Genomic DNA, 64,253 nt, shown 5'->3' with positions numbered 1-64,253 from the left:
TCAGGGGTGTTGCCCGCACCCCTGAGGAAGATGCCGACAGGCAACAGAACGCGTGGGTTCCAGGGGGGCACCTGCGAGGTTATCATTCATTTGTTGTCCATTGCCCCGCTTTCCCAGTAATATACTTACTTGGCTGCATACAGTTTGTATTTTACTGAGCTGTTATTTACAGATTGATTACTGTTTTATAGCCTTATCTTTAAAACTGAGGAAAGCTTTCATATGTGACTTGTGGTGTCATTCATTTTGTGGTTGGATGCATTTTGGGTTATTAGGACCATTTAATATATATGTTTTGTTCAAGCAGGTGCCCTGGGTGGTCTCTGCCTTTCTAGGGGGGTCCCTCCTGTTGTGTAGTGGCCTTTGGGCCTCTTTTAGATGTTTTTTTAAGTGTTTTTGTCTGCTGTAATATTTATGTGGAAATTGTAATAAAGTATATTTCTAAATATATTTGATTAATGGGTGTGCGCCTTATGGTGTATCAACTTTTCTTGTGATGTAATGTCAGTTTCCTGATATCCACAGTAGCATCCCAAGTATGATTATTGTTGCTGAGCCCGCTTGACTTTGTATATGGCATAGTTTTGTAGCCTAGTCGTGACCAGCCGGTCTTCTCATAAAATTTTCCATTGTGGCCTCCTCAGGCTATGCAGGTGTGTGATGTAGGGGACAATTCGAACACTTGCCCAGACAACATAATATATATATATACAAGAACCAGATACAGGCGCAGCACTCCAACAAAAAAGTGATTTAATGTCTCATGTCAGCATTACATAATGCTGACATGAGACATTAAGGGTGCGTTCCCACAGTGCGTATACGCAGCGTATTTGACGTTGCGCAAAATGTATGGCAGCAGCGGGAAATACGCTGCGTATCCCTTGCTCACTATACACACAGGGCTTTCCGGCGGCAGCCCTATGTGTGTAGTGAGTTTTGGAGGCGCAGCCGCGCGTCACAGACACGCCGGCATATGGCTCCGCCTCCAAAACTCACTACACACATAGGGCTGCCGCCGGAAAGCCCTGTGTGTATAGTGAGCAAGGGATACGCAGCGTATTTCCCGCTGCTGCCATAAATTTTGCGCAGCGTCAAATACGCTGCGTATACGCCCTGTGGGAATGCACCCTAAATCACTTTTTGTTGGAGTGCTGCGCCTGTATCTGGTTCTTATCTTCGATGGACTCTGATCAAGTCCTTTGGGACGCTGGCACCATTTCTCTGGTTGGACTGGATAAGTAGTGCTGCTTTATTTTGGGATTATATATATATATATATATATATATATATATATATATATATATATATATATTTATGTCCAGAGGCATAGTTATTAGAAAAAGGAATCACTGTATGTTTTTCATTTTAGTATTTAAAACATGAATGTCATGTCTGTTATACATGTCGTGTCTGTTATACATCTGAGTATATTAACTAAACTAGTATGAACATTTTACAACTAATTTATCTTTTTATGTTAAACTAATTGAGAATACATTAATTCTTTTGGACTCTACTGCTGTTACTATAGTGTGAGCTGTAGGCTAGCCACACCGTTTATATAAGCTATGTTCTTAAAATGACAACTTCCATTTCTGCTGCAGCCCATTGATTGAGTAGCACCTTGTGAAATTACTTCAGTTAAAGTTAGATTATGTCCACAAGTAAATAGATAGCACTCACCACTCTTGTAGATAAAACTTCATCATTTATTTAGTCCATTAAATTGTGTCGCCTGAACGGTCTCCTCTTCAGTTTTGCCCTACCTGTTATGTTTTTAAAAGGATTAAACAAAGGATGATGTTTTATTCACAAGCAGAGTGGTGAGTGCCATTCATTTTCTTCTGTTTTCCTGGACATTTATGCATTTGTAACTTGTTTTTTTGGATTGAGCACCACAGTTTGGATTATCTGTAGTGACAACACTGCGTTGCTTTCTTTTTTTTTACAATTTGGTTAGATTATTTTTGCCTATACTTGTAACTTGGATAACAATCAGACCACATTTTATTAGTAAACAATGCAGAAATGCAATCAATTCCAAAAGGCAGATCAATTCCAATTGGAGGCAGAAGCATACATATTGTTTATGTATGTGTGTGTTGTGGTGTATATGAGTGTGTATATATTTTTTATTGTATTTTTTTTTTCCAAAATTTTTTTATTTTTTATTTTATGAAATAAGAATACATCATTACATGACACAACTAAATATACAAATAATCCTAAAAAATCTCTCCCCTTACCCTCCTACCCCTCCCTTCCCCCACCCACTACCAGCTAAGCTACCTCCTCCCATTTCTTCCATTCCTTTTCTATTTTTGGGCCCAGCTTTCTCCCTCTATAATAGATATCCTCAAATCTTCTCATTTGTTCTACTTCTCTCTGCCATTCAGCACAGTTTGGACCCTCGGATGCAAACCATCTCCTAAGAATAAATATTCTGGCTAAACCAAAGACTTTAATAATAACAATATTCTTCTCCTGCTCCCTTAGTCCCATCCCTAAAACCACAGTTTTAATATCAAATGTTATTTTTACTCTCAATTTTGTCTCTACTGTTTTATAAACTTCTTTCCAAAAAGAATGTAATTTTGGGCATGTCCACACCATTTGGACCAACTCTGCTTCTTCCGTATTGCATTTTGGACATTTTGAGTCCACTCTTTTTCCTATTCTGTGCAGGAACCCAGGTGTATATGGTATTCTATGTATCAATTTTATCATTGAGATTTCATGATTCATATTTAGGGACGAATGTACTATATTAGGGAACACCTCTCCCCATTCTCCTCCCTCTATCTGACCTACATCTTGCATCCATTTGACCCTGCTTTTTAAGGGGTTCCTTTCCAAAGAAGATCTAACCAGGCCCTTGTATACTGTACCCAGTACTTTTGTAGAAACAGATCGTAACCCAAATATGTAATCCATTAGTTCGTGTCTATTTATTGTCCATCTGGCGTTATTCTTCTCCTTCTCAAATGCGCTTTTAAGTTGTACATATGAGAAATATTTATTCTGTTCTATGTTAAATTCCCTCTTAATTGTTCTCCACTCTTTCAGTGTATTTTTTTTCACAGTCATTAACTCTAACTACCCCATTTTTTCCCAGTCTACAAATTCTTTCAATTTCAACATTTCTGGGAAATACCCATTACCCCACAGTAGTGTATAGTTCATACTCCCCTTAATCCCTAATAACCGTCTTGTAAATCTCCAAACCTTGTTAAGCATATTACAAATGGGAATTTTCCCCATTTCAGTGCGCATACATCTACGCCTTCAATTAATTCTAGTGTACTACCTCCCCTACTACCTAATTTAGAAAAAAAACTTTTTAACATATCATCTTCCTTAATCATATATTCAATTTGTGCAGCTACATAATACAATTGCAGGTTTGGTAAACCAAAACCTCCACTATTCAAAGGGGAGCTCAAAAAAGTGTGTTTCATATGTGTCTGTTTTCCCATCCCATAAAAACCCATTAATTTCACTCTGTATTCTATTAAAGTGGTGTTCACTTAACCAAATAGGTGCTGCTCTTATCACATGCAAAACCATAGGAAAAATAATAGTTTTTATTAGGAAAATTCTCTCGGCCATATTTAAGCGCAATTTTTTCCATATTTGGATTTTGTTTCTTACTTTCTGTCTCAATGGTACAAGGTTTAACTGAACAAAATCCTCAAAATTTAAATTTAAAAAGTATTCCAGGGCCTCATTGTCCCGCAGAACATGTATCTCTTCCTGGAAATCATGATTCTCATCTGATAGTAATAATAACCCCGATTTCCTACAGTTAATCCGGAAGCCGGAGTAACTACCAAAATCACTAATCAACTTAATAATCCTTGATAAGTTTCTTTTAGGATCTATTACAAACAATACCACGTCGTCCGCATATAACAATATTTTCTCTTCCTCTCCCTCAACACCGAACCCCCCGAACAGCCCGGAGCCCCTAATCAACTGTGCCAGTGGCTCAATGAAGAGGGAGAAGAGGAACGGCGACAGGGGGCAGCCCTGCCTTGTTCCTCTTTGCAACCAGACTACCTCTGGGGACACTATGTTATTTATATTAATCCTTGCACTGGGGGCCTTATATAGGGCCTTCAGCCCTTGCAGAAAATATTCTCCCAGGTTCATATGTTCTACTATCTTGAAGAGGAAGCCCCACTCCACCCTGTCAAATGCTTTTTGGGCATCAAGAGACAGGATGGAGCGGGGACCCCCTCATCCTGTACCTGCATATTTAGAAAAGCTCTTCTAATGTGGTTATAGATGTTTCTTCCTTTCATACATTTTTGATCTGTATTTAGGAGCGAAATTGGTCGAAAATCATTCATATCACCACTCTCTCTACCTTTCTTGGGAATTAGGACTATAATGGCTTCGGCCATAGTTGGGGATAACTCCCCTTTACTCAAGGATTCATTATATACCTCTAAGAGGCATGACATTAATGGATCGCCAAAGCATTTATAGATTTCAAAGACCAGGCCATCCGACCCCGGGGCTGAGTTCTGTGAGAAAGATTTCAGGGCATTTTCTATTTCCATTACACTAATTCCTTCCCCTACCTAATTATTTTCATCCTCATTAATACTAGGGAGCTTAATTCCCTCCAGGAATGTATCAATTTCCCGAGTATAAGTCCTGAAAAAATTGGACTGCCACCTTTGTTATTTCTTCCTGTTTCGTACATTCCCTTCCTTCTTTGTCTTTTATCCCAACTATCGTTTTGTTCTTTTTCTGATTAATAATTCCCATGAGAGTCTTATTCGGTTTGCCTGTTTCAACATAGTGTCTTTGCTTCCTAAAGAAGATAGCATGTTGGGCCTTCTCTAGTAGTGTTGAGCGGCATAGGCCATATTCGAATTCACGATATTTCACAAATATATGAACGAATATTCGTCATATCTTCGCTAAATTCGCATATTCGCATGATATTTTCGCATACGCAAAAATTTGCGTATGCGAAAATTAGCATAAACCATAATTAGCATAAGCGAAAATTCGTAAATGTGACAATTAGCATATGCGAAAATTAGCATATGCACATTTTCGCATATGCGAAAAAAATTCGCGCGCCAGTCTCACACAGTAGTATTAGAGCCTTCTTTACACCACACAAGCTGGAAGCAGAGAGGGATGATCACTGTGATGTGTACTGTAAAAAAACAAAAAAACAAACAAACAAAAAAAACCGAATATTCGTAATTACGAATATATAGTGCTATATTCGCGAATATTCGCAAATTCGCGAATATGCGATATTCGCGAATAAAATTCGCATTGTGAATATTCGCGAGCAACACTATTCTCTAGCAAAATTTTTGATACATATCTTGTGTCTGTTTAACTTGAAGCCAGTTCTCTTCATTAGGGTTATTCTCATACTCTCTTTCGGCTACTGCTACCTTTTCCAATACAACCTTCTCCCTTTCCCTACATTTCTTTTTGAACCTGGCAATATTTCTAATAAGTAACCCCCTCAGAAAAGCTTTTAGTGTGTCCCATACTACTAGGATGTCTGCCATCCCTTTATTTATATCCCAGAATTCTCTAATCTCTGTAGTAACTCCCTTTGTTACTTCCTGGATTTTTAACCAATGGGGGTTTATATACATGCTCCTTACTGTTTCTTGTTTCTTCTCCTCTTTTTTGATATAACATACTAACATTGCATGATTGGATATACACCCAGGTTCATACACAATTTTTTGCGAAAAACTCCTTCCTGCACTATTGACCAAAACATGGTCAATTCTGGATGCAGTTTTGTGAGTAGTTTTGTAACATGAAAATGTCTTTTTATATGGATATAGACTTCGCCATGCGTCCTCCCACCCCACCTTTTGGCACCAATTATAAAGGAGAGTATTGTTACTACCCAGCTTTCTACCCTGCCAGTCCATCTCCTTGTTCATAACACAATTTAAATCCCCATTACCCATAAGTCAATAAACTCCTTCTCTCTTTGAAAAATCCATTAGTATTTGCAACACTTCTGTAAAGAACGGGGGAGGGATATACGTAAATGCCAGGATAGTTAACCTACCCTCCCATTTAACATAAAGAAACACGAACCTACCTCTCCAATCAATTTGAGAGCTTAACACTTGAATATTTAGTGCTCTATGGATTAGGACTGACACCCCCGATGAGTACTCTGAGAAAGTGGAGTGAAAGGCTTCTCTTGCCCACCCCTTACTCAGAATAGTCACCGAGTCCTTGGTCAGGTGCGACTCCAAAAGACATACAATTGCGGGAAGGTGTCTATTTATTCTATCAAATATTGCTACCCGTTTACTCCTATCTTTTAGACCTCTGACATTCCATATGATAATTTTATTATTATCCTCCATTACTATGAGAACTTCTCCTCTCTCCCCTCCATAACTGATGGCCTTCTCGCCTACACCCAGCTGGTGGCTTCCCTACCCTTTCAGTGTGTATATATATATATAAATATATATATATATATATATATATATATATATATATATATATATATATATATAGTATTTCTGTGATGTTTACGTTTTAAGTGTGTGTTATCTTGGTATGTGTTTAGCTTATATAGAGAGGGTCCAAACCTAAAATTGCCACAATGTCGCCACATTGTATGTATTTACACATACGATGCGCTTAGTTGCAAAATAACACAATGTATTATACATAATTATAAATTTCAGATTTTGCACTCTTTAGGATAAAACATGAGGATCATAAGAATGCTTTTCATTTCTGTTTTTGTTTTGATCACCAGATGTTCAGACTTTATGCAAAGCTTTCTAAAAGACTTATCTGTGTCCTTCAAATTCCAGAATCTCCTAGCAGTCAATGTTAATTAGCGCTATCAAAGTTTTGACATTGAGTTTCATTCGAGGGCTTTTGTTGATGCACATCCTAGTGCTTTGACCTCCATATTGATCTGGATGATTTGTAGCTTAATCTTGTTTCTGCCGCAAGTTTACCCGGGTAGCTAATCTTCCCCGCATCCTGCTATGGCATCATTCATTTCTACTTTCTAAAAAGCTTTAGCTACACAGTCTTTAAACTGAAGTCTAAAGAATCCATGAAACATTTTGGAATATCTGTAGATTTTTTTAAACACAGCTTATGTTTTAGATCCTTTTAGTCATTCAGATAGAATTTAGCTTGTATTCTGGTGCCTTGAACAAACGGTTCTGTCTGAAATATCCCGTGGCTAAGAAGTGATGTTCTTGAGCTTTGTTTGCTCGTGCATTCCCTGTTTGATAATGAGGAAAACAACTTTATCTTTTTACCATTAACATGTATAAGGAAAGTGAGAATTATATTGGGTAAGGGGTGGTTGTAGATTACAGAGGAAAGGAAATCAAAGACATAGGTTCATCATGAAAGCCAAATTGTTGGATTATTATTTGAAAACTACTGTATATTTTGTTATATTAAAGTGTACCTGTCTATAACAAAAACTTTCTATTTAATGTAGATAATAACATTATATGTATATTTGTAATTTACATTGGTTAAACATTTTTATATTTTTGTCTCTGCAGCTATTGCCTGTGTGTCTCTATGAGGAGTCCAAATACAGGAAGTGAGGGTGGACAAGCAGGGCTCTGTGCAGTGAGGACAAGCAAGGCTCTGTGCAGTGAGGACATGCAGGGCTCTGTGCAGTGAGGACAAGCAAGGCTCTGTGCAGTGAGGACAAGCAGGGCTCTGTACACTGAGGACAAGCAGGGTTCTGTGCAGTAAGGACAAGCAGGGCTCTGTACACTGAGGACAAGCAGGGTTCTGTGCACTAAGGACAAGCAGGGCTCTGTACACTTAGGACAAGCAGGGCTCTGTGCACTGAGGACAAGCAGGGCTCTGTGCACTGAGGACAAGCAGGGCTCTGTGCACTGAGGACAAGCGGGGCTCTGTGCACTGAGGATAAGCATGGCTCTGTGGCTTGCTACAGGCTCACACATGAGGATGATTGACAAGCCAGAAGTCTGTACAGAGCCCCGCTTGTCCTACCCTCATTTACTGTATTTGAACTCCTCATAGAAACACACAGGCAATAGCTGCAGGGATAGCATTTTTTTACCCAAAAATATACACATTTTTAACCAATGTATATTGCAAATATTCATATAATGGTATTATCTACATTATATAAAAAGTTTTTGTTGACGACAGGTACACTTTAATAACCATGTTTTCAAAATTTTACACTCATGTACTTTCCTGTTTGTGAATTATGCCTAGCCTATCAGTTTTCTGTTTAGTACTTGCAGAGATAGAGCATACTAAACTACTAGAAGATTTACTGTTACTCTTCAACAGGGACTTTTTCATTTTGTTTTTTTCTGGACTACTTGACTGCAAACAATGGACATACTAGAATGCTACTTCACATGTGAAATGCATACATTTTAGCATTTTACCATTTTATGTAAAGTAATGCTTTTATTTACTTACCATTGTAGTATTTCAGTTTTCCAGTATCATTGTCATCTCTCACACAAAAGTGAAAGCTCTGTCAATTTGCAGAAGTGTACTGGGGTTGGTTGGGGTTTCAGGATACAAACCTGCTTTGTTGCAGACAATTGGCCACTTGAGGCCTTTATTCCAGAAACAAAGATGTAAGCTTCCTAACTATAAAAAATAAGTCAGTGAATGCATCTCTCCACAGTCTGCTGTCATTACAAAATTATAACAACTCCAGTAAAATGAAGTATGAGGTGTTGGTCATTTTTAGAGTATAGCAACTGCTGCAGCTTATGCTGGAGGGGGCAATTATTAAAGTGTACCTGTCATTAACAAAAACTTTTTATATAATGTAGTTACTAACATTATACAGTATGCATATTTGTAAGGGTGCATGCACACCACGCTTTTGCAATACAGTTCCCGTATCAGGTTTTTGATGAAAAACGGATTTCACAAATCCTGACTAAATTGTATCAAAACGTGTGTACACATTTTAACCCATATACGATTGAAAACCATATACTGTTTGAAAAATGGTGTACGGTTGCATCCATTTTTTTAAGAAAAAACATATACGTTTTTTTACTATTCACTTCATTTTGAATAAAGTTTCACTTGTTTGATTGAAATTCCAAGAAAAAAAACTGTGTAAAGTCAAAAACCATATGGTGAAAACCGGATGGAACCGTACGCACATACAGTTCTGTACGTTTCCCATTGACTCCCATGTAAAAAAAAAAAAAAACGTATACGGTTTAATACAGTTTTTCAACTGGATTAAAAACGTGGTGGACTGCGGTTTTGGGTACGGGAAAAAAACAGACAAAACCGTATATGATGCAAAACGGCCTAAACCTGATGATGCGTTTGACATACGGTTTACAATGTTAAGTCAATGCATACAGTTTTCTATACAGTTTCATACAGTTTTTAACTTGAAGCCGTATACAGGAACTGTATAGCAAAAACGTGGTGTGCATGCACCCTAAGATGCATTTGTTAAAAAATTTGTATATTTTTGTCCCTACAGCTATTGTCTGTGTGTCTCTGTGATGAGAACAAATACAGGAAGTGTGAATAGACATGCAGGGCTCTGTACAGTGAGGACAAGCAGGGCTCTGTACACTAAGGACAAGCAGGGCTCTGTACAATGAGGACAAGCAGGGCTCTGTACACTAAGGATAAGCAGGGCTCTGTACACTGAGGACAAGCAGGGCTCTGTAGACTGAGAACAAGCAGGGCTCTGTACACTGAGGACAAGCAGGGCTCTGTAGACTGAGGACAAGCAGGGCTCTGTGCACTGAGGGCAAGCAGGGCTCTGTACATTGAGGACAAGCAGGGCTCTATACACTGAGGGAAAGCATGGCTCTGTACACTGAGGACAAGTATGGCTCTGTACACTGAGGACAAGCAGGGCTCTGTGCACTGAGGACAAACAGGGCTCTGTGCACTGAGGACAAGCAGGGCTCTGTGCACTGAGAACAAGCAGGGCTCTGTACACTAAGGACAAGCAGGCTCTGTACACTAAGGACAATCAGGGCTCTGTGCAGTGAGGCTCTGGGACAATCTCCTGGCTCACACAGCAGACTGATTGACAAATTGGGAGCCTGCACAGAGTCCTGCTTGTCATGCCCTCACTTCCTGTCTTTGGTCTCCTCACTGAAACACACATGCAATAGCTGAAGGAACAGCATTTTTTCACACAAAAATGTAGACAATTTATAATTATTGTATACAACAAATATACATATAATAGTATTATCTACGTTATCTCAAAAGTTTTTGATAACGACAGGTACACTTTAAAGGAGAGAAGATAGTACTGTGTTGACTATAATACTTATTATATATAATTATAATATACAGTCATGGCCGTAAATGTTGGCAGATCTGAAATAAAGAAAAGGATTGCAGTAACACATATTTTGCTATACACATGTTTATTCCCTTTGTGTGTATTGGAACTAAACCAAAAAAGGGAGGAAAAAAAAAGCAAATTGGACATAATGTCACACCAAACTCCAAAAATGGGCTGGACAAAATTATTGGCACCCTATCAAAAGTGTGGAGAAATAAGATTGTATCAAGCATGTGATGGAACCTGGGGCAAGTAACAGATGTGGGCAATATAAAAATCACACCTGAAAGCAGATAAAAAGGAGAAAATGTCACTTAGTCTTTGCATTGTTTGTCTGCGTGTGCCACACTAAGCATGGACAACAGAAAGAGGAGAAGAGACCTGTCTGAGGAATTTTGAACCAAAATTGTGGAAAAATCTCAATGTCACAAGTCTATCTCCAGATATCTAGATTTGTCTTTGTCCACAGTGCGCAACATTATCAAGAAGATTGCAACCCGTGGAACTGTTGCTAATCTCTCTGGGCATGGACGGAAGAGAAAAATTGATGAAAGGTGTCAACGCAGGATAGTCCTTATGGTGGATAAGCAGCCCCAACCAAGTTCCAAAGATATTCAAGCTGTCCTGCAGGCTTAGGGGGCATCAGTGCCAGCGTGAACTATCCATCGACATTTAAATGAAATGAAGCGCTAAGACAGGAGACCCAGGAGGACCCCACTGCTGACACAGAGACATAAAAAAGCAAGACTACAATTTGCCAAAATGAACTTGAGTAAGCCAAAATCCTTCTGGGAAAACGCCTTGTGGACAGATGAGACAAAGATAGAGCTTTTTGGTAAAGCATATCATTCTACTGTTTACCGAAAATAAAATGAGGCCTACAAAGAAAAGAACACAGTACCTACAGTGAAATATGGTGGAGGTTCAATTATGTTTTGGGGTTGTTTTGCTGCATCTGGCACTGGGTGCCTTGAATGTGTGCAAGGCATCATGAAATCTGAGGATTACCAATGGTTTTTGGGTAGCACTGTACAGCCCAGTGTCAAAAAGCTGGGTTTGCGTCGGAAATCTTGGGTCTTCTAACAGGACAATGACCCCAAACATACGTCAAAAGCACCCAGAAATGGATGGCAGCAAAGCGGGGGAGAGTTCTGAAGTGTCCAGCAATGAGTCCAGATCTAAATCCCATTGAACATCTGTGGAGAAATCCTAAAATTGCTGTTGGGAAAAGGCGCTCTTCCAATAAGAGAGCCCTGGAGCAGTTTGCAATGGACGAGTGGTCCAACATTCTGGCTGAGAGGTGTATGAAGCTTATTGATGGTTATAGGAAGCGACTGATTTCAGTTATTTTTTCCAAAGGGTGTACAACCAAATATTAAGTTAAGGGTGCCTATAATTTTGTCCAGACCATTTTTGCAGTTTGGCATGACATTATGTCCAATTTGCTTTTTTTCCTCCCTTTTTTGGTTTAGTTCCAATACATGCAAAGGGAATAAATATGTGTATAGCAAAACATGTGTTCCTGCAATCCTTTTCTGTGAGAAATACTTCATATTCTAGAAAAACTTCAGGGGCGCCAACATTTACGGCCATGACTGTATGTGTTAAAGTGATCCTGATCACAAGACAATGAAGAGTATCTTGCCCCTTAGTCTAAGAAAGGGAAATCCAACCTCTGATGTAATTTATGGCTTTAGCTGGCTACATATTTTATAGTCCGGATATATAACTATGGTTAAGCACCTGAAAGAAAAATCTGGATGTGATGTACGGCTTTAGTTAGCGCATTGTACTTTTTCAGCCTGGCTGCACAATTATGATTAAGCACCTGTTTGAGGAAACAGGAAAGAAGGAAGAAATAGGGAAAGGAAAAGAGAGAAAAAGTTTAATGTAATTTAATTTTTTTTAATATAGCTGCCGTAAAAGGGAAAATAAATAAAAACTGCTTTTAATAGTGTTCATATTTTTTTTTTCTAATTTCCCTTTTTCAAGGATAAATTTGATTTTGGTTACTGAGAGAACATTGGGTTCAATAAAAAAAAAAAAATGTGTTATGAACCTAGAACAGCCTCAGACTTTAAAGAAGTTTAAATGCTGAACCTAGAAATTGGTGCATAAATCCACACTTGTTAAAAGGGTACTCCAGTGAAAAACAAATTCAACTGGTGTCAGAAAGTAATACAGATTTAAAAATCTTAATCCTTCCAGTACTTATCAGCTGCTGTATGCTCCAGAGGAAGTTACCGTATTTATCGGGGTTTAACACGCACCCTCATTTTTCCAAGGAAATTTGGGTAAAAAAGTTTTTTTACTAAAATATCCTTGGAAAAATGAGGGTGCGTGTGTGTCCAGGTGTACTTCGATAAACTGTTTCTGGCAGCTTCTGCAAGCGCTTTAAATCATTGACGTGCTGGGGCTTCTGTGGGGCCAGAGTGCCGCTGCTGTATTCCCTCCCCATCACCCGGTTTTATAGTTAAATATCCCGCCGCCGCCACGGCATAATTCCCTCCCCGTCCCCGTTTTTAAAGTCAAATATCCCGCCACCGCCACGGCACAATTCCCTCCCCGTCCCTGGTTTTAAAGTTAAGTATCCTGCCGCTGCCACTGCCCAATTCCCTCCCCGTACCCGGTTTTATAGTTACATGTGCCCTGGGGACCTTCATGCTCCAGCGGTCTCCTGATCTGTCACTGTGCGCCGCGCACTGACTGACGAGGGATGTTGTGTTGAGGATGTCACTCGTCATTACGCAGCGCACAGTGACAGATCAGGAGACCGCCGGAGCATGAAGGACCGCAGTCCCCAGGGCACATGTAACTATAAAACCGGGGACGGGGAGGGAATTGGGCAGTGGCGGCGGTGGGATATTTAACTATAAAACTGGGGACGGGGAGGGAATTGGGCAATGGCTGCGGTGGGACATATAACTATAAAACCGGGGACGGGGAGGGAATCGGGCAGTGGTGGCGGCGGGACATATAACTATAAAACCGGGGACGGGGAGAGAATCGGGCAGTGGCAGTGGGACTCTGGCCAGGCAGAAGCTGCTGCAGTTCAATGATTTAAAGCGCCCGCTTTAAATCATTGAACTGCAGCGGCTTTTGCGTGGTCACAAACAGTCTATCGGCGTATAACTCGCAGATAGACTTTAGGCTAAAAATGTTAGCATAAAAATTATGGTATATAGTTATTTTCTGTCTGACCATAGTGCTCTCTGATGAAACCTCTGTCCAAATCAGGAACTGTCCAGAGTGGAAGCAAATCCCCATAGAAAACCGCTCTTGCTCCGGAAAGGTCCTCTAGGACATAGGAAATTATTTTTTGTCCACAAAAATAGAAATATTTTGGAAATGAGCTTAAAGCCTTTTTAAGGGGAATTCTAGAAATTAAAAATTGCGGGCTTTAGAAGGGGCTTGATTGAAGAAAAGAAGATAAATCTATTCACAAGGATTAAAGAAAATATATATTTTTAAATAATTTAAATATCCTGCAAATTTGACAAAAGAAAAGCCCAGGCACAATATAAACACATTTATATGAAGAATGGTGAAAATGAATACATTTTTCAGAGAAGTTAAGCAATTCTTGTAAGGGGGTAAACCCAGTAAACTGTTAGCTGGTACAATAAATGCTCAATAGGAAAAAGGTAAGACTGTGGCAATAAGGGATAAAGAGGGCAAGATTGTACATGATCAGAAGGGGATTTAATTACAATTTGTTCATTATTTTCAGAAGTTCTATGGTAATGAGGTAAAGAAGAGTGCTGGGGAGATTGTCATTTCTGAGCAGTATAGCATTGTCAAAATTTCCAACTTATAAACAATATGAGGCCAATTGTGGTGCCCTCTATGTCCTCTTTTGTTTCACTTGAACCATTGGTTCATTATCCTAAAAAAGTCTACACAAAAAAAGCTTGGGGGGTGGGGTGGTGGAAGTGGGGGTGTGGGTTGGGGTAATGCAGAATAAGAAAATTTTAATGTTTTCTGTGTTAAAGGAAAACTCCGGGATGTTCAAATTATCCCCTTTCCTAGGGTTCGGGGATAAGTGTGAGATTGCTGGGGGTCCAACTGCTGGGGCACCCCGCAATGTCCCGGAAGGAGATAATTTGTACATCCCAGAGGTATTCTTTAATCCCGTATGGGTACGCCCCTTGCTCCCTGGTAGTTAAGGACCCAGGGCATACTTGTATGCCCGTGGGAATTTCGGCCCCCGCCGTGTGGTGGGCGGGGACCAGACCGGGATGACTGCTGATATCTATCAGCAGACATCCCGTGCAAATACCCAGGATAGTTCTGAGACCCCCCCCATATGTCGGCGATTGCTGCAAATCGCCGTTGAATTCAGACCGGCGATTTCCTGCGGTTCCGGGTCATTCGGGTCTCTGGTGACCCGGTGATTCGGAAAAAAAGGGTGAATGGGGCTGACCCTTACCCAGCAGGAGTGAGGTGGCGCAGGTGCCACCTCATGATCATGTGATTGATTGGTCGGAACGACCAATGAATTACTGTCCTGCTTGGCGGCGATCGGGCCGGAGATCGGGGCCACCGATGGTCTCCTACCTTTCCCTGGTCCGGCTGGGGTTCCCTCAGGAGCGGTCCAGGTGGCAGGAGCGGCGATGGTCCCAGCGGTGCAGGCAGCAGGTTACAGCAAGAGGTGAGGCCTGTTCACCTCCTGCTGTTGCTTAGTAACAACTGTTAGCATGCATAGCCAAAGGGCATGCTGGAAGTTTTAGTTTTGGAACAGCAGGAGTTCCAACTACAACTCCCAGCATGTCCTTTGGTAGTCTGTGCATGCTGGGGGTTGTAGTTATGCAACAGCTGGAGGCAAATTTTTTCTATGAAAAAGTGTGCATCCAGTTGTTGCATAACTACAACTCCCAGCATGCACAGACTACCAAAGGGCATGCTGGGAGTAGTAGCAGTGTGCCTCCAGCTGTTGCAAAACTACAACTCTCAGCATGCCCTTCAACTGTCAATGCTTGCTGAGTGTTGCAGTTTTGCAACAGCTGGAGACACGTTGGTTGTGAAACAGAGTTTGTGCCCTAACTCAGTGTTTCACAACCAGTGTGCCTCCAGCTGTGTCAAATATACAACTCCCAGCATGCAGCGAGAGACTGTACATGCTGTGAGTTCTAGTTTTGCAACAGCTGGAGGCACACTGGTTGCAAAACACCAAGTTAAGTAACAAACTCTGTGTTGCGCAACCAATGTGCCTCCAGCTGTTGCATAACTACAACTCCCAGCATGTGTGGTCTGTCAGTGCAGGGTACATTCACACGGGCGGGGGTTTACAGCGAGTTTTCTGCTGCAAGTTTGAGATGCTGCAAACTTTCTGCCACAGCTCAAACTCCCAGCGAGAAACTCACTGTAAACCCGCCCGTGTGAATGTACCCTAAAAACACTACACTACACAAAATAAAAAGTAAAACACTACATATATCCCTACACAGTCCCCTCCCCGCCCTAATAAAAAAAAAAAACTAAACGTCTTGTATGCCACTGTTTCCAAAATGGAGCCCCGAGCTGTTGAAAAACAACAATTCCCAGTATTTCCGGACAGCCATTGACTGTCAAGACATGCTGGGAGTTTTGCAACAGCTGGAGAAACCCTGTTGGGGAAATGCTGCCATAGGGTATTTTGGTGGCGGATGCAAATCCCCAAAATAGGCCTCAAATGCACATGGCGCTCTCTCGCTTTGGAGCCCTGTCATATTTCAAGGAATTAGTTTAGGGCCACATATGGGGTATTTCCATACTCAGGAGAAATTGCGTTACAAATTTTGGGGGGCTTTTTCTCCTTTTACCCCTCATGAAAAGGTAAAGTGGGGTCTACAACAGCATGTTAGTGTAAAAAAATTTACATTTTTTACACTAACATGCTTGTTGCCCCATACTTTTATTTTTCACAAGCGGTAAAAGGAAAAATAGACCGGAAGTGTACGGAAATACCCCATATGTGGGTGTAAAGTGATCTTCGGTCGCAAAAGGAGTGAGAGCGCACTATGTAAATTTGAGGCCTAAATTGGTGATTTGCACAGGGGTGGCTGATTTTACAGTGGTTCTGACATAAACGCAAAACAATAAATACCCACAAGGGGTATAGTGAGCCTTAACACCCCACAGGTGTTTGTTGAATTTTCGTTAAATTTGGATGTGAAAATGAAAAAAAAAATTTTTCACTAAAATGCGGGTGTTACCCTACATTTTTCATTTTCACAAGAGAGAATAGGAAAAAAGCCCCAAAAATTTGTAACCCCATTTCTTCAGAGTAAGAACATACCCCATATGTGGATGTAAAGTGCTCTGCGGGCGCACTACAATGCTCAGAAGAGAAGGCGCGCCATTGGGATTTTGGAGAGAGAATGTGTCCGAAATTGAAGGCCATGTGTGTGTACAAAGCTCACATAGTGCCAGTGCCAGTGTCCCCGCCACATGTGACCACATTTACGAAACTACACCCCTCACAGAATTTAATAGGGGGTACAGTGAACCTTTACACCCCAGGTGTCTGACAGATTTTTGGAACAGTGGTCCGTGAAAATGGAAAATTTTATTTTTCATTTGCACAGCCCACTGTTCCAAAGATCTGTCAAACACCAGTGGGTGTAAATGCTCACTGCACCACTTTTTAAATTCTGTGAGGGGTATAGTTTCAAAAATGGGGTCACATGAGGGGGGTCCACTGTTCTGGCACCCGGGGGGCTTTGCAAACGCACATGGCCCCCGACTTATATTCCAATCAAACTCTGTCTCCAAAAGTTCAATGGCACACCTTCTCTTCTGAGCATTGAAGTTCGCCCGCAGAGCACTTTACATCCACATATGGGGTATTTCCATACTCCGAAGAAATGGGGTAAGAAATTTTGGGAGGATTTTTCTCCTATTACCCCTTGTGAAAATGAAAAATTTGGGGTAACACCAGCATTTTAATGAAAAAAATAAAAAATTTCAATTTTCAGGTCCAAATTTTGCGAAGATTTGTCAAACACCTGTGGGGTGTTAAGGCTCACTATACCCCTTATTATGTTCCTTGAGAGGTGCAGTTTTCAAAATAGTATGCCATGTGTTTTTTTGCTGTTCTGGCACCATAGGGGCTTCCTAAATGCGACATGCCCCCAAAAACCATTTCAGCAAAATTTGCTTTCCAAAAGCCAAATGTGACTCCTTCTTTTCTGAGCATTGTAGGGCGCCAGCAGAGCACTTGATGTCCACACATGGGGTATTTCCATACTCAGAAGAGATGGGGTTACAAATTTTGGGGGGCATTTTCTCCTATTACATTTTGTAAAATTATAAATTGGGGAGAAACTAGCATTTTAGTGAAAAAAATAATAATTTATACATCCAACTTTAATGAAAAATCTTCAAACACCTGTGGGGTGTTAAGGCTCACTATACCCCTTGCTACGTTCCTTGAGGAGTGTACTTTCCAAAATAGTATGCCATGTGTTTTGTTTTTTTTTGCTGTTCAGGCACCATAGGGGCTTCTTAAATGTGACATGCCTTCAAAAGCCATTTTAGAAAAACTCACTCTCCAAAATCCCACTGTCGCTCCTTCCCTTCTGAGCCCTCTAGTGCACCCACAGAGCACTTGACATACACATGAGGTATTTCCTGACTTGTGAGAAATTGGATTACACATTTTAGGCAGATTTCTCTCCTTTTACCCCTTGTAAAAATTCTAAAACTGGGTCTACAAGAACATGCCAGTGTAAAAAATGAAGATTTTGAATTTTCTCCTTCACTTTGCTGCTATTCCTGTGAAACACCTAAAGGGTTAACAAACTTTTTGAATGTCATTTTGAATACTTTGAGGGGTACAGTTTTTATAATGGGGTATTTCTAATAAGAAGGCCCTTCAAATCCACTTCAAAACTGAACTGGTCCTTGAAAATTTTGTGAAAAATTGGAAAATTGCTGCTATACTTTGAAGCCCTCTGATGTTTTTCAAAAGTAAAAACATGTCAACTTTATGATGCAAACATAAAGTAGACATATTTTCTATGTGAATCTATATATAATTTATTTGGAATATCCATTTCCTTATAAGCAGAGAGCTTCAAAGTTAAAAAAATGTAAAATTTTTAATTATTTCATCAAATTTTTATAATTTTTCACCAAGTAATGATGCAAGTATCGATGAAATTTCACCACTAATTTAAAGTAGAATATGTCACGAAAAATTCTTAGGAAAACCCGGGCGATTTCAAGGTATCTTCCAGGTGGTTTCACCAGTGGCGGATATGGTCTGATGAACTACGGATGTATGACACAGCAGTGACCTCATTGGGGGATCCAGCGCTCCTGTTTTCCTAATTTTATCTTAGACACTGCAATATTTTTCATACAATAAAGAAGAGATTGAGCAACATACCTGTTACGCCGAGCGCTCCGGGTCCCCGCTCCTCCACGGAGCGCTCGCAGCGTCCTCTCATTCGCAGCGCCCCGGTCAGACCTGCTGACCGGGCACGCTGCGATACTACTCCCAGCGCCTCGGTCAGACCTGCTGACCGGGCGTGCTGCGATACTACTCCCAGCCGGGATGTGCTTCGCAACGCGGGACGCGCCCGCTCGCGATGCGCATCCCGGCTCCCGTACCTGACCCGTTCCCCGTCTGTGTTGTCCCGGCGCGCGCGCGCCCTAAGGAGCGGGGCCGCGTCTCTGCGATTTAAAGGACCACTGCGCCACTGATTGGCGCAGCAGGCCTAATCAGTATCCTCACCTGTGCACTCCCTACTTATACCTCACTTCCCCTGCACTCCCTCGCCGGATCTTGTTGCCATTGTGCCAGTGAAAGCGTTTCCTTGTGTGTTCCTAGCCTGTGTTCCAGACCTCCTGCCGTTGCCCCTGACTACGATCCTTGCTGCCTGCCCTGACCTTCTGCTACGTCCGACCTTGCTCTTGTCTACTCCCTTGTACCGCGCTTATCCAGCAGTCAGAGAGGTTGAGCCATTGCCGGTGGATACGACCTGGTTGCTACCGCCGCTGCAAGACCATCCCGCTTTGCGGCGGGCTCTGGTGAATACCAGTACACAACTTAAAACCGGTCATCCGACACGGTCCACGCCAATCCCTCTCTGGCACAGAGGATCCACCTCCTGACAGCCGAATCGTGACAGTAGATCCGGCCATGGATCCCGCTGAGGTCCCGCTGCCAGTTGTCGCCGACCTCACCACGGTGGTCGCCCAGCAGTCACAACAGATAGCGCAACAAGGCCACCAGCTGTCTCAACTGACCGTGATGCTACAGCAGCTACTACCACAGCTTCAGCAATCATCTCCTCCGCCAGCTCCTACACCTCCTCCGCAGCGAGTGGCCGCTTCCAGCCTCCGATTATCCTTGCCGGATAAATTTGATGGGGACTCTAAGTTTTGCCGTGGTTTTCTTTCACAATGTTCCCTGCTTTTGGAGATGATGTCGGACCAGTTTCCAACTGAAAGGTCTAAGGTGGCTTTCGTAGTCAGCCTTCTTTCTGGGAAAGCCCTGTCATGGGCCACACCGCTCTGGGACCGCAATGATCCTGTCACTGCCTCTGTACACTCCTTCTTCACGGAGATTCGAAGTGTCTTTGAGGAACCTGCCCGAGCCTCTTCTGCCGAGACCTCCCTGCTGAACCTGGTGCAGGGTAATTCTTCTGTTGGCGAGTACGCCATCCAATTCCGTACTCTTGCCTCCGAATTATCCTGAAATAACGAGGCCCTCTGCGCGACCTTTAAAAAAGGCCTATGCAGTAACATTAAAGATGTGCTGGCCGCACGAGAAATTCCTGCTAACCTGCATGAACTTATTCATCTTGCCACCCGCATTGACATGCGTTTTTCCGAAAGGCGTCAGGAGCTCCGCCAGGATATGGACTTTGTTCGCACGAGGTGGTTTCTCTCCCCGGCTCCTCTCTCCTCTGGTCCTCTGCAATCCGTTCCTGTGCCTTCCGCCGTGGAGGTTATGCAAGTTGACCGGTCTCGCTTGACACCTCAAGAGAGGACACGACGCCGCATGGAGAACCTTTGCCTGTACTGTGCCGGTACCGAACATTTCTTGAAGGATTGTCCTATCCGTCCTCCTCGCCAGGAAAGACGCACGCTAACTCAGCACAAAGGTGAGACAGCTCTTGATGTGAGCTCTGCTTCTCCACGTCTTACTGTGCCTGTGCGGATGTCTTCTTCTACCTTCTCCTTCTCTGCTATGGCCTTCTTAGATTCCGGATCTGCAGGAAATTTTATTTTGGCCTCTCTCATCAACAGGTTCAACATCCCGGTGACCAGTCTCGCCAGACCCCTCTACATCAACTCTGTTAATAATGAAAAATTGGACTGTACCGTGCGTTACCGCACGGAACCTCTCTTAATGTGCATCGGACCCCATCACGAAAAAATTTAATTTTTGGTCCTCTCTAACTGCACTTCAGAGATTCTTCTTGGATTATCGTGGCTTCAATGCCATTCCCCAACCCTTGATTGGACCACAGGGGAAATCAGGAACTGGGTACTTCTTGCCACAAGGACTGTCTTAAACCGGCTCCCAGTACTCACAGTCGAGACCCTGTTGTTCCCCCGGTATCTGGTCTTCCTAAGGCCTATCTGGACTATGCTGATGTTTTTTGCAAGAAACAAGCAGAGACTTTGCCTCCTCACAGGCCTTATGACTGTCCTATTGACCTCCTCCCAGGTACTACTCCACCCCGGGGCAGAATCTATCCTCTGTCTGCTCCAGAAACCCAAGCCATGTCGGAATACATCCAGGAGAACTTAAAAAAGGGGTTTATCCGCAAGTCCTCCTCTCCTGCCGGAGCTGGATTTTTTTTTGTCTCCAAAAAAGATGGCTCCCTACGCCCTTGCATTGATTACCACGGACTTAATAAAATCACGGTAAAAAACCGCTACCCCCTACCTCTTATCTCGGAACTCTTTGACCGCCTACAAGGCGCCCACATCTTTACCAAGCTAGACTTAAGAGGTGCTTATAATCTCATCCGCATCAGGGAGGGGGACGAATGGAAGACTGCATTTAACACCAGAGATGGACACTTTGAGTATCTGGTCATGCCCTTTGGCCTTTGCAACGCCCCTGCCATCTTCCAAGACTTTGTAAATGAAATTTTTTGTGATCTTCTATATACCTGTGTTGTGGTTTACCTAGACGATATTCTGATTTTTTCTGCCAACTTGGAAGAACACCGCCAACATGTCCGCATGGTTCTTCAGAGACTTCGGGACAATCAACTTTATGCCAAAATGGAAAAATGTCTCTTTGAATGTCAGTCTCTTCCTTTCCTAGGATACTTAGTCTCTGGCCAGGGACTACAAATGGACCCAGATAAACTATCTGCCGTATTAGATTGGCCACGCCCCTCCGGACTCCGTGCTATCCAACGTTTTTTGGGGTTCGCCAATTATTACAGACAATTTATTCCACACTTTTCCACTATTGTGGCTCCTATCGTGGCTCTAACCAAGAAAAATGCCAATCCTAAGTCCTGGTCTCCTCAAGCGGAAGACGCATTTAAACATCTCAAGTCTGCCTTTTCTTCTGCTCCCATACTCTCCAGACCTGACCCATCTAAACCCTTCTTATTGGAGGTAGACGCCTCCTCAGTGGGAGCTGGAGCAGTTCTTCTACAAAGAAATTCTTCCGGGCATGCTGTTACTTGTGGGTTTTTTTCTAGGACATTCTCTCCGGCGGAGAAAAACTACTCCATTGGTGATCGAGAAATTACTGGCCATAAAATTGGCGCTTGAGGAATGGAGGCACCTGCTGGAGGGATCCAAATATCCAGTTATTATATACACTGATCACAAGAATCTCTCTTATCTCCAGTCTGCCCAACGACTGAACCCTCGCCGGGCTAGGTGGTCGTTGTTCTTTGCCCGTTTTAACTTTGAAATCCATTTTCGCCCTGCTGACAAGAACATTAGGGCTGACGCCCTCTCTCGTTCATCGGATGCCTCTGAAGTGGAAGCCTCTCCGCAACACATCATTCCTCCGGACTGTCTGATCTCCACTTCTCCAGCTTCCATCAGACAAACTCCTCCAGGGAAGACCTTCGTTTCTCCACGCCAGCGCCTCGGGATTCTCAAGTGGGGACACTCCTCCCACCTCGCAGGCCATGCGGGCATCAAAAAATCCTTTCAACTCATCTCTCGATTTTATTGGTGGCCTACTCTGGAGACTGATGTTGTTGATTTCGTGCGGGCCTGTACTGTCTGTTCCCGGGATAAGACTCCTCGGCAGAAGCCTGCTGGTCTCCTTCATCCTCTGCCTGTTCCTGAACAACCTTGGTCACAGATTGGTATGGACTTTATTACTGACTTGCCCTTATCCCGTGGCAACACAGTTGTTTGGGTGGTCGTTGATCGATTTTCCAAGGTGGCACATTTTATCCCTCTTCCAGGCCTTCCTTCAGCGCCTCAGTTGGCAAAGCAGTTTTTTACACACATTTTTCACCTTCACGGGTTGCCCACGCATATCGTCTCGGATAGAGGCGTTCAATTTGTGTCTAAATTCTGGAGGGCCCTCTGTAAGCAGCTCAAGATCAAATTAAACTTCTCTTCTTCTTATCATCCCCAATCCAAGGTGCAAGTAGAAAGAATTAATCAGGTCCTGGGTGACTATTTACAACATTTTGTTTCCTCCCGCCAGGATGACTGGGCAGATCTTCTACCATGGGCCGAATTCTCATACAACTTCAGAGTCTTCCTCCCCTCCCCACTCCCATGCCCTCTGGTTTGCCCGCTGTTGATGAAGTGACTCGAGATCTTTCCACCATATGGAAAGAAACCCAAAATTCTCTTTTACAGGCTTCATCCCGGATGAAAAAATTTGCTGATAAAAAAAGAAGAACTCCCCCCATTTTTGCTCCCGGAGACAAGGTATGGCTCTCCGCTAAGTATGTCCGCTTTCGTGTCCCCAGTTATAAACTGGGACCACGCTATCTTGGTCCTTTCAAAATCTTGTGCCAGATCAACCCTGTCTCTTACAAACTCCTTCTTCCTCCTTCTCTCCGTATTCACAATGCCTTCCATGTCTCTCTCCTTAAACCACTCATCCTTAACCGCTTCTCTCCCAATGTTGTTTCTCCCACTCCTGTTTCCGGTTCGTCTGACGTCTTCTCGGTGAAGGAGATTCTAGCGTCCAAAACAGTCAGAGGTAAAAAATTCTTCTTGGTTGATTGGGAGAATTGTGGCCCAGAGGAGAGATCTTGGGAACCTGAGGACAACATCCTAGACAAAAGTCTTATCCTCAGGTTCTCAGGCTCCAAGAAGAGGGGGAGACCCAAGGGGGGGTACTGTTACGCCGAGCGCTCCGGGTCCCCGCTCCTCCCCGGAGCGCTCGCAGCATCCTCTCATTCGCAGCGCCCCTTTCAGACCTGCTGACCGGGCGTGCTGCGATACTACTCCCAGCCGGGATGCGATTCGCGACGCGGGACGCGCCCGCTCGCGATGCGCATCCCGGCTCCCGTACCTGACCCATTCCCCGTCTGTGTTGTCCCGGCGCGCGCGGCCCCGCTCCTTAGGGCGCACGCGCGCCGGGTCTCTGCGATTTAAAGGACCACTGCGCCACTGATTGGCGCAGCAGGCCTAATCAGTATCCTCACCTGTGCACTCCCTACTTATACCTCACTTCCCCTGCACTCCCTCGCCGGATCTTGTTGCCATTGTGCCAGTGAAAGTGTTTCCTTGTGTGTTCCTAGCCTGTGTTCCAGACCTCCTGCCGTTGCCCCTGACTACGATCCTTGCTGCCTGCCCTGACCTTCTGCTACGTCCGACCTTGCTCTTGTCTACTCCCTTGTACCGCGCTTATCTCAGCAGTCAGAGAGGTTGAGCCATTGCCGGTGGATACGACCTGGTTGCTACCGCCGCTGCAAGACCATCCCGCTTTGCGGCGGGCTCTGGTGAATACCAGTAGCAACTTAGAACCGGTCCACCGACACGGTCCACGCCAATCCCTCTCTGGCACAGAGGATGCACCTCCTGCCAGCCGAATCGTGACAATACCTGTTGACTGCGGCCTTCTATTTTTCTATATCTTCTACTGTTTTTATTATCCAAGAAGTACAAAGGTGAAAGGGGAGCAAGTGGGAACACAAAGGACTATTATAACTCTGTTGGAGAAAGAAAGGGGCATTATTTTTGTCAAAGCCTCATTATTACTGTCAAGAGGACACAAAGGGGGCATAATGACATTATTTCTTTGTAGGTGGCATAATGTATCATTATTATAAGAGTTATGACTTGGCATTGAGAGAAACATAATACAGTGTGGAACATGAAAGTAGGTTTTGGGGCACTAAGAAGATCACTATTAGTGTGAGTGGGCACTAAAAGCGGGCCAAAAAGCGTAACTATTTCTTTGGGGGACACTTTTATTGCATGGGGTACTGTTTACATCAAGGACACAATTAGTATAATTTAGGGGTATTATTTACATATCTGGCAAGATTGTTTTCCCGGGTATTGTCTGTGTGGCACTTTTTAGGGGAATAACTCATGTAAATTTCTAAAGTACAGCATTTGCAGGTACTATGTAACAATAATAGCGGCAGGTGGTGGTGGCAACAGGCCCAGGCATTATGGGCCAAATGGAAAAGATGGCAATAGGGAAAATCTGCAATTTGAGAAGATGTCACCTGTGAGTCATTGGATTATACTGATGAACTGAGGAGCACTTATACATGCTGGTATCTACCACTAAATTTACATTCTTTTATTACTAATAGTGGTCTTTGGGTAGTGACTGTGACTATGCTTTGAAAATAATGTTGGGACGATATTTCTGAACTTTTTTTTTTTTACTAAACCATCCCTGATCTCTCCAATAGCCTCCCTGCTGGTATGATACATGTAAACATATTCAAAAGGCATATATGACTTTATAGTAAAGAATAAAATCCTCTCCCTTTCCACTGAATAATGCCCTTCAAAAACACATGGTAACCAGAAATATAATTATTGTAATTTATTTCACATGACTGCTGGTTGTGTTAGACCTCCTCTCAGCAGCATTCCTATCATTCCTCTTTCTGCAGTTGTTCAATATACATTGATTCCCTTTGCAGTACTAAACTGGTTTTAATTGATTTTATTTTTTTTAAATAAAACCTCCATGTGACCTCATTTAATGGACACATCATCACCAAGGCAAAGCTACTAAAAGCTATCTCTGATATAAATGAGGGATATCAACTTTTTCACCCAGGTAAGCAAAAACCACACAATTAACTAACACAAATCAATAAGGATTCCATTTACTCTTGATAATGAAAGTAGGACACACAATAGGATAATGGAATGAAAGATTTTCCCATGTCTAGTTATAGGACTTAGTAATATACAGTATTAATCCTCCTGCTTAGAAACCTACTTCTTAAGATTACTAAATTGTACAACTAAACAGACAATGTAGAAAATTATGTTACAAACCATAAGTGCTGACCCATTGTTTTGCCTATGTGGGTGTTAACAATATCCTGGCACACTTTACATTTTGTGGCTGGATGAGTGAATGTTGCGCTGCATTACACTGTTAGTTTATGGGATTATCCAACGAATGGAATAAGAAAAAAGAATAGAACATTAAAGGGGTATCCAAAGGGTATGGAATAAGATGTCTGATCGCGGGGGTCCCTTGTTCCCTTCCACACAAGTTGTTTTCAAACCACAGGTCCCAGCATTCTTTGCTGCTGCTCTGTGCTCGCTTCCTCCTAACTGTGGTTATCTGACCCTGTCCCTTGGTCATCCCCAACGCTTGGAATGTTTCTCAGCAACCATTCCCATCCTGCTTTCACCTGCAAGAAACTTTGAACTTGTTATTAGTATAAAAGACACCTGTCCACAACTTCAAAAAGTAACACTTTAAACTCCACTATGGCCAAGACCAAAGAGCTGTCAAAGGACACCAGAAACAAAATTGCACCAGGCTGGGGGAGCAAGTATTAGAAAATGGAAGACATACAAGACCACTGATAATCTCCCTTGATGTGGGGCTTCACGTAAGATCTCATCCTGCGGTGTTAAAATGATCACAAGAGCGGTGAGCAAAAATCCCAGAACCACACGGGGGAATCTAGTGATTGACCTGCAACTCATGAGCAAAGTAACAAAGACTTCCATTAGTAACATACTATGCCGCCAGGGACTTAAATCATGCAGTGCCAGATGTGTCCCCCTGCTTAAGCCAGTACATGTCCAATCCCATCTGAAGTTTGCTAGAGAGCATTTGGATGATCCAGAAGAATATTGGGAGAATATCATATGGTCAGATGAAACCAAAGTAGAATTTTTGGGTAAAAACTCAACTTGTGTTGGAAGGAGAAATAATGTTGAGTTGCATCCAAAGAACACCATATCTACTGTGAAGCATGGGGGTGGAAAAGTCATGCTTTGGGGCCATTTTTCTGCTAAGGGACCAGGATGACTGATCCGTGTAAAGGAAAGAATGAATAGGGCCATGTATCGTGGGATTTTGAGTGAAAACCTCCTTCCATCAGCAATGGCATTAAAGATGAAACGTGGCTTGGTCTTTCAGAATGACAATGATCCCAAACACACTGCCCGAGCAACGAAGTAATGGCTTTGTAAGAAGCATTTCAAGGTCCTGGAGTGGCCTAGCCAGTCTCCAGATCTTAACCCAATAAAAAACCTTTGGAGGGAGTTGAAAATTCGTGTTGCCCAGTGACAGCCCCAAAACATCACTGCTCTAGAGGAGATCTGCATGGAGGAATGGGCCAAAATACCAGCAACAGTGTGTGAAAACCTTGTGAAGACTCACAGAAAATGTTTGACCTCTGTCATTGCCAACAAAGGCAGTATATGTTTAATTAACAATACCTGGGAGTTGTGCGAAGTCTTTGTAAATTCACCTGGCCTGAGAAAGCCATAATAACCCATGTACATCGCTGCTTTAATCACAACAGTGGCGGATAAAAAAAGGGCTTATGGTCTAGAGGTTGACTAAATTGCTGGAAGTTAGCTGCGGACACTGGAACTCTCATGGGGGGCCTAGGTTTTTCCCTTTTTGGATCTCCCTAAAGGCAGCTTTCACCAGGTGAGACCTAAAAATGGAAGGGAGACAAGGGTGACTAAGGGAACGGTAGTGTTGTATGCCTGCTGAATACAAATGGATAGTACTGTGGGAACTTGAGAAAAGCGTTCCATGTTAATTTGTATGATCTGGCGGTGTTGTTTGCTAGCGAGTGATTTATTATAGCTAGGGCTCCTGAAAAATGGCCACTTAATCCACCATCAGAGAGTTGAAAAGAGGTACAGCCTGTCTGTCTCCGGCATTACTTGGAGGAAAACCTGGAAATTCAAACAAGAGAGTGCGTTAGCAGCAACATTATTTTTCCCTTCAATATGTACACACTGCGCGCTATTAACCCTTTAGACGCAGCGTTCAAAGTTGAACGCCGCATCTAAAGGGAAAGTAAACCATTGGCAGTTAGCTCAGGGGGCTGTTCGGGATCGCCGCAATGAAATTGCAGCATCCCGAACAGCTTGCAGGACAGCAGGAGGGTCCCTACCTGCCTCCTCACTGTCCCATTGCCGAATGACTGATCAGTGCCTGAGATCCAGGCATGAACAGTCAAGCGGCAGAATCATTGATCAATGGTTTCTTATGAGAAACCATTGATCAATGTAAAAGATCAGTGTGTGCAGTGTTATAGCCACCTATGGGAGCTATAACATTGCAAAAAATAAAGTGAAAAAATCATTTAACCCCTTCCCTAATAAAAGTTTGAATCACCCCCCTTTTCCCATTTAAAAATAAAAACAAACTAAATAAAAATAAACATATGTGGTATCGCCGTGAGTGGAAATGTCAGAATTAGAAAAATAAATCGTTAATTAAACCGCACGGTCAATGGTGTACGCGCAAAAAAAATCCAAAGTCCAAAATAGCATATTTTTGCTAACTTTTTAAATCATGAAAAAATGAATAAAATGTGATCAAAAAGTCAGATCAAGACATAAATGATACTGCTAAAAACTTCAGATCACGGCACAAAAAATGAGCCCTCATACCGCCCCATACGCAGAAAAATAAAAACGTCATAGGGGTCAGAAGATGACAATTCTAAACGTATAAATTTTCCTGCATGTAGTTATGATTTTTTCCAGAAGTATGACAAAATCAAAACTATATAAATAGGATGCCATTTTAATTGTATGGACCGACAGAATAAAGATAAGGTGTCATTTTTACCGAAAAATGTACTGCGTAGAAACGGAAGCCCCCAATAGTTTCAAAATGGCATTTATTCTTCAATTTTGTTGCACAATGATTTGTTTTTCCATTTCGCCATAGATTTTTGGGTAAAATTACTGATGTCATTACAACGTAAAATTGGTGGCACAAAAAATAAGCCATCATATGGATTTTTAGGTGCAAAATTTAAAGGGTTATGATTTTTAAAAGTAAGGAGGAAAAAACAAAAGGGCAAAAACGGAAAAACCCTCCGTCCCCAAGGGGTCAAGATGAGGATCCCCAGCCTTCAGTATGACTGACGTTTTTCCGCATGTGAAGGTCTTGTTATCAAGAACATCCTGTGAGGCCACCAGGAGGGATGCTAAATTAAGATCCTTCCCATCGAGGATATCTTTCCTGATGGCCTTAGGGATGAAATGAGCGGGAATAAGGCTTACAGTGGGAGAGGATGTACCTGGAGAGGATAACCCAGGTGAGGATGTGACAACTGTTACCGCAGCAAGAACTGGCCCGGAGGAAACAACAGGCCCAGAGGAGACAACAGGCCCTGGGGTAGCAACAGGCTCAGGGGTGGTGACAGACCCTGAAGAGACAACAGCCTCAGAGGAGTCACCTGGCACAGGAGGAACAACAGACTCAGGGGAGACTACTGGGACAGCAGGACTAGCATGAGACTCTAGAGCAACTAGCCTATCTTGCATATCCTGCATAGACGTTGACAACTAATTCAGAATAGTGGGAATCTGAATGAGCGAGACAGATTCTCGATCTGGCTGGTCTTGAGCACAGCACCCGGAGTCCCATGGGAACATAGAATCCTGAACAGTTCTGCTTTCCTGGCCATGGCAGGGAAAGGGATGCCCCGATGACGCAGTTGAGCTGTAATTTTTGGAATGGTCCATGACCTAAGTGACTGGACACTCCCCTGAGAAGATGATCTGGCAGGCGAGGGGGGACCACTGCCCCTTCTACACTTTCAGAAATGAGAGACATCACCCTAGAACAACAATGAAATGCCATCAGAAAAGAGAAAACACAGCCGACCCCCTCCCCCACTTTTTTTTTTACACAAAGGAAGACAACATGAGGCACATGGACTGACAAGCAATCTGCCCCTAGAGGTGCGTGTAGACAAGACAGGTGTAAACTAAATAAGCCAGAATACGAGGCACGAGGACTGACGAAGGCAATCAACCTCTAATGGCATTCCCCTTTTGTTTTTTTCTTTTTATCCACAACCCATGATAATTCTACACATGAGGCCTTGAGGACTGACATGGCAAGAAACAAACAGCGCAGCTAGCAACACAAGAAAAGGAACTTAGCAAGAGCCCCCCCCCCCCCCCCAACAATCCGGGAAGAGAAGGAACAAGAAAATAGATGACTGAGCCTATGAACGAAACAACGATACTTACGAACGGTGTGTGACCGACCAATCAACCACATATGAAGAAATGAGAAAACTAAATACACGAGACCTGACAACCAAAGTCAGGGCCAATTGCAAGTGACATACACATGACGTAATTGTGATAAAACAGGAGTGAACAAAGAGAGCTACAGTACTTTGAGCACGGAGAATGCTGATAAATCGAATTCAAGAGCTTGACAACAAATGGATGGGAAGAACTGCTCTATAATATGAAACAAAGCATGGAATAGCGAAAAACCACCACGACCACTCCATGCAAGACATAACCTTAAGGTAGCTAAAACACAACCCAGGGTCAACAAAATAAAAGCCCTAATATCATATAAGACTAACTCCCCCCTTTTCCTTAGCTCTAGCAGAATGGTGCGAAAAGCTCAGGTAGTGTATGATACCGAATAGAATAAGTGAGTAATGTAAATACAAAAGTGATCTTACCAGCAGAATAGTGATTACAGCTCTGGAGCACAAAACAGAATATGACTCAGGATCATTATAGCATAAGTAAAGTAATGTATGTACACAGTGACCCCACCAGCAGGAAAGTGAGTACAGTTCTGGCGTATAATACAGGATATAACTCAGGATCAGTACAGGATAGGTATTATAATGTATGTACAGAGTGACCTCACCAGCAGAATAGTGAGTAAACCCCCCGGACGTAATACAAGAACCACAGGATCAGTGCAGGACAATAATGTAATAACACAGTGACCTTACCAGTAATCAGTGAGCACAGTTCAGGAGTAAAATACATAACAACAGTGCAGGATAAAAATGCAACGTATATCACAGTGACCCCACCAGAATAATATGTATATGTAGTAAAACTAAGGAATAATACAGGACATACAGCAGCTCTGGACCAGTGTGGAATAAACTAATGAAATGCATAATATAATGACATAGAGTTGCCCCACTGTTGCGAGCACTGCGATACTCTGGTGCTGGAGCGTAGCAGCGGCGGAAGAACAGAAATTGAAAATACTAGCGCAGGCAGACTGCGCTCTTACCTATACCATGGGGCCACAAGGAGAAGGTTCCAGACACGAGTGCCGATGCTGACCCGGAGGTGATGAATGAAAACCGACGGCAGTAACCTATCCACCCCTGGGTCACTGCTGTTATAGCGCCCAGACTCCTCCCACAAATAACTTCACTTATATACCAATTTATATGCCATATAAAAATATACCATATTTTTAGTATTAGAGTGTATTTACATATATACACAAACATTTATATAACACATATATATATATATATATATATATATATATATATATATATATATATATAAAGCGTAAGTATGTGCTGTGCATATATAGATAGATAGATACAGTCATGGCCGTAAATGTTGGCACCCCTGACATTTTTTGAGAAAATGAAGTATTTCTCACAGAAAAGGATTGCAGTAACGCATGTTTATTCCCTTTGTGTGTATTGGAACTAAACCAAAAAAGGGAGGAAAAAAAGAAAATTGGACATAATGTCACACCAAACTCCAAAAATGGTCTGGACAAAATTCTTGGCACCCTTAACTTAATATTTGGCTTCCCACCCTTTGGAAAAAATAACTGAAATCAGTCGCTTCCCATGACCATCAATAAGCTTCTTATACCTCTCAGCCGGAATGTTGGACCACTCTTTCTTTGCAAACTGCTCCAGGTCTCTCTTATTGGAAGGGCGCCTTTTCCCAACAGCAATTTTAAGATCTCTCCACAGGTGTTCAATGGGATGTAGATCTGGACTCATTGCTGGCCACTTCAGAACTCTCTAGCGCTTTGTTGCCATCCATTTCTGGGTGCTTTATGACGTATTGTCCTGCTGGAAAACCCAAGATCTGGGTCACAAACCCAGCTTTCTGACACTGGGCTGTACAGTGCGACCCAAAATCCGTTGGTAATCCTCAGATTTCATGATGCCTTGCACACATTCAAGGTACCCAGTGCCATAGGCAGCAACAAAAAAAAAAAACAGAACATCATTGAACCTCCACCATATTTCACTGTAGGTACTGTGTTCTTTTCTTTGTAGGCCTCATTCCATTTTTGGTAAACAGTTGAATGATGTGCTTTACCAAAAAGGTCTCTCTTGGTCTCATCTGTCCACAAGACGTTTTCCCAGAAGGATTTTGGCTTACTCAAGTTCATTTTGGCAATATGTAGTCTTGCTTTTTATGTCTCCGTGTCAGCAGTGGGGTCCACCTGGGTCTCCTGCCATAGTGTTTAATTTCATTTAAATGTTGATGGATAGTTTGCGCTGACACTGATGCCACCTGAGCCTGCAGGACAGCTTGAATATCTTTGGAACTTGTTTGGGGCTGCTTGTCCACCATCCGGACTATCCTGCGTTGACACCTTTCATAAATGTTTCTCTTCTGTCCACACCCAGGGAGATTAGCTACAGTGCCATGGGTTGCAAATTTCTTGATAATGTTGTGCAATGTGGACAAAGAGAAATCTAGATCTCTGGAGATGAACTTGTAACCTTGAGATTGTTGATATTTTTCCACAATTTTGGTTCTCAAGTCCTCAGACAGTTCTCTTCTCCTCTTTCTGTTTTCCATGCTTAGTGTGGCACACACAGACACACAATGCAAAGACTAAGTGAACTTCTCTCCTTTTTATCTGCTTTCAGGTGCGATTTTTATGTTGCCCACACATGTTACTTGCCCCAGGTGAGTTTAAAGGAGCATCACATGCTTGAAACAATCTTATTTTTCCACAATTTTGAAAAGGTGCCAATAATTATGTCCAGCCCACTTTTTTAGTTTGGTGTGGCATTATGTCCAATTAGCTTTTTTTCCTCCTTTTTTGGGTTAGTTACAATACACACAAAGGGGATAAACATGTGTATAGCAAAACATGTGTTACTGCAATCCTTTTCTATGAGAAATACTTGATTTTTCTTGAAAAATGTCAGGGTGTCAACATTTACGGCCATGACTGTATATATCCCCAACAAAACTCTTTTTCAATTTCCTTTCTGCCTGACCACAGTGCTCTGCTGACACCACTGTCCATTTTAGGAACTGTACAGAGTAGGAGCAAATCCCCATAGAAATCCTATTCTGCTCTGGACAGTTCCTAAAATGGACAGAGGTTCAACAGAGAGCACTGTGGTCAGGCAGAAAGGAAATTCAAAAAGACGATAACTTCCTGTGGATCATAACAGCAGCTGATAAGTACTGGAAGGATTAAGATTTTTTTTTATAAAAGTGATTAACAAATATGTTTAACTTTCTGGCACCAGCTGATTAAAAAAAAAATGCTTTCCAGTGGAGTACCCCTCTAAACAACACAATGTAACTCCAAGTCAATCACACTTCTGTGAAATCACACTGTCCACTCAGGAAGCAACACTGATTGAAAATCAATTTCACATGCTGTTGAGCAAATGGAACAGACAACAGGTAGAAATTATAGTCAATTAGCAAGAAACCACCAATAAAGAAGTGGTTCTGCAGGTGGGGACCACAGCCCACTTTTCAGTTCCTATGCTTCCTGGCTGATGTTTTGGTCACTTTTGAATGCTGTCGGTACTTTCACTCTAGTGGTAGCATGAGACGGAGTCTACAACCTACACAAGTGGCTCAGGTAGTGCAGCTCATCCAGGATGGCACATCAATGCGAGCTGTGGCAAGAAGGTTTGCTGTGTCTGTCAGCATAGTGTCCAGAGCATGGAGGCGCTACCAGGAGACAGGCTAGTACATCAGGAGGCATAGCAGGAGGTCAATAGGCAGGAGGCAGAGGAGCAAGGTCAAGTCACAGAGCAAAGGATCAGATACACGGCAAGGCAACTCTCAGGAATGCTTTCTCTCAGGCACAAGGCAACAAAGATCCGGCATGGAAGTGAGGAGGGTGAAGGAATTTATCAATGAGCCACAGGGGAATTACACTAATGAGCGCACTGGCCCTTTAAATCTTAACCTCTTCAGGACGCCGGGCGTATGCATACGCCCTGCATCCCGAGTCCTTAAGGACGTGGGGCATATGCATACGCCCGTGGGAATTCTGGTCCCCGCCGCTAGCCGGTTGGGTACCGGACCGGGATGCCTGCTGAAATCATTCAGCAGGCATCCCGGCACATCGCCGAGGGGGGTCCTGAGACCCCCCATGTCGGCGATCGCAGAAAATCTTATGTCAATTCATACATGCGATTTTCTGCTATTCCAGGCTGATCGGGTCTCTGGTGACTTGATCACCCGGAAAATAGGGATGATCGGAGCTGTCAGTGACAGCCCCGATCATCCTGAGGCTTAGGAGCGAGGTCGCAGTGCTGCAATCTCCTACTATCCCCTGCCATTTGTCAGAACTGATTCTGACCAATGGCAGCGCAGGACAGTGGGTTGCCATGGCAACCCCACATTCTGCCCACCCCTGGATGTTGGGCAGAACGGGGGGAGAAGATGGAGGCCGGTACCTGCAAAGACGATGCGTGGGGACCGCCGATCGTCGCTGGAGACAGGCGCAGGTAGGGAAACGATGGTGGGAGGGGGGGGGGGGGGGTTGACCACTTTTTTTGTCTCCGGTTTATAAGCCGTACTGCAACTGCATGCATTTTTTTTAAACATGGACATCAATAGGAAACGCACATGTATACTGTACCATACGGGAAACCGTATACGGTTTTTACTTTGTACATGCGCATTTGCATCCTAAAGTCCCCACCCAACACCCCTCCCATTAAAAATGGAAAAAAATCATCAAAAACGTGTTTTTTTTTTAAATAAAAACGGACGGAACTGTATGCACTTTTAAAAACAGTATACAGTTCAAAAACGCATACGGTTTACTTTTTCTCATACTGTTCCATCCGTTTTTTTGCCATACGGTTTTCTTTAGAAAAACGGATTGAAAACAGTATGGCAAAAACGTGATGTGATCCCAGCCTTACTGCTACAGCAGCCATACAGGTCTATTCACATCACAAGCATTTATTGAGTTTGATACCTCTTCTACTTTAAAATATATTTTTTATTAAATGACAATTAAAAATTCATATATTCTTATAGTCCAAAAAGCTGGAGTGTCAAAAGGAAAGTGCTAACAAAATGCAGGTTTGAGGCAACAGTATTCAGAAATCATATTTATGGACATTTATCAACGGGTTTAGTCAGGTTTTCTTTACTATAATTGTCGCAAAATTGTCGCAACTGCGACTACGCGATTTTTTGTGCGACATTTTGACTGGAAAGCGAGAAAAGCAGGTTTTCCAAAAATTAACTACATAATAATAATTATTAAATGGACTACGGGTAGTCAGGTATTTATTAACTGCGACAGTCGCAACTGCGCAAAAAAAGTCGCAACAGGGTTAAAAATTTACTAAATTTACTCCAGCTCAAACATGGAGCAGAAAAAGCTACTACCAAAGTAAAAAAGGAAAAATTGTTTACGTGAAAGAAAATTATCAACAGGCTGAAAGCAGTTGATAAATAAGTCACACATAAGAAAAAAAAAAGTAAGGAAAAAATTACTAAAAAAAAGAATACATAAGCAAACATTGATAAATGTCCCTCATTGAGGCCAGCAAACATAAAACATGAAGCTACCCAATCAGTCTACCTCAAAAGTACATAATCTGTATGGCATACTTATCCACAGTGGATATGGTAAACTCCTAATAGACTCCAATGGGAAAGTATGATGTCTCCTGCCTACTGCCATGTCCAACTACCGCTCACATTGGGGGAGATTTATCAAAACCTGTGCAAAGGAAAATTTACTAAGTTGCCCATAGCAACCCATCAGATTGCTTCTTTCATTTTGCAGAGGCCTTGTTAAAAATGAAAGAAGTGAGTGGATTGGTTGCTATGGGCAACTGGGCAACTTTTCTTCTGGACAGGTTTTGATAAATCTCTTCCCTTAAGAGTATCTTACTTAAAAAGATTTAACTCTGCCTGCTCCCCTGTGCACGTTTTGGATCGTAGTCCTTTTTCATGGGGTCTAATTTATAGGATGAAACAGTGTGAAGACTTATACAGACCCTTTCTTAGAGAATAAAGGTGGACTTTATATCGTTTGGGGGCACAAAGTGGTTTGTACATAATGTTTGATGCAGAAAAGAAGTATTGTTAAAACCCACGTTGTGCCAACCCACAAAATGCCAACCCTTGTGCTTCCAATAGGAAAATAGTGCCCTCTCATTGGAAAATAATTGACAATTTTATACATGGGGAAATGTATCATTCCCTGCACTGACTCAGAGCGGAAGAATTGCATAAACAATTGCACCAGCCCTGTCTTTGTGGAAAAAATGTTGTGTAAACTCCCAATTTGTGCAAAAAATTTTATGCAAAACCGAGCTTGCTCAAAAATAGGTCACAGTTTTGCCATTATATATTACCCCCAAAATGTTTTGGCAGGCATTGCTAGCAGTTAATAATTTCCAGACCAAACAAAGCAATAGATACATAACAGACACACCAATAGAGCAAAGTTACAACACAAAATTACAATTACAATAAAGCACTTATCAAATCCGGTTTGTGTACAGAATATTAATAGTTTTATTAAAGATACCCCCTGCACTACCCACAGCTCAGAGAGAGCAATAGTGCAGCACTGTATATGGTGCAAGGATTATTCACTGAACCTGTGGCCTAAAGAATGACAGGAAGTAAACTCCCTGTTGTGTCATAGATTTCAGCTGCATTTACAGCACATTCGGGAAGCTTTCAGACCCTTTCACATTTTCTTATGCTGCAGCCAAAATAAAAAAAATTGAGTTTTCATTCTTCGCTCAATACCTAATGATAAAATGAAATCTAAAATATTGCATTGATGTGAGTATTCAGACCCATTACTCAGTACTGAAGCATCTATTGCAGTGATCACATCCTCCAGTCTTCTTGGGGATGAGGCCACAAGGTTTGCACACCAGAATTTGGGGATTTCTGCCATTCTTCTCTGCAGATCCTCTTCAGCTCTGTCAGTTGGGGCGGGGCCATAGGTGGAAGCCATTTTCAGGTCTCTGTAGAGATTTTTAATTGGGTCCAAATCTCAGGCCAAAAAAGATGTTAAATTACATTGCATAAGCTACCAAACATTATATTACACTGCTCAAAAAAATAAAGGGAACACTTAAACAACACAGTGTAACTCCAAGTCAATCTGTGAAATAACCAATAGACACATTTTGGAGGGTCAATCCTCCTTCCTCAGGAGGAATGACCCTCTGAAACGTGTCTATTGGTTATTTAATAAACATAGTGCTTACTAGCACTTTAACCCTATCTTGGCTTCCATCTTGATGCTTCTGGAGTTCTGAGCATCGCCCGCTGATGCAAGTCTGCATGTTTCCTATGGGAGGAGTCCCCATTCGTTCCTTGGGCCCAGCAGTTCCAACCCAGAAAATTTCTTCATACCCCCTAGGGGAGACATGCACATTTTCTCCGCAGCCAGGTGAGTGGCCATCTTATAGAGCCCTATTTGTTCTGTCCTCTACAGGGACTACGGTACCTTAGGTAATACATGAGGCGCTGCCCTCCTTGTTTTTTCTTTTTTCCTCAATAGGTCACAAATGTGCATGTGGCCACTCAAACGGTAAGAAACAGACTCCATGAGGGCTCGACGTCCACAGGTGGGGGTTGTGCTTACAGTCCAACACCGTGCAGGACGTTGGGAAATTGCCAGAGAACAACATGATTGGCAAATTCGCCACTGGTGCCCTGTACTCTTCACAGATGAAAACAGGTTCACACTGAGCACATGTGACAGACATGACAGAGTCTGGAGACGCCATGGAGAACATTCTGCTGCCTGCAACATCCTCAAGCATGACCAGTTTGGCGGTGGGTCAGTAATGGTGTGGGGTGACATTTCTTTTGGGGGCCACACAGCCCTCCATGTGCTTGCCAGAGGTAGCTTAACTGCCATTAGATACTGAAATGAGATCCCCAGACCCCTTGTGAGACCGTATGCTGGTGCGGTTGGACCTGGGTTCCTCTTAATGCAAGACAATGCTTGACTTCATGTGGCTAAAGTGTGTCAGCAGTTCCTGCAAGAGGAAGGCATTGATGCTATGGACTGGCCCGCCCGCTCCCCAGACCGGAATCCGTTCGAGCACATCTGGGACATCATGTCTCTCTCCATCCACCAATGCCAAGTTGCCCCACAGACTGTCCAAGAGTTGGCAGATGTCACCTCATCAGGAGCATTTCCAGACATTGTAGAGAGGTCATACGGGCACATGGAGGCCACACACACTACTGAGCCTCATTTTGACTTGTTTTAAGGAATGTGGTTACAAATTTTGGGTGGCATTTTCTCCTATTACCCCTTGTAAAAAATGTAAAATTTGGAGAAAAAAACAGCTTTTTAGTGAAAAAGAAAAAAATTTCCATCTACACATCTGACGTTAACGAATAGTCGTCAAACACCTGTGGGGTGTTAAGACTCACTGTACCGCTTGTTACGTTCCTTGAGGTTTGTAGTTTCCAAAATAGTATGCCATGTGTTTTTTTTTTTTTGCTGTTCTGGCACCATAGGGGCTAAATGTGACATTTCAGCAAAATTTGCTTTTCTAAAAGCCAAATGTGACTCCTTCCCTTCTGAGCATTGTAGTGCACCAGAGTGCACATGGGATATTTCCTTACTCAGAAGAAATAGGGTTACAAATTTGGGGGGGGGGGGCATTTTCTCCTATTACCGCTAAAATGTTACATTTTGGGGGGAAAAACTTCATTTTAGTGAAAAAAAATATTTCATTTACACATGCGACTTTTATGAAAAGTCATCAAACACCTGTGAAATGTTAAGGCTCACTGTACCCCTTGTTAGGATCCTTGAGGGGTGTACTTTACAAAATAGCATGCCATGTGTTTTTTTTTTGTGTTTTTTTTGCTGTTCTGGCATCATAGGGGCTTCCTAAATGTGACATGCCCCCAAAAACCATTTTAGCAAAATTCATTCTCCAAAATCCCATTGTTGCTGCTTCCCTTCTGAGTCCTCTAGTGCACCCACATATGGTGTATTTCTTTACTTGAGAGAAATTGGGTTACACATTTTGGTGGGATTTTTCTCGTTTTACCCCTTGTAAAAATAAAAAATAAATGGCTATACAAGAACAATTAAGATTTTGAATTCTCTCCTTCACATTCCTGCTATTCCTATGAAACACCTAAAGGGTTAACAAACTTTCTGAATGTCATTTTGAATACTTTGAGTGGTACGGTTTCTATAATGGGGTCATTTATGGGGTATTTCTCACAGAAAAGCCCCTCAAATTCTCTTTAAACTTAACTAGTCCCTGAAAAATTCAGATTTTGAATTTATCGTGAAAATTCTTTAAATTGCTGTTATACTTAAAGCCCTCTAATATCTTCAAAAAGTAAAAACATGTCATAGTAACATACTTCATAAGGTTGAAAAAAGACCAGAGTCCATCAAGTTCAACCTATAACCCTAATGAGTCTCTAATGAGTTGATCCAGGGGTAGGCATAAAACCCTCATACTAGAGGTAAAAACTCCTTCCCGACTCCAAATATGGCAGTCAGAATGAATACCTGAATCAACGTTCTGTCCCTATAAATCTAATATACATAACCAGAAATGTTCTTACTCTCCAAAAATGCATCCAGACCCCTTTTAAATTCTTTTACAGAGTTCACCATGACCACCTCCTCCGGGAGAGAATTCCACAGTCTCTCTGCTCTTACAGTAAAGAACCCCCATCTGTGCTGGTGTAGAAACCTTCTTTCCTCTAGACGTAGAGGATGCCTCCTTGTTATAGATACAGTCCTGGGTATAAATACATCATGGGAGAGTTCTCTGTACGGTCCCCTGATATATTTATACATAGTTCTTAGGTCTCCCCTAAGCCTTCTTTTTTCTAAACTAAATAACCCTAATTCTGATAATCTTTCTGGGTACTGTAGTCCTCCCATTCCCCATATTACCCTGGTTGCCCATCTTTGAACCCTTTCCAGCTCCACTATATCTTTCTTGTACACTGGGGCCCAGTACTGTACACAGTATTCTATGTGTGGTCTGATTAGTGATTTGTATAGTGGTAGAATTATTTCCTTGTTGTGTGCATCTATGCCCCTATTGATGCACCCCATGATTTTATTTGCCTTGGCAGCAGCTGCCCGACACTGGTCACTACAGCTAAATTTACTGTCAACTAAAACTCCCAAGTCCTTTTCCACATCAGTCATCCAGAGTGTGCTCCCATTAAATACATAATCCCAGGCCGGATTTTTCCTCCCTATGTGCATTACCTTACATTTATCAGTGTTGAACCTCATCTGCCACTTCCCATCCCAAGCCTCCAACCTATCCAGATCCATTTGTAACAGTGCCCTGTCCTCTATTGTGTTTAGCGCTTTACAGAGTTTAGTATCATCTGCAAAGATTGCTACTTTACTATTCAATCCCTCTACAAGGTCATTAGTGAATATATTAAATAGGACAGGACTCAAGATTGACCCCTGTGGTACCCGACTAGTAACAGTCACCCAATCAGAATAAGTACCATTAATAACCATCCTCTGTTTCCTATCACTGAGCCAGTTACTTACCCACTTACACACTTCTCCCCCAGCCCCATCCTTCTCATTTTATGCACCAACCTTTTATGTGGCACCTTATCAAATGCTTTGGAAAAATCCAGATATACAACATCCAGCGATTGCCACTGGTCCAGTCTGGAGCTCAACTCCTCATAAAAGCTGATCAGGTTAGTTTGGCAGGACCGATCCCTCATAAAGCCATGTTGATATGGAGTCACACATTAATTTTTATCAAGATATTCCAAAATAGCATCTATTAGAAAACCCTCAAACAATTTACATACAACAGAGGTTAAACTAACAGGCCTATAATTCCGGGGGTCACTTTTTGTCCCCTTTTTAAATATTGGCACCACATTTGCCATGCACCAGTCCTGTGGAACAGTCCCTGTTACTATAGAGTCCATGAAAAAAAATAGGGGTCTGTCTATTACATTACTTAATTTCTTTAGAACAAGGGGTGAATGCCATCTGGACCTGGCGATGTCTATTTTTATTTTTTGTAGGCGGCACTGTACTTCTTCCTGGGTTAGACAGGTGACATGTACTGGGGAGTTTACCTTATCTCGCTGTATTTCACCTGGCATTTCAGTTTCTTCGGTGAACACAGTGGAGAAGAATTTGTTTAATATATTTGCTTGTTCCTGATCCCTGCTACACTTTCATCTTTGACCTTTTTGTTATTTATATAGTTAAAGAACATTTTGGGGTTAGTTTTACTCTCTTTGGCAATGAGTCTTTCTGTCTCTATTTTTGTGGCTTTTATCTGTTTTTTTTTTTTTACATATTTTACATTTTTCTCTATAGCTTTTTAATGCTTCTTCACTGCCGTCCTCTTTTAGTAGTTTAAATGCTTTACTTTTGTCATTTACTGCCCCCTTAATGTTTTTATTTATCCATATTGGTTTTCTTTTATTTCTGACCCTTTTATTCCCATAAGGTATATACATCTTACAGTGAGAGTTTAAGATATTTTTAAGTGTCCCATTTAGTGTCAGTATTCTTGTTATTGAGGACATTATCACATTTTATATTGTTAAGGGCTTCTCTGAGTTGGTCAAACTTTGCCTTGCTAAAGTTCATTGTTTTTGTGGCCCCTCGAGAGATTCCCTTATTGAAGAACAAGTTATAATGTATTAAACAGGGTGGGCCATTTATATGGATACACCTTAATAAAATGGGAATGGTTGGTGATATTAACTTCCTGTTTGTGGCACATTAGTATATGTGAGGGGGGAAACTTTTCAAGATGGGTGGTAACCATGGTGGCCATTTTGAAGTTGGCCATTTTGAATCACACTTTAGTTTTTTTGTCCTTCTAACTGTCAACTTAATGAGGCCAACATAAAGTAGACATATTGTATCTGTGAATCAATATATTATTTATTTGGAATGTCCATTTTCCTTACAAGGAGAAAGTTTCAAAGTAAGAAAAAATGCAAAATGTTCAACATTTTCAGGAAATTTGGGGATTTTTCATCAAGAAAGGATGCAAGTAACAACGAAAATTTACCAGTATGTTAAAGTAGAATATGTCACGAAAATTTTTTCTAGAAATCTGAAAAAAAGGTAAAAGCATCCCAGAGTTATGAATGAAGGTGAAGGTTAAGGTGAAAATAGAGTCCCTAAGGGGTTATATATGAATCCTACAGACCCACACAACCAGATGAGACTACTGGGCCCATTCATATGGAGAAAGATTCATCATTTCAAAACACAATAAGTGGGAAATTTAATTAAATGTTCAATTAGAGTTTATATGAATTTATACATAATGGGAAAGATTCATGAAAACCTGTCCAGAGGAAAAGTTGCTGAGTTGCCCATAGCAACCAATAAAATTGCTATGGGCAACTCAGCAACTTTTTCTCTAGACAGTTTTTGATAAATCTCCTCCAATGTGACTGGGGCTTGCAAATTTGTCTGCCTTCTATAAAACAGACGAGCTACATACTGTATTTCATTCAATACTCTACATGTGTTTTCTCTCTTGCAGAGTATTCATGAATGGTTAGAAATTGTGAAGAAAGATTATAAAATTTATGGAAAGTGAGTCAAGCATGGGATAAACCACGATAGCGGGAATGTTTTTAATGATCTATGTATGTGTAAAATTTTGGACTTGACAGAGCAGCCCCATGTACAATTCTAGACTTGATAGAGCTGTTTATGAGGGAGGGAAAACATTGTATATTATTAAAAAAAATTTTTGGGGGGGGATGAGATGGTGATTGCTATGGTTTCTTTTGTAAAATTTGTAATTGCATGAATAAAGATTTATAAAAAAAAAGAAAAAAAAAGAGAGAGGAGACGGTGGGGAGAAACCATGTTCAGATGAGCCATTCTACCCATTTGTTTTAGTGATCAAAACTTTTGATGAGTCTCTATGATGTGTTAAAAGTTCTTTTATATGACAAAAACACTTCATACTCTCCTGTGTGTATATATATATATATATATATATGTATATATATATATCCAGATAGCAAGGAGGAGCAGCACACCAGGGATGCAAAGGTGTAGCGGGTGCAAGCGGGCCCAATCGCAGCCCCGGTCACTGGCAGCAGCAGTGATGTATAGTAGAATAAAGTGTCCCACAGCACTCCAGTAGTGATCAAAATAGGTTTATTAGCTCAAGGTAAGATACAACGTTTCGACCGTCACCACGGTCTTTTTCAAGCATAAGCAAGTGACACACTCCTCCCATATTTATATGGGGTACAATATCAAAAGGTGATTGTGCTCAATAAAGAAAAAACATTCAATACAATGGATGCTGTGACAATTGCGTGAAAAAAGAACATAATGATACATAGAAAAAATGCATATTTTTAACAAGGCAGTGTAATCAGTGCTGTACAGTATATACAATCTGACATATATCGCATCATGTGTAAGTGACAATTAGTGTACAGGTGTGTGGACATTAAAAGTAATCAGGGGAACATGCCACGAGGTCAAACACTCACCCATCTGTGGTAATGGCGGCCATTCCCTGACGCCGTGTGTGCACACGGCTCTAGGGAATTCCGCAGGCCAGCCGGAGTACAGCCAATCACAAGGGGGCGTCGCGCGTTGCTAGGCAACGACTGTAGCTCGCGGTCCGCGCACACTCACTGTGCTTCCGGATGCCGCCAGCGCCATGACACTTCAGGGAAAGTGGTGTCCTGTTTGGCGCATGCGTATAGATGTGTACTGTTGTCAATGAAACCATGTGTAGTGCGGGCAAAGCTCCCGTACTAAGTCTGTCAATTCAGATGTAATGTGATAGTGTGGATCAATGTACATAAGTAACTACGGAAGATGAGAAGTGTGTGTGAAAGCAGGAGTGTATGTAGAGAATGATAGGTGTGTAAGTGAATAACGGGAGATAGATGTGCATGAGTGGATGAATCCTTAGTATATAAGGATGTTGGAAATGGAGAATTAAGTGTTGAGGGAAAAATTATAAATAAAATTAAATAAGATTAAAAATTGTAAGGAGTGTGATAAGGGGAACTACGGGTATACATGTATAAGTGTGAGGATGGTGACAGGGTGTGACTATGAAGGCAAGCAGTGTGAAGCACCTGCACAGTGTATACATAGGCACATTATTATGTACATGCACATGTGTATACACATGCATCAGTGTATAGCTGTGTTTATGTAGACTTGTCAGTTAATCTGGCTCACATAGAGATGTATACAGAGGAGTAAAAAAACGTAGATGAGAGCGATTTCAGTCTTGGTTGGCTGCACTCGGGTGGTGAGGGTTTAGAACTGGTAGAGTGGTCAGATAGGTGATGGTCAGTGGTGTTTGATCGACGTGTCCCCTGATCATCTGCATAAAAACAAAACAAGAATAATTAGCATGTTGAAAGAAGAACACGGTATAGAATTGATCATAAGATTCATATACAGTGAATGATAGATGAGTTAGTACAATGCTCAGTATGTGTGTCACAATTTATATATACATTCAAGTTCAACTGGCAGGTCAAATCATCGGGATAATTTGTAGATACCTGTGGTTACAGTGAAATCTACGTTAAGTCCATGGGGGCGTAATGTGTCCAACTCATGGATCCAACGTAATTCGCGCCTTTTGAGTATGCTAACTCGGTCGCCGCCTTTCTTTGATATGGGAACATGATCTAGCAAAGTGAATCTGAGGTCATTTTCATGATGTCCAGATTCCGTAAAATGTTTAGCTACGGGTAAGTCCAGACGCTTCTTACGAATTGAGTACCTATGTTGGTTGAACCTCGTTCGGAACTCCAATGTAGTTTCGCCTACACATAGTTTTGCCTTCCTTCTTGGCAAAACTTAAAACAGAACAAGAAAACATCAAACGTCACAAGTGGTACCGTGATGTGCAAGACTACCAAAATGGCCGCATATACAATTGGGGTGATTTGTCCACCAACACCAGGAGGACAAGACGTTTGAAGGACCAACCGGGGACCTCACGCCAGAACGCTCGTCCTACTGAACCAGCATCCAGTTCACCTGCTGCCCCCCAGGATTTTTTAGGGGCACGCCAGACTCACAACAGCGACCCACCAGAAGGGGAGGTCGCAAATGGAAACGATCCCTCAAGAACCAGAAGTCGGGGCGTGAGGACGACACAGTTGAAGACCAAACCACCAAAAAAATAGTGGTAAATATATCTTCTACCCCTTTATCTGATTCACAATGTCTATTGCTTGCTAGGGGCTTGAACTTTTGTCCGATTAACCATACTAACTGGTTCCAGCTTGAATTGGACTTTATTCAGTTCTTTAGAAAATTGAAACTTAAAATGTGGTTTATGAACAATTCTAGTGCTTCTAATGTTGACACTAATGTTAATAATGTACAATTTCGTGCCTGTAACTATGACATTAGTGTACACAGCAATTTTTCTCCACAGGTACACGTACCTGCCATTGATACATTCTGTACTCTTGTTAAAAATGAGACTGACAAGCTGCTCACCTCTGGAAACATTAGTGCAGCTCACAATATTTCACAGAAACAATTGAGAGCGATCAATGATCTGGTCCATGATCACAGCCTGATCATAAAACCCGCTGACAAAGGGGGATCGGTTGTGATCATGGACCGCTCAAAATACATTGCTGAGGCAATGAGACAATTGGGGGATGCCTCTACATATACACTACTGAACAAAGACCCTAAATTTGACATACAAAGAAAGATCAATATAGTCTTGGTAGATGCCCTGACTATGGAGACCATTGACCGCCCTCTCTTTAATTTTTTGACTGTCCTGTGTCCTTCAACACCTATGATATATTTCCTTCCCAAGGTACATAAAGATTTGGTGAACCCTCCCGGGAGGCCAATTGTCTCCGGGAGGGATTCACTCACTAGCCATATATCCATATTTCTGGACCAAATACTACGTCCTTATGTACACAGGGCCAAATCCTACATCCAGGAAACCTCGGATTTCCTCAAAAAAATCGAACAAGTCACACTTCCAAAAAACAGTATATTGGTATCCCTAGATGTCACCAGTCTCTACACCTCAATTCCACACGAGCTAGGCATCCAGACCATTCGCAGAACGATCTCTACAGATTTTTCTCCCGTGCAAACTTCATTCATTATCCAACTTCTTGAATTAGTCTTACAATGTAACTACTTTTTATTCAATGACAAATTCTACCTACAAACAGCTGGGACCGCTATGGGGACCTACGTGGCGCCCAGCTACGCCAATTTGGTCATGGCAGAGATTGAGGAAGGGTCTGTCTATGTATCCCACCATGCCAGTCATGTACTGGCATGGTGGCGATACATAGATGATATCTTCCTCGCCTGGACAGGCACGGTCATCCAACTACACGAATTTCTGACATTCCTCAACAACATTAATGATCATATAAAATTCACTCTCACTCACTCTACAGAAGCAGTCCAGTTCTTAGATACATTGGTCATCTCACAAGATGGTAAACTACATACAGACCTCTATACCAAGCCCACTGACAGCAACTCCATGTTACGCTACAACAGTCACCATCCTCGCCCCATGGTTAGATCCCTACCCAAAAGCCAGATGCTCAGAGCACGACTGATAGTTAGCCTTGATGAAAGGGTAGAACCTGCACTCGACAAAATGGCCAAGAATTTCATACAGAGGGGATACCCCAAATCATTGGTTGAGAAAAGCAAACAGGAGACACTTACTCTCAGACGACAGTCACTATTGCACCAGACAAAAGTAGCTCAATCCAACAAATGCATTAGTTTTGTGTCAACATACTGTGACAGATCCACAACAATTGCCAGAATTATTAAACGACACTGGCATATTCTCCGAGACAGTTTTCCACAAGTGGAGGAATTCCAAAACAACCCCATTATGGCTTACCGGCGCCCCCCGAACTTGAGAGACAAACTTGTGAAAACAGATGTCTCTACAAGTTTAGTGGGCCAACAAAGATACCTCACTGTTCAAAATAAAGGCAGCTACCCATGTCGGAACTGCATTAACTGCACCCGCATGGACAAGGGCCCACACTTTAAACACCAAACCACGAACAGACAGTACAGGATAAGATGGTACCTGACCTGTACATCTGAATTTGTGGTGTATGTTCTTACATGCCCTTGCCAGCTGCTATATGTAGGCGAAACTACATTGGAGTTCCGAACGAGGTTCAACCAACATAGGTACTCAATTCGTAAGAAGCGTCTGGACTTACCCGTAGCTAAACATTTTACGGAATCTGGACATCATGAAAATGACCTCAGATTCACTTTGCTAGATCATGTTCCCATATCAAAGAAAGGCGGCGACCGAGTTAGCATACTCAAAAGGCGCGAATTACGTTGGATCCATGAGTTGGGCACATTACGCCCCCATGGACTTAACGTAGATTTCACTGTAACCACAGGTATCTACAAATTATCCCGATGATTTGACCTGCCAGTTGAACTTGAATGTATATATAAATTGTGACACACATACTGAGCATTGTACTAACTCATCTATCATTCACTGTATATGAATCTTATGATCAATTCTATACCATGTTCTTCTTTCAACATGCTAATTATTCTTGTTTTGTTTTTATGCAGATGATCAGGGGACACGTCGATCAAACACCACTGACCATCACCTATCTGACCACTCTACCAGTTCTAAACCCTCACCACCCGAGTGCAGCCAACCAAGACTGAAATCGCTCTCATCTACGTTTTTTTACTCCTCTGTATACATCTCTATGTGAGCCAGATTAACTGACAAGTCTACATAAACACAGCTATACACTGATGCATGTGTATACACATGTGCATGTACATAATAATGTGCCTAAGTATACACTGTGCAGGTGCTTCACACTGCTTGCCTTCATAGTCACACCCTGTCACCATCTTCACACTTATACATGTATACCCGTAGTTCCCCTTATCACACTCCTTACAATTTTTAATCTTATTTAATTTTATTTATAATTTTTCCCTTAACACTTAATTCTCCATTTCCAACATCCTTATATACTAAGGATTCATCCACTCATGCACATCTATCTCCCGTTATTCACTTACACACCTATCATTCTCTACATACACTCCTGCTTTCACCACACTAACACACACTTCTCATCTTCCGTAGTTACTTATGTACATTGATCCACACTATCACATTACATCTGAATTGAGAGACTTAGTACGGGAGCTTTGCCCGCACTACACATGGTTTCATTGACAACAGTACACATCTATACGCATGCGCCAAACAGGACACCACTTTCCCTGAAGTGTCATGGCGCTGGCGGCATCCGGAAGCACAGTGAGTGTGCGCGGACCGCGAGCTACAGTAGTTGCCTAGCAAAGCGCGACGCCCCCTTGTGATTGGCTGTACTCCGGCTGGCCTGCGGAATTCCCTAGAGCCGCGTGCACACACGGCGTCAGGGAATGGCCGCCATTACCACAGATGGGTGAGTGTTTGACCTCGTGGCATGTTCCCCTGATTACTTTTAATGTCCACACACCTGTACACTAATTGTCACTTACACATGATGCAATATATGTCAGATTGTATATACTCTACAGCACTGATTACACTGCCTTGTTAAAAATATGCATTTTTTCTATGTATCATTATGTTCTTTTTTCACGCAATTGTCACAGCATCCATTGCATTGCATGTTTTTTCTTTATTGAGCACAATCACCTTTTGATATTGTACCCCATATAAATATGGGAGGAGTGTATCACTTGCTTATGCTTGAAAAAGACCGTGGTGACGGTCGAAACGTTGTATCTTACCTTGAGGTAATAAACCTATTTTGATCACTACTGGAGTGCTGCGGGACGCTTTATTCTACTATATATATATATATATTTATATATATATATATATATATATATATATATGAATATATATATATATATATATATATATATATATATATAAATATATATCCCATGTCAATTAGTTTTATCTTTATCAGGCTTTTCCCTTTTTATTATTCAGAGTGGTTCAACAGCACCCGTCATCTAAATGCTGCTTTCGACCTACTGTAGTTGGTGATTTCTGCTGTAAAGCAATCTAAAGATACCTATGACGGTACTCCTGGCCCAAAACACTACATGCAATGTTTATGCATGCATGCTGGAGGCAGAGGTGTAACTTGGGCCCCATATGCCAATTAAAATACTGGTTTCTTATGGGGCAGATGTGCTTTGGGATTCCCTTAGGCATCAGAGCCCCTATAGCTGCACCCCCTTTAGCTGCGCCCCTTGCTGGAAGGCAACTAAGTTGGATCACATGACATACATAAACGTAAACCAAAGCTATATTAGTATTACAGATAGATAACAATCTAACTTTGAGCACTGAACCTTTATAAGCTAGTAACAAAGAGAGTTCTAAATCTGCTCATAGACTTTTATACTCTAAATCTATAATAGTCCCCCTGTGTTGCATACGGGATATCATTAAAGTAACATTATGTAATAATTGGAGGTTTCCTTCAGAAATTACATCAGTAATATTCTCCTTATTTATTTGACCTTTTCACTGCTGGAACATCTACAATCCCCCTGCCATCCTCTATTCAATCCCTGTTTTAATCATTTAATTGTGCTCCTTCATTTTCCAGCATGAACATAATTTTATGAAGATGTTCAAAAGGATTATGTATCGGTATTTACGGACTGAAGCAGCTTTCTGCGTGGAATGAGTGACAGGTCGGTGGGTGTTGTCAGCGTCTGTTCTGATCTGTACCTGTCTGTGGATAAATCGGAGTTTTCTGTTCTCAGTGCTATTCACTTGCTGCCTACATTGAATAATGTCTCAAGGGAAAAAACATATCAGCATGAGTGTGATTGATGTTCCTCCAACTCATGTTCATGTCAAAGTTTCCCACACACCACTGAGATATGTGCTGCTTTTTCACAATGTGAGAGTTCTAAAACTGTGAAAGAAATTGTAATGACAAACTCATAAATAATATCCTCTGTATGTGGGCAGCTCAGCAGACCTGCCTTGCCAGTTGTTTCACATCTCCGAAATTATAGATAAAGGAATAAATTACTTTTTCTAAATTATTCATTGAATTCAGCATGGGGAAATGTGCCCTTTTCTGCTTCTTTTCTTGGAAAAGATTATGTCTAAGAGTGTTGCTAGGATCTGAAGGGACCAAGGGCTCAAGCCCCAAGCCATGTATCATTTGCCTCTCTACTGCCTAAGAAAATATTAAAGTCAGTTTAGTTATAAGGCAACTTTTGAAACTTTTGTCAATTGTTCCTGACAATTGCTTTATAACAAAAATCAGCAGTGTGGGCCTGGAACCTGTACCTATATATCAACCCTGTCACTAAGGTTTTTGTCCTTTTATAAGCACTAAGGTGTAACATATAGCATATCTCTGATAATCCAGGCATGTACTTACCAAGTAATATCACTGTAAAGGGACAAATAATATCTCCATACCATGCCCATAAAATATCTACCACAAATAATAAAATAATAACATGCCAACAGAGGTGTTCCTAGTGCCCACTGCATGGTGCTGTATCAGCACTATCGCCCACCCAGCGCAGCAATGCCCTACTCACAGGGGATGTATACTCTGAAGCAGTTGTTCTATTTCTTCTCCATCAGGCTCAGAGCCCCAGGATGACTTCTTCCAGCCAAAACTCATCTCCATTTATCTCCCCGTATCATGGCCATGAATTGTCTTTGTGGTGTTTGCTGGCCCTGTTAGTGCACCACATGATAATATTGCCCCCCCCCCCCCCCCTTTGTGCCCTAAATGAGTGTTGGAGCCACTACACAGTACACACTGGTTCCTTAATACCTCCTGCCAATAAAAGTAGTTTCCCCAGTGTTTGCCACACAGCAACAGTGCTCTGTACAGTAACAGAGCCCCATACACAGTTACATTGCCTCCAGTGACCCTCCACAGTAATTGTGTTCCTTAGTGTCACCCACAGTAATGGTGCCCAAAATACAATATGGTATGACACAATATTCTTGCCAAATTAGTGCTTTCCACATAGTAATTGTGCCCCTTATTCAGTAGTAATGCCCTGTTAGCATGGCCTTATAAATAACTTTGTATGTTTGCTGCCATCTACATTTCCTGGCTTCTGCTCTACTCTATTTTTATAAAATGGAATTAGCTTAGTTTGATAACTTCTGTCCATAGTAAAACCATGGTGTCTATCCCTTAATATTACCCCCTATACAGGGTGTGCCATTTATATGGATACACCTTAATAAAATGGGAATGGTTGGTAATATTAACTTCCTGTTTGTGGCACATTAGTATATGTGAGGGGGGAAACTTTTCAAGGTGGGTGGTGACCATGGCGGCCATTTTGAAGTTGGCCATTTTGAATCCAACTTTTGTTTTTTCAATTGGAAGAGGGTCATGTGACACATCAAACTTATTGGGAATTTCAGAAGAAAAACAATGATGTTACATAGTTACATAGTTAGTACGGTCGAAAAAAGACATATGTCCATCAAGTTCAACCAGGGAATTAAGGGGTAGGGGTGTGGCGCGATATTGGGGAAGGGATGAGATTTTATATTTCTTCATAAGCATTAATGTTATTTTGTTCCAGGAATGTATCTAATCCTGTTTTAAAGCTGTTAATTGTTCCTGCTGTGACCAGTTCCTGAGGTAGACCGTTCCATAAATTCACTGTCCTCACGGTAAAGAAGGCGTGTCGCCCCTTGAGACTAAACTTTTTCTTCTCCAGACGGAGGGAGTGCCCCATCGTCCTTTGGGGGGGTTTAACCTGGAACAGTTTTTCTCCATATTTTTTGTATGGGCCATTAATATACTTATATACGTTTATCATATCCCCCCTTAAACGTCTCTTCTCAAGACTAAACAATTGTAACTCCTTTAATCGCTCCTCATAGCTAAGATGTTCCATACCCCATATTAGTTTAGTCGCGCGTCTCTGCACCCTTTCCAACTCCGCAGTGTCCCTTTTATGGACAGGTGCCCAAAACTGAACAGCATATTCCAGGTAAGGCCGTACCAATGATTTATAAAGGGGGAGTATTATGTCCCTGTCCCTTGAGTCCATGCCTCTTTTGATACATGACAATATCCTGCCGGCTTTGGAAGCAGCAGCCTGACATTGCATGCTATTCTGTAGTCTGTGATCTACAAGTACACCCAGATCCTTCTCTACCAGTGACTCTGCCAGTTTAATCCCCCCTAAGACATTCGACGCATGCAGGTTATTAGTACACAGATGCATAACTTTACATTTATCCACATTGAACCTCATTTGCCAAGTGGATGCCCAGACACTTAGTCTATCCAAGTCATCCTGTAACTTATGCACATCCTCTATAGACTGTACCGTGCTACAAAGCTTGGTGTCATCTGCAAAGATAGAAACAGAGCTGTTAATACCATCCTCTATATCATTGATAAATAAATTAAACAACAGCGGTCCCAGTACTGAACCTTGGGGTACACCACTAATAACCGGGGACCTATCAGAGTACGAATCATTGACCACCACTCTCTGGGTACGATCCATGAGCCAGTGTTCAATCCAGTTACAAACTAAAATTTCCAAACCCAAAGACCTTAACTTACCTGTCAGACGTCTATGAGGGACAGTATCAAACGCTTTAGCAAAATCCAGAAACACTATATCCACAGCCATTCCTCTGTCAAGGCTTCTACTCACATCTTCATAAAAGCAAATTAGATTGGTTTGACAACTTCTATCCTTAGTAAACCCATGCTGGCTATCACTTATAATACAATTATCCCCTACGTATTCCTGTATGTAATCCCTTATAAGTCCTTCAAACAATTTACCCACAATGCACGTTAAACTTACCGGTCTATAGTTTCCTGGGGAAGACCTAGAGCCCTTTTTGAAGATTGGCACCACATTCGCCTTGCGCCAGTCCCTTGGCACAATACCAGACAACAGAGAATCTCTAAATATCATGAACAGGGGTACAGATATTACTGAACTTACCTCTCTAAGAACTCTTGGGTGTAGTCCATCCGGTCCTGGGGATTTGCTTACATTTATATCACTTAACTTACCTTGTACCATCTCTACATTAAGCCAGTTCAGTACATTACATGATGTGTTACCAGCACTGACCTGGCCAATGTCAGCTCCTTCTTCCATAGTGTATACAGAACTAAAGAACCCATTCAGTAGCTCCTTTAACGTAACTTTATTCTTTCATGAGTTGTTTACAAGTTTCTGACCACTTATAAAATGTATATAATGTGGTGGTGCACCATCTTGATGGAAAAACTCAGGGAACGTGCCAGCTTCAGTGCATAAAGAGAGAAACACATAATCATGTAGCAATTTCGCATATCCAGTGGCCTTGAGGTTTCCATTGATGAAGAATGGTCCCACTATCTTTGTACCCCATATACCATACCATACCATGAATTTTTGTGTTCCAACAGTCTTGGAGGGATCTATCCAATGTGGGTTAGTGTCAGACCAATAGTGTTGGTTTTGTTTGTTAACTTCACCATTCACATAAAAGTTTGCCTCATCACTGAACAAAATCTTCTGCATAAACTGAGGGTCCTGTTCCAAGTTTTGTTTTGCCCATTCTGCAGCACCTGAATCTATGGATACTGGAAGCCTGTGCTAGCATTTTTCCTGCGGTGTTGCTATCAGTGTGTGAAGAGTGGGAGAAGAGGGTTGCATTGACAATCCAACACAATGGACAGCACATTGAACACAATTTATAAGTGGCCAGAAACTTGTAAATAACTCATGAGAGTATAAAGTTACGTTAAAATCAAGCACATCATTGTTTTTCTTGTGAAATTTCCAATAAGTTTGATGTGTCACAGGACCCTCTTCCAATTGAAAAAACAAAAGTTGGATTCAAAATGGGCGACTTAAAAATGGCTGCCATGGTCACCATTCATCTTGAAAAATGTGCCACAAACAGGAAGTTAATATCACCAACCATTCACATTTTATTAAGGTGTATCCATATAAATGGCTTACCGTGTATATTCCTGTATGTAGTCCCTTTTTGAACCACTCAAATAGTTTTTTCACAATAGATGTTAAAGAGCCACTTTCATTTGTACCAACTTGCACCAATCACTAGTTACAGCTGGTTAAAGCATACAACTCATTGCTGACTGTCATTCAAACCCAAATCATTCCCTGTAGACTATATTGGAGTAGACGAGCCACATTTGGTGGCCAACAAGGCAGTGGAGCGCACTTTCATGCTCTCTACCAACCTATAACTAGCAATTGCAGAGGGTCTCAGGACTGAAACCAGGTGCTATCTAAACTTTTTACATGTTTGGGCAACATGTAAAAAATTGCTTTTAAATGACAGTGCCACTGTAGCAATCTGCAGAACCTCTGGGACCCCACATGATCTCCTCTTTGCCTGAATGGAGTGTGTCGACCACGGCATGTAGCGGCGGCCGACAAGCCACCTCCATGCATCTCTATGGGGGAGTCGAAGATACAGCATTCATGTATCTCTGGCTCTCCCATAGAGATGCATGGAGGGAGCGTGTCAGCCCCCCACTTCGTGCTGTGGTCAACACAATTCTGTCAGGTGGGGTATCGGGCAGGAGATTGTGGGGGGTCCTAGCAGTCCTGCTGATAGGATATACTTTTTTTAAGGTTGGACTACTCCTTTAAGTTAACCAGTCTATAATTACCTGGGAAAGACCTAGAGCTCTTTATGAAGGTCAGCCAGTCACAAAGCACAATCCAAGAGAAACAGGAAAATATCTGCATTTTATGAACAAGGGTGAAGAAATGACAGACGCTTTAAGATACTTGGGTAGCTGAGGGCTGCCATTAATAGCCAACATGCGGCAATTGCCACGGCCGGCTATTAAACCTTTAGATCGCTGCTGTCAAAGCTGAAAGCGGCGTCTAAAGGGACCTTTACACAGTCCCTGTTGGTCCAGTGGGGTGGATCACCCCACTGGCAGTGAGATCACCGGGGAGTGATCCACTTCTGATTTAGCCAGAGGGCTTACCTCTGCTTCCGTGGCTGCTGCGGCTCTATTATTGATAAAGCCTGGGTGGACCAGGCTTTATCAATAGTGCACAGAGCACACAGATCAGTTCTATTGAACTAAATTGATCTGTATAAGGAATCTGATGATTTCTCCTAAAACTCCTCCTAAGGGGACTAATAAAGTGTAAAAAAAAGTTGTATAAAAGTTTAAAAACACCCATTAACCATTTCCATTTTAAAAGTTTTTCCCAAATTCTATATAAAAAATATGTAAACATAATAAAAATAAACATATATTGTATCGCCAGGGCCAGACTGGCCTACTGAGATACCGGGAAAATCCAGGCCCCGACTGGCAATCACTGGGCCACCAGTCCTAACTGTATTATAACATAGATATAGTGCTTAACAGCAAAGAGGCGCCGCTGGTACTGATTTGTCTTTCTGACACTGTCAAATAAGTACAGGCATCTGTCGCAGGGCCGCACACAAAGCTTCTTCCGCTCACACCGTAATACTGTAGTAATAACCTGTGTGGGCTGCAGAAGGACTAGCACTTGCTGGGGCAGTTGCAGCATGGCACAGCGAATGTGGACTATGGAGTGTGAGTCAGCACATTGCACCCAGTAACACACATGAAGATAATCAACTTATGATGCTTTCGGGCATAGGCAAAGTCGCATGGCGTATACATAGAGCAAAATTGCATATTTTTTTATCACTTTGTATACTCTAAAATTGTATAAAAAGCAGATCACAAAACAGATCACGGCACAAAAAATAAACCATCACACATGCGGAAAAATAAAAAAGTTATAGGGGTCAGAAGAGGACATTTTTAAACACACACATTTTTTAACAGAAGTAAAACAAAATCAAACCTATATAAGTTGGGTATCATTTTAATTGTATGGACCTACAGAATAAAGATAAGGTATAATGTTTACCGAAATGCTCTGCATAGAACCGGAAGTCCCCAAAAGTTATAAAATTGCATTTTTTTCCCAATATTGCCCCACAAATATTTTTTTTTCCTAATTTTGTTGTAGATTTTGTTGTGAAATGATTGATCTCATTACAAATTAAAATTGATTGATCCAAAGGATAGGGGATAAGATGTCTGATCGAGGGGGTCCCGCTACTGGGGACCCCTGCTATCTTGGCTGCGGCACCCAGACATCCGGTGCACGGATCGAACTTCGCTCCTTGTCAGATGACTGACGATGAGGGGTGGAGGCTCGTGACGCCACAGCCAGGCCCCCTCAATGCAAGTCTATGGGAGAGGCTATTCTGCCCCTCCAATAGACTTGCATTGAGGGGGCATGGCCATGACGTTATAATTGGGGCGTGGCTGTGACATCACGAGCCTCGGGTGCTGCACCCGATGCTTTCAACGAATGCCTTGTGCAGCAGGGAGATCGTGGGAGTCCCCAGCGGCGGATAGGAGATAAGATGTCTAGGGGCGGAGTACCCCTTTAAGGGGTTAATTTATCTTGTCCTGGACCATATGTACAATCAGACAATTTAATACATTACCAGCACTAATGCCACCTACATCAGCTCCTTCTTCTTCTTTTGTATATGTAAATATATTGAATCCATTCAGTAGCTCTGCCTTCTGTTGATCTTCAGTGATCAACTCCTTATTTTTGGGGGCCTACATTCTCTGACCTTGTCAGAAACATGCTGTGGAGTTGTGGTTTTTATTACAGGACTTTTTATTCACAATGCCACACAAAGGGTAATGTTGGCATTATTGGCATTGGTACCCGTTTGATTTGGTGACTGCTTATTTATAGCAAAAGTGATATTCTTATTCATTGATATTTACCTTGATTTTGAGGACCCTTTTGGAAAAAATAAGCCATTTTCAAAATGTAAATAGATTTTTTTAGGGACCAGTTCAAATAAAAAAGCACCAAACTAATTTTGCGGCCTTCTTATTATTAGGTTGTTTAGATGAGTTACCAGAACAAAAGGAACACACCCCAAAAGACCCCTTTTTAAAAACTACACCCCAGCAGGAATTTATCTTGAGGCGTAGTGTGTTGTTAACCTCCACAGATATTTCACAAGTCTATTAGAATTAGGCTAGGTTTACATTAGTGTTGTGGAGCTCCGTTACAACAGCTGGTAATGGGGCTGAGGCGGAGGTTGAGAAACCGGACATTTGAACCCAACAGGTCCTATTTACTGAGGACCCAACAGGTCCTCTGACTGAGAGTTGCTTTGAAAGAGAACTGCAAGAGAGTTGTAAATCTGAGATATCTGCTGGGTGGTGAAAAGTGAATATTATAAACTTGCGAACTGGAGTGATTTGTGTGAGTACTTAAATTTGCACAGAGGGATCACTGCTATTTTAAACAGCCTTCTCACCCTTTTTTTTCTTTCTCCAGTCTGCCTCTAGGGGGAGGGGTAGATTGGACACAGGTATATAAATTGTAGTTTGGGGCTCATTCTGAGCGTGCTCTGACTTTGAAAAGAGTTGCTTTGAAAGAGAGGAACTGCAAGAGAGTTGTAAATCTGAGAGTTTGAAAGCAGGAGTTTGAGATCACTGTGAGTGTTACTTTGCTTACACTATAAAGACTTTAACTCAGAAGGTCTACTGAGAATTTTATTGTAATATTTACTGTCTGTTTTTTGCTGTAAATCTGTTAAATCCCCATAACTAGAAGGCCTCCATGTTGGAAAATGCAGTCCGGTGTACATCCTGTTCAATGTATGCAATCCTTGAACAACAGTTTGAGGGTGCATATTGTTGTGCGAGATGTATGCTAGTTGTTCGTTTGGAAGCCCAGATCCTGGATCTAGAGGAGCGACTGGCAACACTAAGCAAGTACTCTCTGGGGTAGAGGTGAGGGAGGATAGTGGGACGGAGGTGCAGGACAGTCAGGCAGCTAGCTGGGTTACAGTTAGAAAACGGGGTAGGGGAAAAAGTGTCAGGGAGGCTAGTCCTGAACTGGCATACCCCAACAAGTTTGCCCAGTTGGCAGATGAGGGGGATATACCATTTTAGAGCCAGCAGTACTGCAGCAAGATACTGCCTCTGACCGCCAGGGGGGTGTCTGCTCCAGTAAGGAGAGAAGGAGGAGTGTAGGGCAGGCCAGACAGGTACTGGTAGTGGGGGACTCTATTATTAGGGGGACAGACAGGGCAATCTGTCACAAAGACCGGGATCAACTAACAGTGTGTTGTCTTCCTGGTGCTCGAGTTCGGCACATCACGGATCGGTTTGACAGGTTGCTGGGTGGGGCTGGAGAGGATTCAGCAGTCATGGTACATATTGGCACCAATGACAAAGTAAGAGGTAGGGGAAGTGTCCTAATAAATGATTTCAGGGACTTAGGCTGCAAGCTTAAAGCAAGGACCTCCAAGCTAATATTTTCTGAAATATTACTTGTACCACGAGCCACACTAGAGAGGCAGCGGGAGATTAGGGAGGTAAACAAGTTGCTCAGAAGCTGGTGTAGGATGGAGGGGTTTGGGTTCATGGAAAACTGGGCCGACTTCGCTGTTGGTTACCGGCTCTACCGTAGGGACGTGCTGCACCTCAATGGGGAGGGTGCAGCTGTGCTTGGGGAGAAGATGGCTATAATGGTGGAGGAGTGTTTAAACTAGGGACTGGGGGGAGGGAACCTACCACAGAGAGGGGGAAGATAGTGTAGATAGAGAGGGGGGACTTATCAATGTACCTGGGGTGGAGCAGAGGAAGGGGTTAGAATAGTTAATAGGGATAGGCTTCATAGGAAGAAGTCTGACCAATAAAACTGACGAACTGGAGTGGTTATTCTTATTCTTTGATAATTACCTTGATTTTGAGGACCCTTTTGGAAAAAATAAGCCACTAGTTTTTATTGGTATAGTTTTTGTGGCACTTTTTGATAATTTTTGTTCCACTTTTTTTTTTTTTTAGAGGAAAAGGGACCTGAATCATGAAATGTGGCATTTTTTTTTCTATAGCATACCCACATTCTAGTATGAGTCATTACAAACATGATCATACTCATTATGTATGGGTTATTGTCACATACCGGCAGGATAGGTAGTGGATCCTCCGGACCAGAGAGGCGATGGCACGAGTTGTACTGGAGGACCGGTTCTAAGCAGTTACTGGTTTTCACCAGAGCCCGCCGCAAGGCGGGATGGACTTGCTGCGGCGGTAACTACCAGGTCGTATCCCCCAGTAACAACTCGACCTCTCTGGAAGCTGATAAAGCGTGGTACACAGGGAGCAGAAAAGAGCGTAGTCGGAAGTAGCAGAAAGTCAGGGCAGGCAGCAAGGGTTCAGAGGCGAGTATACGGTAGCAATGGGTACGGCAACTGGCAAGGCAAGGCAATATTACAGTAGGGAACACTTTCTCAAAGGCACAAGGCACAAAGATCCAGCAGGGGCAGGAAGGGACAGGTGCCTTTTATTGGGAAGGACCAGTGGGACGTGAGGAAGCCGTGCAGGGAGCAGGTAAGGTGAACAGGGACGTGGCATGTGAGCGGGGACCAGCCGCCACGCTAGCCGCGTCTCTGCCACTGTGAGACCCGCGCTCCCGGTCAGTACGTCTGACCGGGAGACGCTGAGGCCCCGGAGCAGAGGACAGAGGCAGCGGGCGCTCTGGTCTGGAGGTGAAGACCGGAGCGCTCGCTGTGACAGTACCCCCCCTTAGGTCTCCCTCTCTTTTTGGCACCAAGGAAGTTGAGGATGAGACTGCGGTCCAAGATGTTATTTTCAGGCTCCCAAGACCTTTCCTCAGGACCGCAGCCCTCCCAGTCGACCAAAAAAAATCTTTTCCCCCTAACAAGCTTGGTGGCTAGGATTTCTTTAACAGTAAAAATATCAGCGGTACCAGTGACAGGGGTGGGAGAAAGAAGTTTAGGAGAGAAGCGATTAAAGATAGCAGGCTTGAGAAGGGAGACATGAAAAGAGTTATGAATTCTGAGGGAGGGAGGAAGATGGAGCTGGTATGACACCGGATTAATGCGGCTCTTGACTCTGAAGGGACCCAAGTAACGAGGGCCCAGCTTGTAACTTGGTACCTTAAATCTGATGTACTTCGAGGAGAGCCACACCTTGTCACCGGGACTGAATTCTGGAGGAGCTCTATGTCTTTTGTCGGCCTGGAGCTTCATAGGGGTCGAGGCCTTGAGGAGGGCAGAGTGGGTCTCTCGCCAAATAGAAGTGAAGTCCAGAAGGAGGTCCTCTACAGCTGGTACAGAGGAGGGGGCAGAGGTCCTAGGTAGAGGAGGCAGAGGATGACGGCCATAAACCACAAAAAATGGAGACTTATTGGTGGCGGAAGATTGTTTGAAATTATAAGAGAACTCTGCCCAAGGGAGTAAGTCCGACCAATCATCTTGGCGAGAGGACACAAAATGGCGTAGATAATCTCCCAGAGTCTGGTTCACCCTTTCTACTTGGCCATTGGACTGAGGGTGATACGAGGAAGAAAAATCCAGCTTGACTCCGAGTTGACCACAGAGAGCCCTTCAAAACTTGGAAATGAACTGCACCCCACGGTCAGAGACGATGTGTTTGGGAAGACCGTGGAGGCGGAAGATGTGAAGAAAAAACTGTTTGGCCAACTGAGGCGCAGACGGGAGACCAGGCAGGGTCACAAAATGAGCCATCTTTGAAAAACGGTCAACCACGACCCAAATGGGAGATACCAAATGGGTCATACCACGGGAGGAAGGAAGATCAGTGATAAAATTCATGGCGATGTGTGACCAAGGGGTCTCCGGAACAGGGAGGGGCAGAAGAAGACCCGCAGGTTTCTGACGAGGAGTCTTGTCCCGGGCGCAGATTGCACAGGACTGGACGAATTCACTGACGTCTCTGTCTAGCGAGGGCCACCAATATCTTTGAGAAATTAACTGCAAAGACTTCTTAATCCCAGGATGACCGGCAAGGAAGGAAGCGTGGCCCCACTTGAGAACTTGCAACCGCTGGCGAGGAGGAACATAGGTCTTACCCGGAGGAAGAAGCCGTAAGTCCACAGGTGCAACCGAGATGAGACACTCAGGTGGAACAATGTGTTGAGGAGTGGGTACGTCGCCCACCACATCCGAAGAGCAAGAAAGGGCATCTGCCCTGATGTTCTTGGCAGTGGGACGGAAGTGAATCTGGAAGCTGAAGCGGGCGAAGAAGATGGACCAACGGGCTTGGCGGAGATTTAGTCTCTGAGCAGACTGGAGGTAGACTAGGTTCTTATGATTCGAGAAAATGGTCACAGGGTGAGGAGCACCCTCGAGAAGATGTCTCCACTCCTCCAAGGCCAATTTAATTGCCAACAGTTTTCTGTCCCCAATAGCGTAATTCTTCTCGGCGGAAGAAAAGGTTTTAGAGAAGAAGCCACAAGTTATGGTCTTGCCCCTGGAAGACTTTTAAGTTAATACAGCTCCAGCTCCCACCGAGGATGAATGCACTTCAAGATAGAATGGCTTGGAAGAATCTGGCCGGGAGAGAACAGGTGCAGATGCAAAGGCAGCTTTCATGGACAGAAATATGTAGAGAAAAAGACAAAAAGAGAGGTGCGCTCCTAGTGCGGATGGTTCAGACAGGTGAGCCCCTTAGGATAATTAGGTAGGCTTACCAGAAGTGGTCATGCTCAGGGCACAACACCTATATCTGCATGTAGTATCGCTCGGTGAAGATGAGGTCAGCAGCTCCTGAAGTCCTCTCTGAGTGAGCTAGTCCCTCAGCATTTCTGATACAGTCTGGAATAATGTGAACCAAAGGCCTGGGACACATAAAAGGAGGACTGGGTTCCGGGCGCTTCCCCTCCTAGTAGAGTACTGAATCTTAGGCAGGCAGATCCATAGAATAAAAAGGGAGTTTATTCGCAACAATAGTTTCGAGTCTTGTGCCAGACTCTTCTTCAGGCATATGACAAGGGATTCAAACACATACACTTAAAATACCCGGGACCCAAAATGGTTCCGGGTGAAAGGTCACAATGACATTACTCTTAAATTACAAAATATAACATGCAACAGAAAAGGTGATAAAAGCATAAGAATATATACATATATAAAAGTTAAGATTAGATGGAGTTTGGTATAAAATGTATATGTTTGCCCATTTGGCACCGCTGGAGACTCCCGATCAGTGGAGGTTAATCACGGCATCAGAGGCTGATGCGTGACGCTCGCCATAACGAGTGATGGGGGTGGATAAAATGTAGCGCATAGTAGACAAAAACTTTTGTGAATGAAGAAAATCAAAATGAGGCTGAGTGGTGGGGGTGGATACAATGTAGCGCATAGTAAGCAAAAAGGAGCAAGATAACATAACCTTTGTGAATGAAGGAAATCAAAACGAGGCTATTCACCGGGGACCTGCAGGGAAAAGCAGGGCTTGCTGACAATCCACTATTCCATATTAGGAACGTAATCCTGATGCACGGGAACATTCTAAGTATACCGATCTCAGTATAGGGTGTGCCCTTGAAGACAATAGGAGTGTATAAAAAGAAGACATTACCCTGATGGTAGTGAAGGTGTTTATCCAAGGTGCTGTTGTGGGAGTAAGAGCATCTGATCCTGTATGGGCTCCGCTGTATAGGGTCATGACTAAAAAAGTCTCAATGAGTAAAAAGGGGGGACTTGAACATGGTGGCAATTGATGAATATTGTCTGTAACAGCAACCAGGCCCACAGTGCAGGTTATATATATGTAAAATATAATAACCAATTGTCACGCTACAGGGAACCGTATGCACCAGTCCACAGTGGACTAATAAGTGATAGTAAACAGGGCAACTGTCCTGGAAGTTGGTGATAATGACGATATGGGAAAATGTTGTTATAATAAAGAAAATATATATAAAGGAATATAAATAGACCGGTATAGATACAGAGATGGAAATGACTAAATTGAACGGCCGCCGGGGTTTGGATGACAGAGGTGAATGGTCGACATCCGAAATTATAGGACTGTTTCAACTATCTCATTTAACCCCTTGGGTGCAACCGTTGACAATTTGTACATCCAATAGATTTCTTTTTTCTTTAAAGTCTCAAAACGGTTAGCACATTCCACTGGAATGTGGTCAATTGAAGTGACCGTGTAAACGTCCTGTTCATCTGGGTGAGTCAGGGCACAGTGTCTTGAGACCCCATGGAGCAGAAACTTTTTCTTGACGTTCTGTCTATGTTTGTTGAAACGGTTTCTGAGAGGTTGTATAGTCCGACCCACATATTGCAAATGGCACTTACATTCCAGGAGATATATAACATAAGAGGAATCACATGTAAGTCTGTATTTGATGTTAAATCTTTCTTGAGTGGTATTGGATACAAAATCCGTCCGCTTGTTTTGAATCTCTCTGCAGCACAGACATCTCTTGGCATTGCACCTATACGACCCCATTGACAAAATGGGTTTTCTAGTGATGAATTTGTGCTGCTTTATAATACTGGGTGCCAATATATTTTTTAGGGTGAGTGCCCTTCGATAGGTAATGGGTGGTTTAGTAGGAAGAATTGCACTGAGAGTGGCGTCATTTTGCAAAATGTGCCAATGTTTATTTAGAGTTTTCTTAATCATACTTGCGGAATCACAGAACGTGGTGATAAAATTAAGCCTCTGTGTATCACTCATATTCTTGGTATTTCTTGGTTTAATACAGTCTCCTTGTGTCTGATCCTTTACTCTATTATAGGCATCACGAACAATAGATTTGGGATACTTCTTCTCTGTGAATCTTTTAGACAAAATCTTTGCTTGTGTGGCAAAGGTGTTATCTTCCGTACAGTTTTTCCTAATTCTCTTGTACTGTCCATATGGCACATTATTCAGCCATTGTTTTTGGTGAGCACTGTTGTATTCCAGGTAACTATTGACGTCTACCTTCTTAAAGTAGGTAGACGTAATATAGTTAGTACCTTTGTGTGCGATATTCAAATCCCAAAAATTGATGTTGTCCTCGCTGTACTCAATAGTAAATTTGATCCCCCAATCATTGGAATTTAGGTAGGCCAAAAATGCCCCTATAGATTCCTCCGGACCCTTCCATAGGAAGAAGAGATCGTCGATATAGCGGCGAAAGAGTTGTATATGCGTAGAAAATTCCGGTGATCTCGTAATTAATTTTTTCTCGAATGCCCCCATGAAAAGGTTGGCATAGGCCGGGGCAACCTTTGACCCCATAGCCGTACCGTTACATTGATGATAAACCTGTTTGTTGTATATAAAGTAATTATTCTCCAATATGAACTTAAGGCCTTTAATGATGAAATTCCTATGATATTCAGTAATGTCAGGATCATTCTCCAAGAATTCTTCCACACATTGGACCCCAATCTCATGGCCA

At 42.5% G+C, this 64,253-nt stretch overlaps 1 long non-coding RNA gene across 1 annotated transcript; it reads right to left on the bottom strand.

Moving 5' to 3' along the window:
* Window positions 1-6,790: 6,790 nt before the first annotated feature.
* On the bottom strand, window positions 6,791-35,665 carry LOC130291404 (uncharacterized). The gene is made up of 3 exons (XR_008847923.1): window positions 35,561-35,665; window positions 8,464-8,640; window positions 6,791-7,264 (listed from the first exon to the last, which is right to left on the bottom strand). It is a non-coding gene; the product is annotated as an uncharacterized LOC130291404 (long non-coding RNA).
* Window positions 35,666-64,253: the final 28,588 nt, after the last annotated feature.

Source organism: Hyla sarda, chromosome 9 (genome assembly GCF_029499605.1).
Source record: "Hyla sarda isolate aHylSar1 chromosome 9, aHylSar1.hap1, whole genome shotgun sequence".
Taxonomy (NCBI): domain Eukaryota; kingdom Metazoa; phylum Chordata; class Amphibia; order Anura; family Hylidae; genus Hyla; species Hyla sarda.
This window is presented reverse-complemented; position numbering and strand designations above follow the sequence as displayed.